This window comes from Megascapheus bottae, chromosome 11 (assembly GCF_031878675.1).
Source record: "Megascapheus bottae isolate mThoBot1 chromosome 11, mThoBot2.hap1, whole genome shotgun sequence".
Taxonomy (NCBI): Eukaryota; Metazoa; Chordata; class Mammalia; order Rodentia; family Geomyidae; genus Megascapheus; species Megascapheus bottae.
In genome coordinates, this window is record NC_143519.1 from 25670758 (window position 1) to 25742846 (window position 72089).

The window sequence follows — 72089 nt, forward strand, 5'->3', positions numbered from 1 at the left end:
TCTAGGATCATAGACCTGAGTTACTGGCACCCAGCCATATAATCATTTTTTTTCCGAAGTTCTGGGTCTTGAACTCAGGGCTTGGGCACTGTCCCTGAGCTTCTTTTGCTCAAGACTAGCACTCTACCACTTGAGCTATAGTGCCATACTTGGCTTTTCCTGTTTATGTGGTACTGAGGAATTGAACTCAGGGCTTCATGTGTGCTAGGCAAGCATTCTACCTTTAAGCCACATTCCCAGCCCATAATCATTTTTTAAACAGTGAGCTGAAATGTACTCATTACCTGACTTATGAAACTGCAATGTCTTTGTACATCACCTTTATAATAACAATTTATAAAAAGTGAAAAAACAATTAACTGGAACTACCCATTTGGGCAATCCCAGCTCCTTAGCTGCTAAAGCTAGACTTTATTAGTTGGATTCTAGACTTGGCAACAGATTATGGCCATATGTCTTTAAAAAAAAAAAGAGGAGGAGGAGGAGGAAGATGGGGGATGGAAGGAAAGAAGGAGGGAGAGAGGGAGAGAGGGAAATAGGAGGAGGAAGAGAAGAGGACAAGATGAAAAAGAAATGGAAAGGAATGAGAAAGGGAAAGTCTGTTTCTTAATTTGACTTTTCACTGGTACCATAATCAAATAACCATCTTCAGAGAACAGTGTTTAGGTGAAAAAACTCTGGTTCTAAATTTTAGGTAGAAAGTAGGGGAAAAGCTGTGTCATATATTACTATCTCCAAGCATGTAAGTAACATGGGTGTAATATCATTCAACGTGCCTTCTAAAAAGAACAACAGTGTGAGACCTAAACTGGTCCAGGTGTGGAGGACAGAAGCAGGCACAGCTAGGCCTTGAATTACCAACAGAAGGAAAGGAAAGTTGGGGAGGAAGCTGGCTCAAAGGCTGGGAAAAAAAATCAGTTCATGTGCTCATATTTTTCATCCCTGGCTCTCCTATTTTACCAAGTACTATTGGAGAGCTATTGTTAACCTCTGAAGCTCAAGTGTCAATTTCCTTCTTCCTAAGGGACTAAAAATGCTTGACTCACAGTCTTTTGTTGGCACTAAATAATCATTTATGAGATATTCTCAGTGCCTTGCATATCCCAAGCAGTCAACAAAAGTCGCAAATGCACATATACATTATTCTATCTAAAGCTGAGAAAATTGAGGCAAATGTAATTATAGCCTTCTAGAATATGAAGGATTTGGGACAGAAATAACTGTTTAATGTGTTCATGGAGGAGCTAACACCTCCCTAATAGGCTAAAATTAATAAGATATCAGTGTTGGAGGTTAGAATCCATTTTTGAGAGTTGGAAGGAGGGCCGATCATTAAAACAGAAGGGACTGTTACCTCTTTAGACTAACCTTTGAGCAATGTCCTTTGTGCAGTACGGGAGTTAGCCTCCGTCCAGCACTGTGATGGTAGGATTCTGTGAATATGTAATTTGGTATTTGCCAATAAAAACTTCCTCCTGTGTGGCCCTTTTTATCCAATAATGATTTCCTGCTCTACTTTGGCTGCCAAATATATCCAAATGCAATCAGTGTGGAGATTCGTAAGTCAAATTGCAAGCTTTAGAAACGATGGCTAATCCTGTGCAGATTTTGAAAGACAGTCAACATTTAAGGTGTCCTGGGTTTTAAACTCCACTGTAATTCTATTGTGCGTTTTCAGAGTCTCAGAAATGAGCAGTAAGGGATTTCTTCAAATCCCTCCCCTTTTCATCAGAATTGTTCCCAACTACAGGACTAGGTACTAGTGGTACTCAGGAAGCTGAGATCTGAGGATGTGGTTTCAAAGCCAGCATAGGTAGAAAAATCTGAAAGATTGTTAACTCCCATTAACTAGCAAAAAGCCAGATGTGGAAGTATAGGTCAAGTGGTAGAGTATCAACCTTGAAACTAAGGAAGAGCATGGATCCAATACCCCCCCCCCAAAAAAAAGGTTTATTCCTAATTTCATCCCAAGTCCAACTAAAGATGTATAGTCCTGCAGTTCCAGGACAACAAGCAAATTTATGCCAGTCCACAATGCAAGTCTCTAACCAGAAAACAGCAACACTTCTTTACTTCTTTCTACCTCACATCAAGAGCTGGCAGGGTCCAATTAGGTGAGACAGAAGAGGTTCCAGCTCAGGTACAACAGGTATGGTCTGTGAGGTTCTCTCTGTCACTCACTTGCCTGAGACCTAAACCTTCCCAGTTTTGATTCCCAAGCTGCTAGGCCTCATTTGGCATGCTCCAAGCAACATCCTCTGTCTGCTTCTTTTACTTCTTGATTTTTCATAGTCCCCATCACAACCTGCAGGTCTCCATTTCCAATTGGAACATCCTCCCTCCCAGGGCAGATGAGGCCAGGTCCTTCCCAGCCTAGAGTTTACAGTGCTGATGAAGGAAGGTTCCAAGCCGGTGTTTTCCAACTTGTTTCTATGTCACACCAGTGTGCAGACATGTTCTTTAGACTGAGTTCTATAAACTCAGTGATGAGTAGAAAGATTGTCTCTGTGACTTGTGTTACAGATAGAATGGGGGAAGTGACCAGATTTAACTTTGGTGATCAATATTAGCCTAGCTAGACAGGATGGCTATTCTTTGATCAAAATTGCCCCATTTCTACTATTAATCCCAAATCTACTAGGGCATAGAGATGTATGTCTGTAATGTCAGTCTTTGGGAGGCTAAGGCAGGGAGATGACAGAGATGACAGGTTTCTGACCACACTGGGCTGCACAGAAAGACCTTGTGATAGATAGACAGACAGACAGACAGACAGACAGACAGACAGACAGATGATAGGTAGATAGATGGATATAGATTGATTGATAGACACATAGATGGTAAATGGATAGATAGATAGATAGATAGATAGATAGATAGATAGATAGATAGATAGATAGATAGATGATGGATAGATGGTGGATGGATAGATAGTATAGGATTGATTGATTGATTTTAATAGGAGCTTGTTATGTAGCTCAAGCTGGCCTGGAACATACCCTCCTGCCTCAGCTTCTGGAAGGCTAAGATTATAGGTATGAACCATATCATGCTCTACCATGAGTCAAACCTAGATTAGTTTAGGATTTGCTCTAGGCTCAGACTTACACAGTTTTTGTAAAACTTTTGCCAGTCCTGGGGCTTGAACTCAGGGCCTGAGCACTGTCTTTGGGCTTTCTCAAGGGCAGGGCTTTACCACTTGAGCCATAGTACCACTTTCAGCTTTTTCTATGCATCTGGTACCAAGGAATCAAACCTGGGTCTTCATATACGCTAGGCCAGCACTCTACCTCTAGGCCAAACTCCCAACACCGAATTTCTGTAATTTTGAGCCAGAGTCCACATTAGGAAACTGAGGTTCTTTTAGGAGTTAGTATTAGCATTACTTGGGTCACCATAAAAATGAGATACCTTCTACCATGTAGTAAGTTATCTATTTTTCCTGTGCTCTCCAAGCCCACCACAAGCTATCTAGATACTATATCTGACTCTAGCCAGCCTCCTGGCTACCTATTGCTTTCCAGCCTCACTAACTCCTGTATACTATTGCCAAAGATGATTCCAAATATGGCCTTCCTCGGGCTTAATAATAATATTTCAGTGAATTAAATACATTTCAAATTCCTTTGCCTACCTAAGAAAGTCTCATATTATGTGAGCTCTTCCCTGCTCTTCTCTCCTAGCCTAGACAACAAATCCCCGTTACCTGAGAAGGATCACTCCCTCCCCTGTCCCAACAAAGGTACGCTGTCTCCTGCAGTTCTGTAGAAAACCCAGTCCTTTAGATTTCCTTTTTTGGTGTGTGTATGTATACTGGTATTGAGGTTTGATCTTAAGCCACACGTTCTTTTCCTTCTTTTTTGGTGAGGAGGAAATGGAAGGCTTGAACTCAGGGCCTGGGCTCTATCTCTGAGTTTTTTTGCTCAAGACTAGTGCTCTACCACCTTGAGCCACGACTCAGCTGCACTTCTGGGTTTTGAGGTGTCAAGTGGAGATAAGAGTCTTACGAGGACTTTCTTCCAGGGCTGGCTTTGATTCACAGCCTTCAGATCTCAACCTCCGGAGTCACTAGAGTCACAGGAATGAGCCACCAGCCCTTGCCTAGCCACATGCTCTTGCTTAGATTTGTTTTTAAGTTAGTCATGAGGCTTGAACTATCCTTAAGCTTTATTTTGCTTAGCATTGAAGCTTCTACTCTTTGAGCCATAGCTCCACTTCCAGTTTTCTGGAAGTTAAGTGGAGGTAAGAGTCTTAGGGACTGTCCTGCCTAGGATGCTTCAAACCATGATTCTCCTCAGATCTCAGCCTCCTGGGTAGCTAGGACTACAAGTGTGAGCCACTAGCATCCAGTGCTGGCTTAAAATTTTAATCTAGTTAGTGCTCTACCAACTAGAGTCATACTTCCACTTGTGGCTTTTGGGCAGTTAATTGGAGACAAGAGTCTTTCAGATTTGTTGCCTTGGCTGGCTTTGAACTCTGATCCTCAAATATCAGATCAGCCTTGTGAGTAGCTAGGATTACAGGCATTGGCCAGACCTGTTGGCTTACACCTGTAATCCTAACTACTCAAAAGACTGAGGTTTGAGGATTGAGGTTCAAAGCCAGCCAGGGCACAAAAAGTCCCTGAGACTCTTATCTTCAATTAACAACTGCTAGAAAACCAGAAGTAGTACTGTGGGTCAGGTGGTAGAGCTAGCCTTGAGGTAGCCTTGAGCTAACTGAGCTCAGGACAGAGCCCGGGCCCAGAGTTCAAGCCCCATGACAGAATTACAAACGTGAGCCACAGCCCTGGGCTTAGATTCACTTATTTGAGGAAGCTCTTCTGAACTGGACTGGCCCATGACAATCATTCCTTCTTCCAGTGTCCTGTGATCTGTTCACAACCTGGCCTTTAATCAGATCCTCTCCCCCATGTTCCACTGTTTCTCATCTTCTCAAATACTTTATGAACCACTCGAGGGCAGGGACCTCACACTCCCCTTTTCTTCTTAATGGCAAGATATGCACTTGTGGCAGGCATTGAATTCTTCTTTGGGAAGTAACTCAAAGCTGCTCTACTCAGACAGCCACAGAGATATCACAAGAGTAGGATGTGAATGAACCTATTACCTGAAAGTCTTTTTCAAGTAACTCACACTTGTTTAAATATTCTAAGCTTTAAATAATTCTCAGTTAATCAATTTAAGGGTTTGGAAAACACTGACATGCTGAATTCTACATCTTCTAGGGCTTGCTTGCCGGATGAAAATGTAAGATAGTGCTAATTCTAAATCGCTATACACTGTTTTGTGGTTTTGTTGAAAAATTGTAAAAAAGCTGGGCACAGGTGCCTGTAATCCTACTCAGGTGAGGCTGAGATCTGAGGATTAAAGTTCAAAGCCAGCCCAGGCAGAAAAGTCCCCAGGAGATTCTTATCTCCAATTAATTACTCAAAACCCCGAAGTGGTGCTATGGCTCAAGTTGTAGAGCACTAACCTTGAACACAAAGAGGTTCAGGGACAGCGCTAGGGTCCTAAGTTTAAGCCTACAACTGACTAAAAACAACAACAAAAGTTTGACCTGTTTATTGCCAGTGATGAGGGGTTAAAGAAGAACCCAGCTCAGCTTCTCCTTGCTCTTTTGAGCATTGTTCTCTCTTCAAGTTTATGCAAATGCTACAAGAAACTCAGCATTTGCCTTAATGACTCCAGTGAATACTCAGACTGTGTGTTACCATGTGCCTTCAAATAGAGTCAACCTTCACACAGCCATCCTCTGTAAAATTACAATCCCCAGGGGTAAAATGTGTGTGGATCTTTGGATGAAAGGAAACATACAAGCCCAAGACACTATTATTATCGTCATAAATCATAATGCTTTGTATTTTATCAAAGGAACTCTGAGTGGTCTGCAAACATTTACTAATTAATCCTTATAAAGAAAAAAACAAAAGTGCCATCCTGTGAAGTAGGTGGAAGAGATTACTAAACCCAATCCCACAACCAGGAGTTGGAGACACATGTGACTGGTTGACTTATCCAAAGTTATATGTCAGTCAGGAATCAAACCCAGGTCACCTGACAGGTACCCACTGTGAAGAGTCCACATGCTTCTTAGGTTGTTGTTTTGCTTTGTTTTTAAATTGATTTATGCACAAATAAAAGCTTGGGAATGTCAACCACTTCTAACCTTTCAATAACTGTCATATAATAAAACAGCAGCAGTAGTGGGAAAAACAACATCTTGAAGGGAAGACGTGTGGGAAGAGGAGTTTAATAAACACAATGCTTTCATCCAGACTTTCCAACGGGAACTAGAGGCTGGAAGGAATATGATATTTAATCATTGCTCTTCTAATGCTTTAAAACAAGGAGGGTATAATTCACTGAGTTTGAAACAGAAACTAGTCTAACAAGTTTCTTTATTTTTGAACTCTGCTTCCTGATTTTTCCGTGTTCTTCAGAACATTTTAAACGTTGATCCATGTGATGCAGATGTCACATGGAAGATATAAATATTACCCTTCAGATACTTCGCATTCTGCCTGATTCAAAGTCAGAGTTTAATATTCATGTAGTTCAAAAAATTGACAAAGAACCGTCACCAAGGAAACATGTGGAGGAAGGGGAGAGGTAAGAGCCTGTAACTTGATTAATAATTAGACACTGCCATTTTGCCTCTATTTATTTCCTCCATGAATATTGTACAGATGAAGGGCCCAAAACATGCATGGCAGAGCTCAGAAGATTCTAGGCCAGGAGTCAAGTGCTGTGACTTGAGGCCAGCGCTTGGCCTCATGATCATTTAGTATTTCAAAACTTCCCTACCGTGAACTGTGTTTCTTGGCCTTTGTCCTCATAAAACATGTGTAAAATGGAACAATTCTATTTATAATGACTCATTCTAGGCCAGGCACTGGTGACTCATACCTGTAATCCTGGCTACTCTGGAGGCTGAGATATGACGATTCTGTCCACAGACAGAAAAGCCAAGAAACTTATTTCTAAATAACTACACAAAAGCTAGAAACAGAGCACTGGCTCAAGTGATTGAGTACAGAGTACTAGCTTGGAGCAGAGAAAACCAAAGAAAAGCTCTGAATTCAAGTCCTAGTACCCGTACACACACACACACACACAGCTCTCAGAAATGAAGAGATCCATAAAAATACATCAACAGACACCTTGTGGAAGTTGAGGCATTATGCAACAAAGTATTCTAGCCCCAGTATTTGGCTTCCTTTTGAGAAGAAAATTTATAATCATTTGTATTTTTATTTTCTAAGATTAAGACATCTTTCTATGACTGTGTGCCCAGGAAGAGATATTATAAAAATTATATATGCATTTTTTTCAAAAAGGGAAGAAAGAAAAAATAATAACCAACCCTAAGAAAAACATTGAAGCACTGGACAATAAGCCAAAGTGTCAGGTGGTGAATTTGAGTCCCAGTCTCAGACCTAAAAAAAGAGAACAGATGATCTGATTGAGAAGCTGCCGACCAACAACTACATGAAAAAGGAGACTTTTCAGCCTGTCACTCACCTGCTAGAGAGCCACCAGCCATTTCTACATTGTGCTAATATTGTCACTAAAAACAAAAACAATATACCATCAGAATAAAAAAAAGTTAGATATTTGTGGGCCAGGCGCTTTGTGCCTGAGAGCCTTTCAAAATGGAGGCCTGATGCAAAAGCAAAACAAGACAGAAGAAAAACAAAAATAAAATTCCAGGTGAATCAGATCACAGCTACTTCTCACCTTCAGCATCTTGTTTCTATTCCTCTCAATTCACCTTCTGGGCCAACATTCTTCAAGCTACCAAAATGCACTTCATCTATAAAAGAAAAGTGATAAAAATCTACTGTGTTAAGCAGAATCAAATGGAAAGAAATGACAACATTCCTCCTTGAAAATAAAAATTTTGTTGCCATGGGCTTATCTGGGCTAATTCTCATTCTGTGCTGATAAAAAAAAAAAAAGGTAAACCTATTGGGATTTAAGCATTTCTTCAAACTAAGCAACCTGTTGAACAACTTCTTAATGTGCCTATCAATCATCTAGCGATAAGAAAAGTTTGCATTCATAATAGCTGGTTGCTAAAATAAATATAAGTTACTATAACTAATTCTATCGACAATGGGACCTCAGAGGTCAGCAAAGAAATAATCAAACAATAAGTATGAATAGGTTGTAATTTCCCTGATTAACAAATGTTCACCTTGTCATGTGATGTTAAGAGCTGTTTAAATCGCTCAGGTAAATGTAGAATGTAGGTATTTACATAAGAGGGATCTATGTGTACTCTCCAGTCAGGAACCTCCAAGTCTGTATAAGTTCTGCAAACAGCAAGTTGTCCTTTCCAGAAAATATATTTCAACATGGCATTTATTTTTAACAGGCTCAGTTACTATGCTTCTTAGAATCCAACAGAGGTCAAATAAAATACCAATCTCCCTTTATAAATACATTCATACACATTATAATATTATAAAGCACTGGTGTATTAAAAGTTAGGGATACCAGCACTTAGGAAACAACGATAGGAGGATGGTAAGTTCAAGGTCAGATTGATCTGACTAGCAAGACCATGTTGCAAAAATCAACCAATCAATCCATAAAATAAAACCCAGCAATTTCACATTTTCCCAATTTGTTTTTTATAATTCCAATAAGCTGTATTCACATATAAATGTATGAAGTCTGAATATAAAATAGAAAAAATGCCTACACTAAAAGAATCACACTCCATATGGAGTTACTTTACTTATTGAAGACTTTCTGTTTACAAAAATTACAATAATTTATATAATTTTCCAAATTAGATAACTTTAATACACATTTTCCCAATTTGAACTATGTTTTTTTTTTTACCATGGGAGGTGGGGGGAAAAGCACTCAGATATGAAGCCAGCATTCACTGGTGTCTCTCCATAACCAAGAGTAACTCTAAAGCTGAAGAGTAATCCTAGATATTCAGGAGGCTGAGATCTGAGACCTTCTGAACTGAAACTAGGAAAGTCCTTGAGTCTCTTCTCTCCAATTATCCAGCAAAAAGCTAGAAGCAGAGGCGTGGCTCAAACAATAAAGCCTTGGGCAGGAAAAAAACAAGCAAGAGTCCAAGGCTCTGAGTTCAAGCCCCCAGAACCAACACATACATCATACTTTCATAATCTTATTTGCTCTGACCCCTTTTTACTGCTCCCTTCTCTCGGGTATCCAGAGGAGGGTGGTGGCAGTAAACAGAGTTGAGAACAAAATTCAATAGTGAAAGCCAAAGGGTAGGGTATTGGGGGAGGCAGAGTCAAACATCAGAGAGGCAAAGATGAATATCAGCCATGAATATCAGCCAAGCATCTGGTGAGAAATTTTCTTCCTTTATGTTAGAAACATAACTCCAGCTTCTTCTTAGTTTCTTTCTTTCTTTCTTTCTTTCTTTCTTTCTTTCTTTCTTTCTTTCTTTCTTTCTTTCTTTCTTTCTTTCTTTTTGTCAGTTGTGGGGCTTGTACTCTGAACCTGGGCACTGTCCCTGAGCTCTTTAGCTCAAGGATACCACCCCTTGAGTCACAGTGCCACTTCCAGTTTTCTAGTGGTTAATTGGAGTTGAGTCTCACCGGACTTTAGTGCCTGGACTGGCTTTTAACCCACATACCCAGATCTCATCCTCCTGAGATTTACAGGTGTGAGCCACCGCACCTGGCTATAACTCCAGCTTTTAAAGAGCTGGTTGCTTTAGTCTTGACCACATACTTTGAGCTATCAACTCAACTCACTTCAAACACCTAAGATCCCTAAGAATGATCAGGATTAAGTTCTTGATCTCTCTCTCCCTTCCTCTCTCTCTCTCCTTCTCTCCCTCTCTCCCTGTGATATATAGGAAACAGATTTGCCACATGGCATTTATAAAGGAAGCAACTGACACCAAATGACGGTTAAATGCCTAGCTATGAAAGCATGAATGTCATTAGACAGCCAGGCTCTTCTCTGAGAACTAGATGTGTTAATGGGTTTTTGATTGTCACCTTTCTTCATGTTTCTTTATTATTCCTTCCTTGGAGGGATTCACTTTCAAAAGGATTTGCTTAAACTTCCCCCTCAAAATCCAATTTGCAAATACACCTGCAATTGAATTTTCACTCTGTAAGTCACATTGCTATCTTCTGCATGCAAAAGAGTCCAAGCTCACAGGCCTGCCCATAGCAACCAGCTACCCTGCCAAAGCCAGGTGACTCATTTCTGACTTGGAGTAAGGAAAAGAATGGAGGGCATTATTTACCTCCAGAGACTGAAAGATTACTTGGAGAGAATTCTGAGTTATAATCTATAACTCCTATAATCTAAGTGTTGGGCTTGAACTCTGAGTCTTCTGAATTTTAATTTTAAATTTCCTGGAGAAAATGTATCCAGAAAATATTTTCCTAGTACTTAGCAGGAAAAAAAAATGAAAGTTGAAGGCTGGAAATATGGCTGTGGTAGAGTGTTTTCCTCGCATGCATGAAGCCCTGGGTTCAATTCATCAGTACCATATAAACAGAAAAAGGCAGAAGTAAAGCTGTAGTTCAAGTGGTAGAGTACTAGTCTTGAGCAAAAGAAGTTCAGCTACAGTGCCCAGGTCCTTAGTTCAAGCCCCAGCACACTATCTCTCTCTCTCTCTCTTTCTCTCTCTCTCTCTCTCTCTCTCTCTCTCTCTCTCTCTCTCTCTCTCTCTCTCTCTCTCTCTCTCACACACACACACACACACACACACACACAATCAGTGCTTCATAAAGCTGTGGATCTTTATAGATGAAGAATGTCTGTGACAGGAGTACTTTAGCATATTCTTAGGTGTATTTAATTACTTTAGTTGTACTTAATTTCTGTATGTATGTATGTATGTATGTATGTATGCATGCATGTATGCATGTATGCATGTATGCATGTATGTATTTATCTTGAAGTTGTGGGGCTTGAACTCAGGGCCTGAGATCTATCCCTAAACTGCTTTTGCTCAAAGTTAACAAACAGTGCCACTTGTAGCAGAGTAGTTTGTTGGGAGCTAAGAGTCTCACAGCCTTTCCTGCCCACAGATACTCAAATCTCAGCATCCTAAGTAGCTAGGATTACAGGCATAAGCCACCAGTGCCTGTCATAGCATCTGATTTGTAGCTGCCTATGGTAAGGTACAGGTTTCATGGATTAAGAGCCCCTTGAGGGCAGGTCTGTGGGCAGAATCAGGACAGGCACCTGGCATGGCTAGCATGTTTAGGAAGTAAATGAACACCTTTTGTTTGAATATCCTTGAAATTTCTCTTCTTCACGTTCTGGCTTTCCAAACACAATGGGATCACTCTTCATTTTCTGTCCACAGCCCCCTACATCTTCCCTTTTTCTCCCTATCTGATTGAAGAATAGCACTGCTGGGGGGCAGAATGCCTCTAAGAAAGCCCGACTTAGTGGCTCCTTTGAATTAAACTTAATCTTGATGTCATTGCCTGTCCTTTGGGTATCTGAGGTTGACTCAAATTTTTGCAAGTCCCAGGAAATTACTTCTAAGATTCCCAGCAATTCCAGGATTGTAAGATAAAAAAAATTCAGATGTGTTTGTTTGTATGGAAATTCCTGCCTTTGATAGGCATTTTAGCATAGGATTCTAGAGTCAGTCTGTGAATTCACCTAGAAAGGCTATAGATTTAAGGATAAAATTGCATAGATAACAAGTAAAGCATTGAGCCAGGCTAATCTCCACCAGAATTTGACATAGCCTTGGTCATAACCCTTTCACGCCCTCTTTAGGGGCCATACCTCTAAGGTTTTGACTACTTACCTGAGCTATCAGGCAATTTTATAAAAACTCAGACTCTTACTACTTCCCGTTTTTTAATCTGTTTTTAATTGTTACTATAAAGGTAATGTACAGAGGCTGCAGCTACATAAGGCAGATAATGCCTTTTCCTTGTTCTGACATTTTCACCCTCCTGACCCCACCTACAAGTTGCATAGTTGATTTTCAACAAGTGTCTTGTGGGCACCACTGCTGCATTTGTTCAGCGTTTGTCCCTCCCTTTCTGTGTGCCTCACCTTGTCCTCCTAAGGACAGATAAATGAAAAAATTCTACTTCCCTTTTTGGATCCCCCCCCCCCCAATTCTGAGTCAGTGAGGCTTATAGAGAGCAGAAACACAGCTGTTCCCCCCCCCCGCAGCCCCTCCCTAACACCCCAGGGACCTATGCCAAGATTCATTTGAAAAGCCAACAACTTTTCTTCTCCTACAGCCAGCCAATAAACATGTTTGGAGCAATTTAATAACTGACTCTTGGCTGCTAAAGGAAAATGGTATTCACAGGTGGTCAGAAACAATTGTGAGAAGACAAGGAGTTAAAGTCAACTAAGATCTAGAAAGAACATACAATATTATTTGATGACACAAACTGGCCTACTCAAGCTGAAGAAATGGCACCATCAAAACATGAGCATCTAGGGCTATAATCTTAGCTACTCAGGAGGCTGAGATCAGAGGATCAAGGTTCAAAGCCACACAAAAGGAGCTGAAACTCTTATCTTCAGTTAACCTCTAGAAAACAGGAAGTGGGGCTTGTCTCAAGGGTAGGGTTGGTAACCTAGAGCTGAAGAGCTCAGGGACAATGCCCAGGCTGAGTTCAAGCACCGTGACCCACAAAAAACAAAGCAAAACAAAACAAAAACACGAACATCTAGCTAGTTAGTGTCTGGTGGCTCTCACCTATAATCCTAGCTACTGAGGAGATGGAGATCTGAGGATCACAGTTTATAGCCAGCCCAAGCAGGTATGTCCATGAGACATGTCCAATTAACAACCAGAAAATTGGAAGTGGTGCTGTGGCTCAAAGTGGTAGAGCCTTGAGCAAAAGAGCTCAGGAACAGAGCCCCGGCCAGAGTTCAAGCCCTACCACTGACAGAGAGGGAGAGGGAGAGGGAGAGGGAGTGGGAGAGAAAGGGAAAGGGAGAGGGAGAGGGAGAGAGAGAGAGGGAGAGGGAGAGGGAGAGAGATTGGGCTTGTTCAAATGAAGAGGACAAAAAGACATGGAATAATGACAGCCCCGCTATTCAATCAAGCTGGACAAAACTGGAAGAGCGTTTTCAACATGCCTATTCAAGGCATTAAGGATTCAGAGCTCTCTGCAGGTGAGATCTGTCATCGAGGGGCATGGATCAGTGGATCAGTCAAAACCAGGATACCAAAGCAAGAACAATGAACACCCGTGGAGGTCATAGTACTGTATGGAAGACCAGAAGAAATGGAGCACCTAGGAATGTCTAGGTTAAACACCAAGATTACAAAGGGGAAAAATGCTGATAAATGAAAACTTTACCCATTCTCTAGTACATTTTTATTGGCTAAAGGGCAAAATAAAATATATTTTCTGATACTACAGAACCCCAGTTTAGGTCCTCAGTATCTTCTCTCATGTTCTTATAATAGTTTCCTAAGCTGCCTAACACAGATCCTTGAAAAAAAAACTTTAGATATTAACACAAAACTAATTTCTCTTGTTCAAAAATGTCCACTGGTTCAGGGCCTGATGAACTTGCAGCCAAATCTCCAAAGATCTACTTCAACACTCCTTGCCCAGTGCAGTTCTAATAAATTTTTTTTATGCAGGCATATAATCACTCATTTGGTAGAAATTCTGTGGCCTCTTACCACAGAAAAGTGAATGAAGCCACAGTATTTATCCTGAAGAAGATAAGGGGAAAAAAAAGTGCCAAGAACCCATAATCCATATTCAGAGGGCTGAAGAGAAGGAGTTCAAGGCCAGCCTACTGATTCTGTATTGTAAAAAGATTAAAAAAAAAAAAAGAAAAGGAAGAGGAGGGGGAAGCATCTAAATACTATATCAGGATAAGAAAATAATTAGTGATTGCACACATACTATATTGCATATATAAAAGGCCTGCCGGTAGGGTATGGAAGATAGGAAACTCTTCCGGGAAAGCAAGTTTAGAGCTGAAACTAAAGAATATGGTAAACTCTTCCAGAAAGATGAGAAAAGAAGAAGAAAATCTTTAGATTTGATGCTCGGGGCCAGGGGAAGGAAGACAAATTGGGAGTTGAGTATTGTAGCACTGTAAAGAGCAAAGTATCAAGGGGTATAATGAGCAGTAGATAGGAGTAACACCCTAAAAATGCTAAGTTTTAGTTATTTATCCTACAACTTGAGTTTCTTGAATCCAAAAGAGATTAGAAGAGTTACAAGACTGTGGTTTTCAGATTTGGAGATATTTGATATATATATTGTCATGAGATTATCTTGAAGAGTAGACCCAAATCTAAAAACAACCTATCTACTTATCTATACACCTACACACACCACACACACACACACACACACACACACACACACGTATACAGGCCTTATGCACATAGGCTGAAGGTAATTCCTTACTCAACGTTTTTGCTAACTTTATTCTTGAAAGGTCATTTCATAATGTGGAATTTTCCACTGATCACAAAATTTTCAGTACCATTCATTTTTTAGTCCTGCAAAAGTTGCAGATTGGAGATCATTCGAATAGGGCTACTCCACCCCGGTGGGGAAAGGGAAACACTGAGGAATTTCTTGCATGGGATGAAGCAGGATCAGATTTAGCCAGCTTCTCCCCAGGAATGGGAGCAATGTGCTAGGGAGCAAGCCAGCAGCATGCGACAGAAGGCAAGTCACAGGCGGCTGAAGGTGCTGTTCAAGCTGTGCCTCAGGTTCCCCTCATAATTCTAGTCAATCTAAACCCTCTCGTCCCCCTCATGTTACAACCACAGTCTTCTCTTATGTGGCTTTGCTCACATTCATTTTTTCAGGAACATTTCAACCAGCACCAATTGATTCCACACAGGCAAATTCAGGCCAAATGAGCCCCCTCAAAAGGGTTTTCTCTAAAATCCCCTAAGGGAAATGCCTCCCTCCTCTAATCCCTGCAACATTCTGTCAGGATGACATCTTAGGCACCCACCATATTTACCTTGACTGTAGATTCTTCTGGAAGCATATGCTCTACCATAAACTCACTAAGAGGAGGACGGGTGGAAATCTCCCATCCACGACTTCAGAGGTACTTGCCCCACTGAGTGTTCATTTCCATCCATAAACTGGGATGAATAAGAGCTATGTTGCAAGGTCTTCTGAAAAGACACATGAAAAAATAAAGACACCTATGCCAGGAGCTGGTGGCTCATGCTTATAATCCTAACTATCCAGGAGGCTGAGAACTGAGGATCATAGTTTGAAGTCAGCCTGGGCAGGAAAGCCTGTTCTCTCCAATTAACCACCCAAAAAGCTGGAAGTAGTACTGTGGCTCAAGTGATAAGTGCTGGGCTTAGCAAAAAGAAGCTCAGGGTCAGTTCACAAGCCTTGAGTTCAATCCCAGGTCTGGAAAAAAACAAACAAACAAACAAACAAACAACAAAAAAACTCTAGCACAGAAACTGACAAGAGGCATTCAGAAAGCAGTTGAAGGGACAGAGCTTCAATAAATGCTAGCAGATAAAATACCACAACTACACTCATTTCGCTGATAGCATATTCATAAGTGATCTTCTTTTGCTCAGCCACATCACATTGCACAAGGCTTTGTTCAAAGCCCAAATCCATGTGTTTGCTGAATAAAGATCAGCAGCCAACCCTTACATAAGACTAAGCTCTAAGGGCTTGAATGGACCATTTCTGATTCATCACAAATTTCCTGCTGTTATGGTCTCTATTTTAAGTCTAGTACCCTTCTTACTTACCCTGGCTTACTTTCTTCCACGTCTGCTTCCACATCTAGCAGCTCACAAATGAAGGGACTGGCTTACAAGCAGGCTCTTTCTGCTAAAGTAGACTCCATGTAATTTGAACCACTTGAGAGAAGAATCAACACTGGACAAGTATTTATTCTTACATACCTTCATTACTTCAGGTTTTCTTAAAAAGAATCCTATCAGTTAGTCAAGAACTACCCCCCTACCTTTCAAGGATTGCACAGTCTGAAAAGGTAACCAATTAATTCTCATCAGCTTTGTACACTTTAGCATTAATACTCCTTCCCACCTTTTTTTAAGTAGTAAATGTAAGTAGCTGATCCCCATGGAAGAAGTCCTGAAGATGTAAGACTCTCCAGGCAAAAAGGCATGTGCAGTTCATCTTTATAGGCACACGACGGAAAAAGTAGGCCCTAGCATACAGTGAGGGCACTAAGGGTCCATTCCTGGACTAGAGGGGACAGGAAAGTCTGCCAATATAACCATGGGGTCAGTGTGTTTGAGTGGATGAGTTACTTTGGAAATTATGAAAATACTACATACAGCAAGTTTTCAATCTGTCTCAATAGGTTAGCCTCTAGTGGGTAGAGGCCAGGAACACTAGTAAACACAGCCAACAGCATATAAACCAGGTTCCCAACAAAGAACTGTCCTGCCTAAGGTATCAAAAAGGCCAAGGTAGAGAAATTCTTATAGAGACAATGGTGGACTATTGATACCGAAAGGTACTTGTATACTATCTGGGAAAAATGTGGATTGCTTCAAGTGAACAAAAGCAGAGCAAGAGACTGCGTCTTCCCTAAACCTTAAAATAAGTGAGGGGGCATTATTCTATGAGTTGCTTGTTTACTAAACTTGCATGGATGGCTCAGTTTTGGGGTCTTTCAGCGAGTTTCTTCACTGTAATGAAATGTTTGTGTATGAATTAGAACTACAGTTCTTCTGAGGGAGTGCTTAGCCTTTTATTCCACTGGCTGCAAATGTCCACCTAAATGAAACTTTCTCAAAATACATACATTAAGGGGCCCAGAGTTTGGCCAAGTGGTAGAGTGCTTGCCTAGCATGCACGAAGACCTGGGTTCGATTTCTTGGTACCACATACATAGAAAATGAGAAGTGGTGCTGTGGCTCAAGTGGCAGAGCACTAGCCTTGAGGAAAAAACCCAAGGACAGTGCTTAGGCACTGAGTTCAAACCCCAGGACTGGAAGAAAAAAAAAAAAAACACATGCATTAAGGTCCTAAACACTAGCTGGGCACTGGTGGCTCATGCCCGCTATCCTAACTACGCTGGAGGCTGAGATCCAAGAGTCAACGTTCAAAGCTAGCCTGGGTATGAGAATCATATCTCCAGTTAACCACCAGAAAACTAGAAATGGTGCTGTGGCTCAAGTGATACAGTGCTGAAGAGCTCAAGGATGTTTCCCAAGTCCCGAGTTCAAGCCCTACAACTGAGATGATCATAATAAATAAATAAATCCTAAACTCTGCCTGCTACCTCAGAATGAGACTGTATTTGGAGAGTGCCTTGGTGTTGTTGCTGTTTTAATTTCTGAGATGTGGAGAGTCTCACAAGACAGATGTGTATATCAAATGCAAAGGTAGGAAGTGTGATCTCCCAAACCCCTGCAGTAAGCAGATGTGTTCTCTGATATTAATCCCAGGTTAATGCCAGCTGTTTCTTGTGAGCTGATGAGGACTGCAGATGCAGGCTCTGGCCTTGTGGTTGATGGAGTATGCTCTCCTTGCAGCAGACACTGCTATGCTGTCTGTTCCTGGTCTGCAGCAGGCCAGGGTAGGCCTCACACAGGCTCCCACCATCCATTCTGGATCTGCCTTCTCAGGAATGGCCGCTAGTCACCTAAGACCACTTACAACTTCCAAACTCCAATCCAGAATTTAAAACATTCCACTCTTGGGAAAACATGTTAGAAATATGATAAGTAAAGGTCACATACTGAGAAAAAAACTGTGCAGAGTGTCTAGTATATGTGATAAAGATCTTGGGAAATACATACAATCATGATAATCTGTTCACGATATTAAATGTTATTCTTGATAGCATGAACATGGCTCCACAAAAGGGCTTTAACCGCGTTTTTTTTTTCCCCCACTCTACATAAGCACCTTTGGGTTGTGAAGAATGTCTAGACTTTTCAAGAGGAGAGAAACTCGAGATCATAATAATTTCTCAAATCAAGACCATTTCTTAAAATCTCTAATAATCTACTGTGGACTGATACTTTTGAAGAAGTATAAAAAAAATTGTTAGGCCCAGCGTTCAAGTCCCACGACCAAGAAAAGAAAGAGAGAGAGAGAGAGAGAGAGAGAGAGAGAGAGAGAGAGAGAGAGAGAGAGAGAGAGAGAGAGAAGTTGTGCCAGGCACTCATGGCTCATGCGTGTGATCCTAGCTATTCAGGAGGCTGAGCTCTGAGGTTCATGGTTTAAAGCTAGTCTGGGCAGAAATGTCTGAGAGATTCTTATATGCAATTAGCCAGAAAAAGCCAGAAGGGAGCCATGGAGGCAGAAAGTTAGTCTTGACCAAAAAAGCTCAGGAATACTGCCCAGGTCCTGAGCTCAAGCCCCATCGATGGCACAAAAAAAAAAAAAAGAAAGAAAGAAAGAAAGAAAGAAAGAAAGAAAGAAAGAAAGAAAGAAAGAGAAAGAAAGAAAGAAATTTTATTATGAAATGGTTTTCATAAAACTTAAATATTTTGGAAGTGATGCTGCTGTGACTCAATGGGCAGGGTGGTAGACTTGAGCTGAAATGCTCAGTGACAGTGCCCAGGCCCAGAGTTCAAGTCCCATGACCAACAACAAAAAAAAAAAAAAGAAAAGAAAAGAAAAGAAATTAAATATTTCACAAAAAATAAAATGGACTATGAAGTACCATTTTATATTTATTATTAGAAGGAATAGATTTTTTAAAACACCTTTATATATGGATGTATATAATATACACATATTTATATATGTTATTTTTTGTATTTTTCCTTTGGTGATACTGAGGCTTATAGTCAGAGCTCCCCACTCAATAAGCAGATGCTATACAATTTTCAGAGTGTTTATCCTCAATTGATAATCATCACAAGCCAGTGAGGGTTACACACATTTGATGATAGATACCTCAGACACTAAATGATTTATTACAGAGTACCAGCTTGATAGCTTAAATATATGAGATGACCATCAGATTTTTTGTTTTGTTTTTAGTTACTAGGGTCTGACACTTGCTGGGCAGGTGCTCTACCACTTGAGCCACATCCCAGACTGAATCTCTTTCTTTAGCCAGTCTGTAAGAAGACCACAAGATGCCATCTCTATTATATTGTTTATTTATTTATTTAAGTCAGTCATGGGACTTGAACTCAAGTCCTGGGTGCTGTTCCTGAACAGCTCAAGGCTAGTACTCTACCACTTGAGTCACAGTGCCACTTCCAGTTTTCTGGTGGTTAATTGGAGATTAGAATCTCATGAACTTTTTGTGCCCAGGCTGGCTTTGAACCTCAACCCTCAGATCTCAGCCTCCCTGAGTAGCCAGGATGACAGGCGTGAGCCACCAGCGCCTGGCCTTGTATCGTTTATTTTATTTTGACAAGGTAAGATGGGCAGACTAGCTTCCAGTTCTATCCTCTGACCTCCACCTCCTAAATTCTTGGGATTACAGGCGTGTGCCCCACAGCCCAGTTTAGTCATTAACTTCTCTATAAAGAAAGAATAACACTGTCATCCCAGGACAGAGAGGCAGGAAGATCCCAAATTCCAGGCCAGCCTGGGCAGTTTAAGTGAGACCTTGTATCAATATAATATAAAAACTTTTAAAGGCTGGGGATGTAGCTCAGGGGTAGAGTTGTTGGGATGCAAAAAGACCTGGCTAAATCCCCAACACTGGCAAAGAAGAAGGAGTTTAAATAGCTGAGAGTCAAAGGAATGTTTTTATAATTTTTTTTATATTGGAAAATTTGAAACTGAACTTCCAGTTTGGGATGATAAATAAGGTTCACTGTACAGGCAAATTCTACATAATTACATAGCACTGAAAAATGAAATCAGTAGGGGTCTCTACTTATAAACGGCAATGTTATCCGTCAGATTTCCTAATAACTAGTATTTTACTATTCATAGATGATTTGATAACATTTATGGATGAACGAAAACTCTTCAGTTGTTTTTCTTTCTTTTTTTCTTTCTTTCTTTCTTTTTTTTTTTTGAGGCGGAGAAAGACTGGAGAAAGAAAACATCTAATTTTAATGTAACAGTAAGTCCAAAGGCAGTAAGTACAGCTGTTTGGTTTTGGTTGTTTAGCTCAGCTGTTTTATTCTGAGAAGAGCACAGCTGCCTTTTGATGTTGTCTGTTATTCAAGACTAGTCTAGGGGGTGAAATGTGTGAGCGTTCACTATCTCTGCTGAGTTCAGTTTCTTCTCTGGGTTCAGTGGCATATCTTGGTCTCCTTTCAGGTTCAACCCTAGCTGTACAAATTTTCTTCCCTTGAACTTAGCTTTTCCAGAATTCTGCTCCTTTGAGTAGCACTGGGGGCCAAGGGTAAATTAATGCCCATTTTTACACCAATTTTTGTGCACCTACTCAAATTTAAAATGACCTCTCTGGATGGTATTAAAAAGTTACTATTTTCTTTCTTTCTTTTTATGTTCTAATGTTCTTGTTGTTGTTAGTCCTGGGGCTTGGATTCAGGGCCTGAGCACTGTCCTTGGACTTTCTCAAGGCTAGAGCTCTACTACCTGAGCCACAGCTCCACTTCCAGCTTTTTCTGTGTATGCGGTACTAAGGAGTTGAACCCTCGTCTTTGTGCATGCTAGGCATGCACTCTACCACTAGGCCAAACTCCCAACCCCAGAGTAATGTAAATAAAAGTTAGAAACTACTATAAGCACCTAGGGTTCTTACCCTGCATATACTCCAAGAGGAAACCTCTGGCCTTTCCCTGAGATTTGCTCTGCATGATAAAGAAGACTCTTGAAGGGAGTCAATCATCCACTTGGAAATCCTAGGGGAAAATATGCCAACAATCCAGATGACTCAGAACCAAAGAACGCTGACAAACACAGGTGACCTCACCACTTCCTGTCTTAGGAAGGCTCACCAGTGGGAGGAGAGGCCTGTGGCAGGTAAAGATCAAAAGCCTGGTCACGTGACTCTGTCTCTTTATTCGTGCCTTTGCATAGGTATGAGGGTCAGGAATGGACTGGTTATTCAGTTCCTCCGGTGGCTGTCACATTGGACTTCATTGAAGATTTTTCACGTCAATGGATACAGCTCTTGCTTGTGTCCTTCCAAGCACAAGCACAAGCACAAAGATATGGGGTCCATTCGTACACATGGCATCCACGTTCTACCACTATTCCTAGAAGAAACAGGCAGGAGAAGTTTTTCCCTTTGCAAGTGGATTAATCCACTGGAGCACCTACTTCTTTTTCTTTTTAAATTTTTTATTGTCAAGGTAATGTATAGAGAGGTTACAGTTATATTCACCAGGTAGTAGGTGCATTACTTCTCACACATTGATACCCCTGCTCATGTTTTTGTCCCCATTTCCCTCGCCTTAGAAGGACCCTACTGTTACTCTTACCCAGCCAGGCTGGCTGAATCCTGCAAGCAGGCTTGCCCTCAAAACAACCCTGGGAAGCCTTCTAGATGAACTAAAAGCTGCCTTCCCATCCAGTTTCATTACTTCCTCCTATGCTTCTAGCTTGTCTCCTGACCCTTGAAACAAGTGTGCGATTGTGGAGAGAGACAGGAGCTGAAATCCGAATACCTGCCTTTTCTCTTGCTAGCTTTCCCCTTCCATGAGGAACATCAAGTCACGTGACCTCCCTGAATTCTGTTCCTCTTTAAAACTGGCATTCTTGTCTACACATTATAAGATTTGAGGAAGGAAGGTAATAGGGATTAAAGGGTCAAGGCTGGCACCTTGAGATATGGGTATATGCTAGTTATGTCTTTAAAACAGTCCATTGTCTGTGACTACCAAAGTGACACAGGTGACAGACAAATCGCCTGAACTTCTGACCACTGTTTTCCCACACATAGCCCATATCTGTTATTTCAACAGGTCTTCTTTCTTCTGGGCATGGTTTATTGTACTGTTGTCTGTAGTCATGGTATGTTGATTATACTTCATAAAATGCTTGTCCAGATATAGTGATAAAAGCAAACTTGGTAGTGCATGCGCGTGCGCGCGCACGCGCGCGCGCGCGCGTGTGTGTGTGTGTGTGTGTGTGTGTGTGTGCGTATATAAATGCATACATTTATGCTACATTAGTTTCTGCTTTATTAGTTCATTTCCCATTGCTTTAACAAAGTACCTAAGAGTGGAAATGTGTTTTAAAAAATGGTGGGGCCATGAGTTTGGCCTAGTGGTAGAGTGCTTGCCTAGCAGGCACGAAGACCTTGCTTGGTTCAAGTCCTTGGTATCACATATATAGAAAAAAGCCAGAACTGGTGCTATGGCTCAAATGGTAGAGTTCTAGCCTTGAGAAAGCCCAAGGACAGTGCTCAGGCCCTGAGCTCAAGCCCTAAGTTCAAATCCCAGAACGGCAAAAAGAAAAAAAAAAGGTTCATGTGTAGTTTTGGAGGGCTATGAGCCAGCTTCTGGCTCCACTCTGGTGTAACTTGTATGACAATAGCATTACAGTGGTAGAAGTATGGCGGTTCATGTGGAAGAAATTTTGATAAGACTAAGTGTTTGCTCTTTGTACAACTATCTACTCACTTCTGAACACTAACATTAACCAGTGAAATCAGCTGAAATGTTTTAAGAAAAGGGAAGAAGGGAGAATAGCAGAGGGGGTGAAGTTGATGGGATACATTGTACAAATGTCTGGAAATGTCAAAATGAATATCCCACTGCATATACAACTAATACATGCTAATAAAAAGTCTTAGAGGGAGGGAGGGAAGTAGAAATGGAAAAGAGAGGAGAAAGAAGGGGAGGAAGAGAGACGATGACTAGCATTCATCAATCACTTCCAGGGGCCATTTCCTCAGGGTGTAACTCCCTCCACCAAGCCCCACCTCTCTTCAAATACTCTTCCCCCTCTTACTGTCTTCACCCTAGAGTCTAAGGTTCCAATGCAAGAGTTAGCTTCGGAGAACACAGCCAAACGTGATCCAAACTACAGCAACCTGTGGCTCCAAGGACACAATATCCACCCAGAAGTAGTTGCACTACTTCCGTGAAACATGGAAACCTTGCCACTTCCTGATGGCTTTGTCCTATGGCTGTCAGATGTGTTGTACCTATTGCTTTTGTTCCCAGGGCTAGAGAACGTCCCGCTCAAGGGCCACTAACACCCATGAAGAATTTGGTACAGGGTAGGATATACATTCTCTTCTTATGTGTTTCTTATTAAATGCTCTCCCACCATTGGTCATGTTTGTATGTCATAAATGATATTATGAATACACAGATGGCCTTTGATAGAAAACAAAACAAAACAAAAACCAAAACTCCCTCAACCCCTGCGATGGTCAAATCTTAAGAAAAAAAAAAAAATTAAGCCAGGTGCAGTGGCTCACGCCTATAGAGTCCTAGCTACTCAGGAGGCTGAGATCTGAGGATCAAAGTTCAAAGCCAGCCTGGGAACAAAAGGACTTGAGACTCCTATTTCCAATTAACCTCTAGAAAATGAGAAGTGGGGCGTGATTCAAGGGTAGGGTGCAAGCCTAGAGTTGAAGAGCCTGGGGACAATGCTCCAGCCCAGGGGTAGGGCAATAGCCTTGAGCTGAAGAGCTCAGGGACAGCACCCAGCTAGAGTTAAAGCCCCAGGACTCACACACACACACACACACACACACACACACACACACACACACAAATTAGCAGGGGGAAAAAATAACATTGGTATAAGTATCTCTAAATTTCACCAAGAATAAAAGTCTTTATAAAATCCTCTAGAAGATCTGAGCACTTTCTATTCACAAGCCACAATATTTGGTTCAAATTGTTCTTATTATCCCTCTCCAGTAAGTGGCTTAACTTTAATTATTTTTAATTTTAAAACTAGTTTATCTGATGCCATTCCAGGATTACAAGCAAGAAAAAGAAATCCAAAACAAAGCGGACAACAAAAACTTTTGCATTCACTTCACTTTTAGTGAAGACAATAGCATCACCAGCCATTTCAAAGCACTCTCATTGGCAAGGCAGAAAGGTTTTATCTTCCACATAGAAATAGCTCATGAGCTGGTAAGGACAACTTTTCAAGAGGGAAGGTCTTTGAAGTTCACTGGCCTTTTCAGTTTTATAATAATACATTCATTCACTTGTTGGATATTTTTACAACTTCCAAGACAGCATTCAAAATATCCTAAGCATTTTTCCAAGGAAAAAGTAAAACTTTTGTCTAGGATGGGGTTTGTAGCTCAATGGGAGAACACTCACTTAGCATATGCAAATCTCTGGTTTTGATCCCTAGCACCAAAACAAACAAATGTCCATCTATCATCACATAAAAGTTATAAAATATTCTAGGAAACAGGCTGGGACAACAATTAGTTGTCATGTGGCTTTTCCAGGAATGACAAATGTCATGGGTCATACAATCCCATCACATCTTTGGCCTCCACCGCCTCTGATAAACCCTGGAGAAGGTGAGAAAGAGAAAGGACCACTCTCTCCTCATTCTAAATCAACTGGTTTTTCACACCTCCAGAATCTCCCTGTAGTAATGCAAGCCTGAGTGAATCCAAACACCAAGAGCAATTAAACTTCAAAGAATTATCAGTCACATTTTCAACGAAGTTAATTTAAAAAGGCTTTTGTGTTTGTGAGAAAATTATTGAGGTAAGTCTAGTGTTTTTGTTTCTTTCTTTTTTATTTTATTTTATTTTATTTTTGCCAGTCCTGGGCTAGAGCTCAGGGCCTGAGCACTATCCTTGGACTTTCTCAAGGCTAGAGCTCTACCACTTCAGCCTCAGCACTTTTTTTCTATGTATGTGGTATAGAGGAATCTAACCTGGGTCTTCGTGCATGCAAGGCAAGCACTCTACCACTAGGCCAAACAAAAAAGGGGGAAAAAAATTTCCCTGGAACATGAAGTCTAATAGACATGACCACTGAGCTGCAGAACTGTCATCTGAGCCATATCTACAAGTGTTTTAAGATTAGAATACAATGCTCCTTCATTCCCTGAGCAGACAGGTAAAATATGTCTGCCTAAAATGTTAGAGTATTAATTATTATAGGTTTGTTTTGTTTTGCAGTGCTACAGGTCAAAACCACTGTCTTATCTTCACTAGACAAGCATTCAAATGCTGGCCTATACCTTCAGCCAATAGCTTTATTTATTTATTTATTTATTTATTTATTTTTTGCTGGCCTAGAGGTTTGAACTCAGATTGGCACTTGCGTGGTTTGTTTGAGGGACTAATGCTCTGCCACACTTCTTCAGCCTGGCTTTTGGCTAGTCATTTTTGAGATGGGATTTCAAGAATTTTTCAGCCTAGGCTGGCTTCAAACCTTTCTCCTGGATCTCAGCTTCCTGAGTACCTAGAATCACAGATAGAAACCACTGGTACCAATTATGCCAATAGTTTCATTTACTGAAGGCTATAGTCTTTAGTTAAAATCTCATGGTCTAGGAAATTAAATGGTGCTTTCCTGCCACTATTTCAGATGATTTTGACCATTTACCTCCACATTTTGATGCTTGTGTGCTCAAGTTTTCTATTCATGTATTCTCTACTGCTTTCCCATTTGTAGTATAAAATATTTACCTCCCCCTCCTACCTCTCCCTCTCCACAGATATGTGTCATTTCAATCTCCCTATTAGATCTATGTGGTGCTTTAAGACAGGACTGGATTATTATGACTATTTAGATCCTATTTAGATCTGAGCCATGTAATACACATAATTTTCCTTTTTCCTCTTTTTATTTTGCTTTGTGAAAATGGTCTCATTATTCAGCCCAGGTTAGCGTCAACTGCTCCTATCTCCACTGCTCAAGGGCTGGGATCAGAGATGTGTGCAATCACACACAGCAATTTTATTCTTTCTTGTTTGATTCGAATTATTAATTGCACGTGTGATTATATGTAGTGGTTTGGTTTGTTTTCTATACACAAATCTCTTAAGAAACTTTCTTAGCCAGGCACTGGTGGCTCACACCAGCAAACAGTAGCTACTTGGGAGGCTGAGATCAAAGCAAGCCTGGCTGGAAAGCCTATGAGACTCTTATCTCCTTCATCACCTGAAAAACAGAAGTGGTGCTGGCACTCAAAGTGGTAGAGTGCATTTTTGAGCGTAAAGGCTCGGGACAGTGCCTGGGACCTCAGTTCAAGCTCCACAATTGACAGTAACAACAAAAAAGATTTTACAAAGGGATTTGTGAAGCCGGGCACTGTGGCTCACACTTGTAATCCTAGCTACTCAGGAGAGGCTGAGACCTGAGGATCCAGGTTCAAAACCAGTCTAGGCACTAAAGTCCATGAGACTCTTATCTCCAATTAACCACCAGAAAATCAGAAGTGGCACTATGGCTCAAGAGTGAGGGAGGTAGCCTTGAGTTGAAGAGCTCAGGGACAATGCCCAGGCCTAGAGTTCAAGCCCACAACCAACAAAAGAAAAAAAAGTGTGTGTGGGGGGGGGGGGTTGTGATATTCTCACACATATATGCAACAAACTGATTGTATTTGCCTTGATTGTATTAGTTACTTTTCTTAAACCTTTGTACTTTTTCTTGAATATTTTTTATCATTAAGTAGCGTCCCCAAAGCAGTTTCTGAAGACAGTGCATCTTCATCAATAGCACTCTTTTCAACATTCTCACCCACCCCCAACGCCCCCTTTTCCCTCACTTTTCTTTATGGTTTTATGAAAATGTATTGAATTTTTTTCCCTTCCATTTAACAAAACAGGTTTTTGTTTGTTTTTGCCAGTCCTGGGGCTTGAACTCAGAGCCTGGACTCTGTCCATGAGCCTCTCTGTGCTCAAGGCTAGTGCTCTACCACTTGAGCTACAACTTCACTTGTTTTTTCTGTTTATATGGTACTAAGGAATTGAACCCAGGGCTTCATGAATGCTAGGCAAATGCTCTGCCATTAAGCCCCATTCCCAGCCCTAACAAAGCAGTTTTTTAATACATCTTGATGTGTCAGCCCTTCATCATCCTCATCCGCTTCTACCCACCCCTTCCCTTATTTTTCTAAATTTTGTGGTATATACAATGAATTCTGGACCACATTCTCATTCCCCTCATCATTTGTCTGCTTCTCGCTCCTTGGTTCCCTCCCCCCCCCTCCTACCTTGCAAGTACCCATTTCCTAGAACTTACTTTGTTGGGCTTTGACTTAGCCTTTCTAAAAAATTATATCATTTGAGCTCTCCATTGAGTCTATTATACTTCAGGTAATTCATTTGTAATTGATTGCATACTAACCAGTGTGTTTAGTTATAGACAGATAGGCACATACATTCTAGCTACCACAAATGAGGGAAGCCATGCAACCTTTGTTTCTTTTTTTTATTATTGTAATTAATAAAAGGGTTACATGATATTTGCCAGATAGAATGTGCATTAATTCACATACATTTGATACCCTTTCACATGTCTTGGTACCTGATACCCTCCCCCTCACCCCCCCACCCCCCACACAACCTTTGTTTCTTTGGGTCTGACTTCACTTAATATTTTTTTTCTGTCTTTCCATTTCCTTACAAATGGTATATCATCAAATGTGTATATATATACTACATTTCATTTATTCATTCATCTGTTGCTGAGCACCAAGAGTGATTTTATAGCCTGGATATAGGGAATAAAGTTTCAATAAATATGAATGTATGTGCTCACTAACATTGTTTTGGTAGTTCTAGAGGAAACTCCATACTGATTTCCACAGTGGCTGCACTAATTTGCCTGCTTATCAGCAGTATGAGGTTTCTTTCCCTGGCCCATCCTTGTTGGCATTTGTTTGTGTTCTTGATAGTGGTTCTTCAGACTGTGGTAGGTGATCTCCACATCATTTTGATGTACATTTCCTTTGTGGCTAAGGATTGTGAACACTTTGTTATTTATTAGCCAGTTATACTTCTTTTGAGAACGGTCCAATTCGTTTGCCCATTCATTAATTGGATTACTTGTTCTTTTGGTGTTTAATCTTGTGAGCTCTTTCTATGTTCTGGATAAAGAGCTGGACGCAGTCATCATCCCCTCCCATCTGTCAACAGAAATACAGTTCTGCTCTGGGCATGATCTTGCCGGCTGGGAAAAAGTGACTTGGAGACTGGTTGCTTCATTAAGGATGCAATGCTAAATAGTCCCAGAGGCTGAGAGTCTGAGATCAAGGTACTGGCAAAATTGTTGTCTGAGAGCTCCCCAATTCTATTTTTTTTTTTTTTTAATGCCAGTCCTGAGGCTTGAACCTAAGTTCAAGTCACTGTCCCTGAGCTTCTTTTGCTCAAGGCTAGTACTCTACTACTTGAGCCACAGTGCCATTTCTAGCCTTTTCTGTGTATGTGGTACTAAGGAGTAGAAGCCCCCCCTTCAACTCCCCTCCCTTATGCTCCCCCCCATGAAGCTTTCTTATTGTCCCAGAATTACTTTAGTGTTATCACTTTCTAAAATCTTGTAGAATTAGGTTAGTTCCTGGCTTTTTCTGCTACTAGTTTAGGAGTTGGCTATTTTTACTTCTGCTCAACTTATCACTCTCTTTCCAATTTCTACATATTTGGGGATGTATGTTTCTGTTATCTTTTTTTTTTTTTTTGCCAGTCCTGGGCTTGAGCTCAGGGCCTGAGCACTGTCCTTGGACTTTCTCAAGGCTAGAGCTCTACCACTGGAGCCTCAACACCACTTCCGGCTTTTTTCTATGTACATGGTGCTGAGGAATTGAACCGGGGTCTTCGTGCATGCTAGGCAAGCACTCTACTACTAGGCCAAACTCCAGGCCCCTGATGTCATCTCTTTAGAGGTCTATGGTTCCATTTTATCCAAATTTTAAGGCGGGGAGCTGAAAAATTAAATCTGGACAATCTACAATGTTTATTTAGATGGCTGAACGAGTGTCTTATACAATGAAAATGCTGGATTTTCATGGTACAACTTCTTCCAATCACACTTGGCTTTTGTGTGTTTGTTAGGCTTTTTTTTTTCTTTCTTAACAGTCACTGTTAACACACTTAAATGATTTCCAGGTTTTGTCACCTATATCACTCTGGCCTGAGTAGTTTAAAAAAATCTTCCTTGATTAGTTTTACACTGTAGTGAGGAATGTAACCAAGGATGGACTCTGGTTAACTTCAAAGTAAAGACTAGATTAGTAATGGAGGATAAAGCCCTGCTTTGTTGTGCTACTGCCCACAAGTTAATCCAAAAAGGCCTGGTGGGCTCACTTGTAGATAGGAACAGGAATCTGGCTAGATTTTGCAGAACATTTTTCTGTAGGCAAGCCAGGTCCTGCTTATCTCAGGATTATCTAATTGGATGCCATGAAGTGATGCACTTAATGTAAGCTTCAGTATAAGAATGAACTGACTAAATGAAACAAAACAAGATAATTTGGCAACGATGGGATAAAAATTAACCCACAATAGTTCAAAACTCAGAGCCTTACTTATTTGAAATCTAGTCACATAATTGCATTCTGGCCAATTGGAACCTGGTGTATTGCTCAAGCTTTGTTTAATTGCTGTAGCTTGTTTACAAAGCAGCAGTCCGAATATGTTTGAACCCAGATAATCATTTAGTGAACGCAACAATGATGAGTAATTGAATTATTTGTGGCTTTGAAAAGTATGTTAGGCAAAGCTGTCTCCCCAAAAGTGTTTTCCTTGAAAAATGACAATGTTTAAAAATACACAGGGCGTTACATGTTGGCTCACACAGAAACCTCAGATTCATATTCACACACCTTATCAAAAATCCAACACCACCAAGGCAATATCAACAATGCAACATGACAGAAGATTTGGCAATCATTAGATACTTTTCAATTGCTGTAATAGCTTATCCCAATTCACATAGTACCAGACTGCATTTTTTTTTGTTTGCACACCCCTTATCAGCCAATTGAGAAGAGTAATACAAGTCAGGACTGGATAGCTCAGACCTGTAACTCTAGCTACTTAGGAGGCTGAAATATGATGACTGGTTCAAAGCCAACCTGGACAAGTCAGTAGGACTTTTATCTCGAAGTAGCCAACAAAAACTGGAAGTTGAGCTGTGTCTCATGTGGTAGAATGCTAGTGCTTGAGCAACAAAAATTAAGGAACAATCCCTAGCCCTGAGTTCAAGTCCCAGGACAGATACACACACACCAGTAGTGATACAAAGGCAATCTAAGAAGGGGTACATTTTCGAAGTGGCAATGATTTCTTCCAAGGAATTGACAATCTGAGAAAGAAAAATACGCCTGGTTTCCAATTTTTAAAAAATTAGACAAATAATTCTAATGTTCATGTCACAATGTCTCCATGTGCAAAAGAAGACCCAATGACTGTGGCTGACAAAGACTGAGGGCCTGCACAAAACCCCTAACGGACAAGGGTTGGACCAGGAGAAAAAGGAGAAAGGACAGCCAACAAAAGGAGAAAGAGGAGAAAGGACAGCCAATAAAAGAAAGACAGGCTGAGCACTGGTGGCTCATGTCTGTAATCCTAGCTACTCAGGAGGCAGGGATCTGAGGATCACAGTTTAGCCCAGGTGAAAAATAGCACAGTAAGACTCTTATCTTTAATCACTCAAAAATCAGAAGTGGGGCTGTGGCTCAAAGTGATAAAGTACTAGCCTTGAGCAAAAAGAGCTCAGGGACAATGCCCAGGCCCTGCGTTCAAGCCCTACAACAAACAAACAAACAAAAAGTATGAAGGCAGGAATAATCAGAGACAGAAAAGAGAACTAGAAACAGCTGGTTTGCATCCCCGAATAAAATGGTATTGAAGTGTTTAGAAAAAGGACTAGACTTAAGTGTAGCCATCAAAGCAAGAACAAAAGTTTACAGTCACAAGAAAACCTAGTTTATAGATCAAAACTGAGTAGTGACAGATTGTTGATCTGAGTGTACAGAGAGACAACTGTAATTGTTTCAAGAAGTCCATTGCCTTACTTTTTCATGTCACTCTCTAGATGTGTTCTTCTCTACAGATGAGAATGCCGTAAGGAACAAAGTGCATTATTCCTCAGTTTGACATGACTTGAGTAGGAAGTTAAATAATCACCAAAGCTAAGCAAGCACAGGAGGCTAAATTCACGTAACAGGAATTTCCACATTAGCTCTGTAACAGGATCCCTGCCCCATGCATTTACTGGGAGATGACTAGTGAAAGTGATGTTTTTATTTTACATATGGGTCCTGTGGCTTGAATTCAGGGGCTGGGTGTTGTCCCTGAGTTTTGTTTTTTTTTTTCTTTCTCTCTCTCTCTCTTTTTTTCTCTCCTTATAGCTAACATTCTACCATTTGAACCACAACCCCACATATGGCTTTTTGGGGGGTGCTTAGTTGGAGATGCATCTCACAGACTTTCCTGCCCAAGATGGCTCTGAAGCAATATCCTCAGATCTCAGCCTAAGACAACAGACATGAGTCATCAGCATCTAGCCAATTTCTTTTTATTACTTTTAAATTTCTACAACTATAGCAAAGATACGTAACCATACCCAATTCCTCGTTCCCCCTTTCTTTCCTCTGGACTCAAACTCTAGATCTTCCTGTCTCAGGACCCCAATTGTTGGGCTTTATTTCCCAGTATTAACAGTGTATGTGAGTGGGATCCATTTGTCACAACGAATGAACCAGTGCTAATACATAAAACTATATTGCACATTTTGCACTGGCTGCCTGTTTTCCTTTACAATATTGCATTTAGTAATGTCTCCTTTTAAGTCTACCTTGGCTGTAAGAGATTCAGATGTTTTCATGCCTCCAACCTTTTAAGTACTCGTCAGTTGCAATCTCCCCGTGCGCATTTTTCACGATTACTGAGGTTGTGTTCTGAGGAGAAAGACCACAAGGGCCAAGTTCCATTCTCATCACATCTCATCATATCAAGAGTACACATTATCAGCACCATATCACTGTTGATGTGACCCTTGATCATCTGGCTGAGGTAGTGTTGACAAAGTTCTCTTTACTCCCCCCCCCCTTTTCATCCAGGACATCCCACCCAAACAAGTCACTGTGAGCAAATAGGGAACTAAGGTGCCATTCTTGGAGGATGCGTTATCTATAAAAAAATATTTTAATCTGGGTGTTTATGAATGGCTCCCTCCTATAATCCTACCTACTCGGAAAGCTGAGACCTAAGGAGCAGAAAATTTTTGACAACTTTTACTTCCAATTTAACCAGCAAAAACCTGTAAGTGGAGGTGTGGCTCAAATGGTAGAGCCTCAGCCTTGAGTAAAAAGGCCAAGTGAGAGCACAAAGATCTAAAGTTCAGCTTCATCCTAGCACAAAAAGGAAAAAAAAAAGTTGAGACTTCTGCCATACTTCCATCAATATAGATAGAGGGGTATTTAGTAGACATTTCTCTGTAGTTCCTTCAAAACTGCTATTTTGTTTTGAAAAACAAACATGTTTCTTAACACTTGGAAATAGTCCCAACATTGTAGGTTATTTTCAATCACTTACTTTCAGGCATTGAGGTGTATCTTCTCCCCCCAGGCCTGGGGTTACCACTCCTCTAAGGATTTTCAGTTTTCATTGATGAGTGGTATTGGAAATGAAGGCATAGACATTGTTACTACAAAATTCAACTTTTACCACTGGTAGAACACCTGCTAACTATGCCTAACAAGGCTCTAGGTTTGATTCCCAGTACTGAAAAGAAAAACAGACAACTTTTATAAAACTCCAATTCTGGATGTAAGGAGGTAGCTGGGGGAAAGTAAAAGGTAATTATTGTTCAAAAAATTCATGTACTCATTACCAGACATTAAATGGTAATGGCTGTGTAACATTTCAATAATAAGATATTTTTAATGTCCTTTTTTTCCCCAGATAAAATGTCAGCTAGCACATTCAAGTTTACCTTATAGTGTTCTCAGTTGGAGCTGTTGAAGTATTAGTACAGGTGAGGTACTCTCAGTTTTTTAAGTATTCAAAAACCTATGTCTGGGGCTGGTAGTTTAACCTAATGGTAGAGTGTTTGCCTAGCATGCACTAAGACCCAGGTTTGAGTCCTTGGTACCACATACATAGAAAAAGCCAGAAGTGGTGCTGTGGCTCAACTGGCTAATGGTAGAGCTCTAGCCTACCTTGAGAAAGCCCAAGGACAATGCTCAGGCCCTGAGTTCAAGCCCAGGACTGGCAAAACAAAACAAAACAAAAAACCCCCACCAACTCTATGCCTGTGCCAGGTGCTAGTGGCTCAGTTTGTAATCCTACTCAGGAGGGTAGGATCTGAAGATCGAGGTTCGAAGACAGCCTGGGCAGTAAAGTCCCCATGAGACTTTCATCTCTTAACCATTCAACAGGGGAGCTATGGCTCAACGTGAGAGCGCTAGCCTTGAACAGAGGTGCAGGGGCAGCAGCCAGGCTATCAGTTCAAGCTCTAGGAACTGCAGAACAAACAAAAAAAAGAACTATGCCTATACTCCTAGCTATTCAAGAGGCTGAGAATTGAAAATCACAATTCAAAACCAGCCCTGGCAGGTTTTTGACATTTATCTCCAAGCAGCAAAACGCCACAACTAATGGCATGGCCTTAGTGTCATGGCATACCTTAAGCAACAGAGGCAAGGCTTTTGAGTTCAAACCTTGGTACTAAAAAAAACCAGACACCTAAAACCAAGAGGAAGAAAAAGAAAAAAGATAACGCTGCCTTCTGTTTGCTTTTTTAAAAAGAAACCTCTTCAGCGAGGCCGGAGCGAGCGGGGCCAGAGCGAGAAGGGGCCGGAGCGAGCGGGGCCGGAGCGAGCGGGGCCGGAGCGAGCGGGGTCGGAGCGAGCGGTGCCAGGAGCATGAGGGAGCGAGCCTGACCGGAGCAAGCGGGGCCGGAGCGAGCGGGGCCGGAGCGAGCGGGGCCGGAGCGAGCAGGGCCAGAAAGAGAGAGAGAGAAGGGGGCCAAAAAAAAAAAATAAATAAATAAAAAAAAAGAAACCTCTTAAGATGTGCTGTTTTGACACAAACAAGGTCATGTAGCTTGGTCTTTAGTCCATCCTCTGACGTGCTGGAATCATAGGTACACCCCACCACAACCAGTTCATGTTTTTCCTATGAATACATCAGAGCTGGTTCTCCATTATCAACTACCCTCATCAGACAGACCCTGTTCAACAAGGAAGCATTAGAATGGAATCTGCTAACTTCTTCACTGTGGTAGGTAAAGAAAGGCAACAACATAAATCTTTTAGGCACTTTTTATTTTCCAAAAAAAATTGTCGTTAATATATAAACATCTCATTCTCTCAAAAAATTCTACAACTATACAGCTGTTTGCTCCATTATTTGCATAGGAAATGACCACAATACAAAAATAAGAGGGGGTGGGGGGGAAAAGAAGCAAAACAGCAACCAATTTTATGCTTTTTGATGTAAGTACGTTTCCACGTATAAACATTTTGAAGCCTCTTACAAAATTATTTACACCATGTTTTGTCTATTTACATGTTTTAAGAGCAACATTTCTAACAAACAAAACTATAATTTATCAAGTTATGAAAATTGTTTTCTAAAAAAACTTACTATATTACCACAAAATAAATAATGATAAAACAATATTTTAAAAACAAAATTAAAATTTCATTTCAATTAAGACCCCTTTTGGCATTTTACTTATTATTCTGCCCTTTGGTTAACAGCATGGACATCACATTACTATTTTCTATTGCATATATGAATAGCGCTCTCTTTCTTAAGCTTTCAACCTATCATTGAGATTAAAGGCAGACACTGAGTCAGTATTAACAGCTAATTACACTGCACTGTAATTCAGATAAAATTACTGTGTCTCACTGTATAATACATGCAAATTCCACATAAATTGTCATTTAACCAATAGTACTGCACAAGCATCTTAGGTTACGAAAACTGCGTCATAAATTCAACGTTTCTATGTGAAAAGCACATGTCCTTCTGGAAAAAAAGATACTGTATTTAGCTTATTGTGAGGTTTAACTTCTGTATACTGTAACTATTTTGAAGCTCCAGTTTACAATTCGTAGAAAACATCTTCCATATTTAAAATAATCCTATTTGAAATCAGTGCATGAAATTTCCTTTCTAAAACTCATTTGAATGATTATTCCTTGCCCCAAAGAAATGAATTTGGTAGTAATAATAATTGGAGAGGTATCCGACCCCCCCCTCCCCAAATTCTATCTGTAAATGCATTTCACGGTTATTTTTGAAAAGAAGTGACTCCCTCCCCACCTCCCCCAAAAGAACCTTAAAAAAACCTGTAATAAACCTATAAAGCTGATTTGCATATTTACAAAATTTTCAATAGCAAATATAGGCAACTCATATAAAAAGAAAAAGGTATTTGTTCAATGGCTATTTGTGAATTGCCGGGTACACCGTGTACCTCTAAGGAATCATCCGATATTGAGAAAAATTATTCCACGTCAAGTAAAATCTTGACAGACCACGCCGTCCTTCCGGTGCCTGAAACTTATTTACTAAACACTGTTCACAATGAACGAGGGTGCCCAGCTTCCAACGTCCCACGCGCGGGCCTCCACCCACGTACCCACCCCGCCCCACGCTCACGCGTGGCTGCCTGCATTCCAGACTCTGAAATCAACCAAACACTTTGGTATTGATACAATGTATTCCCTGTTTTTCTCAAATATACAAAATATACATTTCCAGTTTTTTTCTTTCTTTCTCTCTTTCTTTTATATGAATGGTTAGTGTGGCGTGGAGCCGGTGGCCCGCGGGCGCTCGTGGCACTCAGTTCTGGTGGCGCTTCATGTGCAGCGCCAGGTGGTCGGAGCGCGAGAAGCTGCGGTTGCACACAGCGCACTGGAAGGGCTTGGCGCCCGTGTGCTTGCGGTAGTGGCGGGTCAGCTCGTCCGAGCGGGCGAACCTCCAGTCACAGCCTTCCCAGGTGCACTTGTAGGGCTTCTCACCTGCGAGGAAGAACAAAGGGCATAAGGAGCTGCCGGGAACCCAGACGCCCCAGCCCCAGCCCCAGCACCGATCGGGTACCAGGACTATATATTACACAGCCACCCCAGTCATCTAGCCTTGATCTACATGCACAATGAAACCATCTTTATTCGTTTACTTGGTGTTTGGGGGAACAGCCGGTGGGTGGAGGCAAGAGCAAAACACTTCGGGGTTATTTCGACAGACTGCTGCTGCAGCCTAGGTGCATGAAACCATCAGCCCATTTTGGGGGGGGCGAGGGGCTTCCCCTACTTCTGTGCTTACACGGTTTCAACATAAACCATCCCAAAATTACCCTAGGAGTTAAGAGGTACTGGGCCAGGGTACAGCATGGGGGTGAGGAGAGCCGACGCACGAGGAACTCTAGGCACTCCAGCAGCTCTGCTTGTCCTACATGGTCTGAATATGCCCTCAGCATCCCAGCATGGCCCCCATAATGTACCCTCTCAGCCATTCTTCTACTGTCATTCACTCGGGTTCATACACCACCCCTTTTTTCCAGACTGAAGGAAAGCAAAACTAGAATACAAAGCAGAGTGGATATAAAGCTTTTCTTTATGCATTTGGTATTTGCTTAATAAAGTCCCTTGCACCAGGTGCCTTGCCTGTAATCCTAGCTACTCAGGAGGCTGAGATCTGAGGATCAAGGTTCAAAGCCAGCCCAGGAACAAAAGGACTGAGATTCTTATCTCCAATTAACCTCTAGAAAAATTAATCTCTAGAAAATGGGAAGTGGGGATTGGTTTAGGGGTAGGGCAGTAGCTTTGAGCTAAAGAGCTCAAGGTGAGTGCCGGGCCAATTTCAAGCCCCATGAACTACCCCCCCCCAAAAAAAAATATGTATATACACACACACGTATACACACACACACACACATATATCCCTTGCAAGTCTGGTAACGCTAAATTCACATTGGTATTGGTAAACAGAACATTATCCACCCATAACACTACCATTTTCTGATATATGTATTTAAATTATTTTCAGTGAAATGTTGCACGCAAAAGATAAGTATTAATTCAGTCTTAAAGTGTTGTTAGAATCCTGTTTAAGTGTATCTGTTTCCCTGTGTAAATCCCAGAAGTTCACTCCTACAGAACATTACAAGCTTACATTGTGCATTTGCATATAAAGGGTCACTAGACTGCTTGTTCCCTATGACTTCCTTGAAACATTCTTCTGAAAAGGAAGAATCTCAGATGCCCACAACACTGTTGTATAATACCCAACCCAACCTAAATTCTGTAAGACATGATCCATATATATGAGTTTCCATATGATGGGATCAGTGTAATTTGTACTATTCTAATAGCCACTGAAACTCAAAAACCCTACAGGGCAAAAAAAGGCTAGAACTGATCAGATTTCATCTCACCTCTGAAGAGATGTACGCCCTGCCACCTTTCCACTCTCTATCTTCTGTTGTTGACCTAATGCACATTTTTAAAATTCCATTTTTGGGGGGTGGGGGTTCCTGTCACTGCATTTTTAAAATGTGCATCTCTGTTGCATGTAGTGGTAGAAATCTATAATCCCAGCCCTTGGAAGACCAAGAGGGTCTGGAATTTGAGGCTAAACCAAAGGCTTTCTCTAAATAAAATGGATCTCTCAGTTCTGTGTTTGTTCTTCCTTATAGTAGAACTTCTGTAGAAGGTTAAACTAATACAATTGACCCTTAAAAGACAACCCACTAATTTTTTTGTGTAAATTCACTTAGGATATATTTAATACATTTTCGCTCCAGCAAATACAGCTATTGTGACCATGAACGAAAGCCAAACAAAAGAATTCTGCACAGGAATGTTTGTTCCTTAAGCAATGAAACAAACATATTCCTTAAATACTTTCATTTAATAGACAGGAGAAAAAAAGACTTTCAGATATCTTAGGCAAGGAAGAAAAAAACTTCCTAAAGAGCCCCAAAGTCTTTTTGAATTTAATAACTCAAACAGCAAGAGAACTGAAGTGCAGTTTATTTAAGAAACAGGGGACACTAGACTCTTTTTGTTCACTATTTTTATTGGCTAGGAAGTAATAAACTGCACCACTACTTTTTAATTTACTTTACTGATTGGTTGAAATACGGTAGCCATTAAAGTTCCTAAAACATTGAGGTCTTGCTCACAATCGTCTATGGGTTATTCAGCCAAGAATACAACCAGTGTCTGGAGCCCTGGTTTCTGGGGCCAAGTCCTACTATAAAAGCAAGACAACTATTCCCCACTTGGGGCAGTTTCTATGGGATTTGTTCAAGTTTGTCAACACTGTTCAAGTAAAACATTGTAGAGGAAGCTGGTACCCAATTTCTGGCCAAACAGCAGAGTAGAAGCCTTTTTTCCACAGCCAGAAACACTATGCACAGTACTTCTGGGAAACCAAACTCACTTCCTTCAAGTTATATTTCAACAGGATAGGGCTTTCAAAAGTTTAATTGGATTTTTACAGGATCTCTTTCCAACACCACCAATTTAAAATATTTAGTTAAGCTCTTTCAACATCAACTGTATTTTTAAGTTCTCATGCTGTTAATGTGAAACTTTCCAAAGGCATAGAGGGGAAAAAAAATGATAAAGTTACTCAGCAATGGAAAAGAATCTTCAGGTTTATCTCAAAGAAAGCATGCATTTCCTTTGTCTACATTAAAACCATATAGGGATAGTTTGGTACAAATCCCTAACGTTTAAAAAATTGAACATCCTTATTACCCACAATGATAAAACCAGCAACATTTTAATAAAAATATTAAAGCAGAAACATTGGGCATCAAAAGAAGAAGCTCAAGTGAGCATATCCTAGGGTTACAACTTCTGGTCTCACTTTAATACAGCCACCAGGGTGAGAGGTGAAGCCAGGAGCTCTACATTATGAACCCGGCCTGCCATGTCTCCCTTCAACCTTCCATTAGCAAACACTAATACATTCTTTGAATGACTCAAAGACATACACAGTGCTTAGATTCTTCTAAAGCCACTCAGAAGTAAGGAATAAATAGCTTTAATGGACTCACGGCAGCTCTTAAACCGCACTTGGAGGCCTGGTCATGCCACCTTGGGGGTCCTGCAAACTATATGACATACTAGTTATCTATCTGCTATCCATACTTATCTGACTGAAAGTTCATTTTTCCTAGACTAGGTGAAATGTCCATGCAGTAGTAGAATGTTTGTAGAGCATTCAAAAAATCCTTAGCAAGAAGCTAAAACATTGGTATATTTTCTTCTGACGAACAGATGGAAAAAAATAACCTTCTGAGCAACCACAATGGAATAGGTTTCTCTGCTCTGCTGAACATATTCAATACTCATACCAGCGCTCATAGTGAGACTGTTCTACATCGATTCTTCTAACCAAAAAAAAAACGTAGGCTGTGGATGTAACTCAATAGGAGATGGAATGCTTGCCTTAGCATGTATAAGACCCTAGGCCTGGTTCACTTCCCAACACAAGAGGAAATAGAAAAAAAATCAGAAGGAAGTATTACTCTTAGAATAATTACATTAGGTATGATTTTTTACATTAACAAATTTACACATCAATTTCCTTCTCCATACAATACAATCAAATCAATAACATTTATAATAAAGACAAAAAAGACCCATCTGTAGCTTTGCAAAACAAAACACTTATCTCTGGCCTCAAAGTTAAATAAATCTATTTCCCTATCATCTAAACTTGGGGAATTTAGCCTCTGAAATACTCTTAATAATTGGATTTGTTAATAAAAGGGAAAAAAACAAATACTGAAGGAAAACCATGGGTTGAGATGAGAAAAATCGATAAAGTAGGATGATTCTGCCTCATTAATTTCTATCTTTACATATCCATGCTAGTGATTTTCCACTGAAAACAATTTTTACTAGAGCTCAATGCACTTTAAACAGGGAAAGGTTCACCTTAAAAGTCAGTCTAACATTTACTATATATAGAACCCTTGTCAGCAAAGGCCCACTGTGACGAAACTAATGTTAAGGGATATATTAAGAAACTTCCTTTTTTGTCACCTTGATCCTGTTTATCAGTTTCATTAAAATCAACTTCATCCTACCTCTTCTGGCAAACCTCTGCCATTTCCTTTGTGTGTACCACGGTCACTTGTTTTGAAACAGGTTGGGGGCCATGGAGCTTAGTGGTACAGGTGTTTCACACCCAACACAGGCCCTGGGTTCAAGCCTAAGTCTGAAGTCTGGAAGAAGTAATGCTTGGTCATACTGTCTATTCTTCAAGCTCCTTAGGGGCCTGGACAATGTCACCAACCACACTGCCACACTCATGCCTCCGAAACACTCTGTGCGTGGCCAGCATTTGTTTGGTTTTTATAATGAAAACAAGGAAAGGCATAAGAGGCCATTGTAGGACTGCACCTCGTCTGGGACCACCCAGGTTAATCTGAATAAATGTATGTATTTAGGTAAGAACATCCGGGAGTCTCTTTGGGAGAAAAATTCCAATCACTTCTTTTTTACCCTTCAAGTGGTACAGAGATAAAGAAACTCTGTATGTGACACGTCTTCTTGTGCAGAACTGGAATAGACTTGAGAAAAACCAACAAGTTCTGAGACCAGTAGTACACAGGTCAAAGACACCTGGCGGGGTGGGGTGGGGGTCTTTTTTGGAGCCAGGGAGCTCTAATCTACTGAACTAAAAGAGTGAGGGAGTGTGCTATGGGGAGGTACACTGCTAGTCTACATTCCAGTTAGGACTGAATACTCCTAAACTATGGCTACATTTTCTTTTCCTTCTTTTTTTGTGTGCAAGTGCTAGGGGGCTTGATCTCTGGGCATTGGACTCTTATTCAATCTTTTCTACTCAAAGCTGGTGCTCTACCATTTGAGCTAGTACTCCACTCCTGGCTTTCTGCTGGTTAATAGAAAATCAAAGATTATCTCAGATTTGTCAAAACCCAGGCTGGCATTGAACGTCAATCCTCAGATGTCAGCCTTCGGCAAAGCTAGGATTACAAGTATATGCTACTGCCTTTGAGATCTGTGGCTACTTTTCCAAACACAAACCTTAACAGGGCTAATGAAATGAAGTACCAAATCTTGAGTCACCTGACAAAAACACAACTTTGATTCACTTTCTTGGTAATAAGATCCCAAACTAACTTACCAAAAATAAACAAAAAAAGAATAAACTTTCAATGGAATGTTTTACCTTTTCTTTTCGCACAAAACATTCCAGTCTTTCCATTTTCTCCCGCCCTGAATGAGTCTAGATCAACAGTCTTAATTCCCACTGCACAAGATTACCAGAGTGGACTGACTGCTTGACTCCTCTGGAGGGTTAGCCATTTTAGACAGGAGCCCAGAGGAAACATTTTATTCTATATATAATTAATAAATTATATACTTATAGAATGTTTGTTCTATAATCTATTCTTCTGAGTAGATGTTTGTATACTTGTGACCTACTGTGTACTTCTAAAACAGTACCTTGCCCTTAATCAGAGTTGTGAGATCCTGGAATATAAATAAAGGCTGACAGAGGAGGACATTTCTTTCTAACCTTTTCACCAGAAAAGTTGTTTACTTGATGAAGTAAATAGCTCCTGAATTCTAAAAATATCTGCCAAATAAATTTCTTGGGTAATTATAAAACTTGAGAAAATCAGCATTACTCTCTCCATTCCTTAGACCACTGCGTCTGCTAGCAGTTTTCACACAGCAAATCTATGTAGAAACCAGCTTACTAGCTTCTTCTCCCTCCAACCCCCCGGCCATTTAAAACCCAAACGGTTAAGAATATTTCATCTTTGGGTTGTCCACAAAAAGTAAAAAAAAGTTTTCTGAATCAAATTATTCTCCTTAACCTTTGATAAGCTTTATCATCTCAAAACAATTTAATCAATCTCCTATGTAAATGTTTTTCAGATGAAAACAAGTCCCAGAAGCAAAGTTTAATCTTCTCAGTGAGTCATTAAAAAAAATGTTTCTAAGCTTTCCTGCTCATAAATACCTTTCCTGGGATCTGAACCACCAGGTCTCCTACTAAAAAAATAAAAATATTAAAAAAAAGATAAGAAAAAAAGCTAGTAATGTCAAAGTAGAGAATATATTTCAAAGGGTTAATGTAAAAAGGAGTGACTTTGTACAAAATGACAAAATTGAGCTGCCTTCATGTAACTGTTAACCACTCTGTATATCACCTTTATAATAATGAAAATTTTGAACTTCACAAATTGAATCAATATTGATCTATTTTAAGATCCTAACTACGTATTCCCTCCGTGAAGGCCTGAAATTATAATCCTCCTAATGTTTTCTTTCAAAGCTTTCACTCATATTTTATCATTTGAAGAGGAGAGTAGTATATATCTATGCTCACAATACTGTGACTATGCCTTTCACAGTAGAGAAGTCGAAGAAAAAATAAACAATATCAATATTTTGATAACAAATATGCAGAGTAACATCTTCTGAATGCTACAAGGAAATAAAGTTTAAGGCAAAAGACAGGGATCTGCTTCTTTACAAGGAAGCTCTGGCTGAAATTCCTTCTCTAAGACAGTGCTTTTTCAGTCCACTTTTGTATACCTATGCTACTTTTCTAATGGGAGAGCTTCCAGTGGTCTGCAACTTTGGTGAACGGTGTTAGTAGCTACAATATGAACACTCCATGAAGTGGAGCCATTGTGTCAAGTGAATGGGCTACTAACCTTCCTTTATTCATTGCTAGTTTCCAGAAAGCTGAGAAATGTCTTAAAACCTTCACTGTGAAATTATGCAAAAGGATACCGAGGATGTAGTTTAGTGGTAGGGTACTTGCCTAGCATGCCCCAGATTCTAGGTTTGATTCTCAGCAACAATAAAAAATTAAAAGAGTTGCAGAAGATAGTTTGTCCGTGATTCTGACTTAAAAAGGTGCTGGGTGGCAATTTTTAAATCATAGAATGAGTAGAGCCCTTACATACGTCATAAGGAATGAGAATTTCGATGAGAGTTTCAACTAAATGCTACTGAAAAGCACAAACACTTTGGTTTCAAAATATACCACTTATTGACACTGTTGCTTGGAAGCACACATAACTATTTCCAACAGAAACATGATAAATATGGTACATGCATACTACGAAAAAATCCACAAACACCCACTCACCCATGTAAAATAAAATGAAGTACAGACCCGTAAGTATGTGTCGACTTACATATATCTGGCCACACATGGAATATAATTTCTACATAAATAAATTATGGCTCAGGTCTTTTGTCTGACCTCACACAGAATTGTTTTTCTTTTTGTCAGTCGTAGGGCTTGAACTCAGGCACTGTTTCTGAGCTGTTGTGTTCATGGCAAGTTCTACTAGCCACAGCTACCACTTTCAGTGGTACTAGTGGTTAATTGGAGGTAAGGGTCTCATTGACTTTCCTGCCCTGGGCTGACTTCAAACCAGATCCTCAGATCTCAGTTCTCAGTCTCCCGAGTAGATAGGATTACAAGCATGAGCCACTGGAGCTCAGCAGGAAGCCCCATCTTTATATAACAATATATGGCTTCCAAATAAAGACATCAAAATATCTGGAAAAAAACTTAAATGCTCTGAGATCTGTGACTTAAGAAAATACGTTAAAAAAAAAAAATCCTTGTCCCAAGTTGATTTGGAAAGACTTATTTGCTTAGGTTCAGTTTGCAACCCAAGTTAAAGAAACATTGTCAAACTAAAAACTCCAGTAAGTAATTAAACAGAATGCAGGATGTGGTTGTAATTTCTTAGATCATTTTTAAAACATACAGTAACTTGACATTTTAAGGTGTTCCCATTTTCCAAAGAAATGCTAGGGCGCTTTACATTCTACCAGCAAAATTGCAATCATTTATACAGAATAATTCCTTTTGTGTCATCAAATAAAAGATCAACCTTGCCATATTGCTTTTAAAGCTTACTAATAGCTGTATGTGAGGGGTGGGGAGGAAAAAATGCTATTAGAGATGAAAAACTGTTTCATCTTCCTGGGCCTTCAAAGAAAAAAAAGAAAAAGCAAGCCTTTGCTGGTTTGGATAGTCACTGACAAACAGGCGGGGTGAGGATGCAATGAGAGAGGCCAGGTAATTTTAACAGGCATTGTCTAGAAACTAGAAATGAGGAGAAAACAACCTCAATGCTCTATGATTACCCAAGAACGGGTTTAGCCAGATGAGTGAGTCCGGCACCAAGCCTCCCCAAGGCATTTGAAAGACTATCAAACAATTTTATTAAACTGGATTACATGCTCTTACTCATTAAGATGTTGAAGGCCACAATATTTATGGTCAGGTGGAAAAGCCCATGTATGGGACCCAAAGTAGGCCTAGGTCCTCTTTTAGCTTGCTTTTATTAGTAGGAGCATTGTTAAAGACAACCCACTATTGAATTTCTTTGCCAGCAGGTCAAGTTCCAGAATCTCAGGTACAAGCATTCAGAACACTAAACCCCAACAGGGGTTGAAAGGCTATTTAGATATGGCCTAACTATATCCCTGCAATAAGCAGTTGATTACATCCTTATATGCAATTGTGCTCTTCTTTTATTATCGGACTTTAACCCTACCCTTCCTATCTCCAGTTTCAAGGCCGTCCAAAAGAGAAAAACAAAAGTTCAAATGTTTCTAAGTTCTTTCCATGTCCCTTGGATGAAAAACTCAGACCCATTTGCAATGCTTTCCTAATACAATCTGTAGTCTATATATAAGAGGGTAACTTTTGCACAGTTATGTGGGATTTCATTTCCTGGCACTTGTCATTTGTATTTTGAAAACTTTAACAGTTTTCATTAGATGTAGAATTCTTTAGTGGAGGCTTAACTGTAAACACTATTCCTACCTTCTTTTATGTAATCAATTGGTCTAAACCTCAGGCCACAGCAATCCTTTCATTTCTTAGATAAAAAGTCTTTTGTTTAAAAGCAGATTCTCCAAAGGCCCTTATATCTGTGGTTGTAGTTAACTTCACTTGTAATGTTTATTGTTGGGTATCAGGCAATACTTCCTGACATGCATACAGAATGTCAGGCAACCATATTCCTCGCAGGCCCTATCTCAGCACTGACCTTTGTTCAAAGGCTTTTACTTTTTAATGTAGCAGTTAGAGATAACTACTTCATTTATCAAAACTCAATTTCCATAGTAACATCTAGCCTGGGGAGATTCAAGTCCTCACACTAATCCAACCACCCATTCAAAGGAACTGTTGAATACTTTGGTTTCCATAGCAATGATGGAATAATACACTTTGCTAGGTCACTGCCTTTAATAGCAAACTTAATTCTTTGAACTTTAGGTAAAGCTTTATTTATTGAGGAAAACAGTACAATTGCATTATATAAACCCGTTTCACTAAAGTTATTCTTTTTAGACAAAAAAAAATCACAAGTTGAAGCCATCTATACATTTGAAAATATAGGTGAAGCCCTTTAGTAAGTATATAAATTTTATCATAAACTGGTTTCTGATTTCCAAGCTCTCAAAACGATGGCTTATCATTTTATGGTTTGCAGAACCATAAATTGCATAAGGACGTAGTTATAACATTCAACCATAATAATCTTAAAGGCATATTTTAAAGGAGGGTGAAATATAAGCTAGAATAAAGAAAACAGTTGGGGACTGGATCAGAGAGTGTGAAATCACTTTTAAGCCATCACACTATTTGTAATACTTTGCAATTTCTAGCCTACCTTTCCTGAAGCCAAGTACAAAAATGTACAAATGAAGTACAAAAAAAACATGCTAAGTACAAATATGTTCAAGTAATTGTTTAAGCAATTATGCTGTGTACAAGCTAAATGGAAAGTATTTTCATGTTTAGAATGGCTTTACTGAAGCAAAAGTAATTTACCTAGAATTTTTTTCCCCTTTCAAGAATTGCCATTAGAGTGTTAAACTCTTAGTAAACATTGTTGTTTATGTTTAGGGTAATTGATTCTACATGAGGTGACAGGACAAGGCAGTGAGGGACTAGGGGTGGGAGATCTGCCTTTCTGGAACCAGGCTTTCTCATAGAACTGAATTTTGAGCCCCAGCCAGTGCTGAGAAAGGTAGGCCATTAAAAAATAAGTTGACAGAAGAAAGAAGAGATCAAACACGTGTTGGCTTTTAAAAAGATGAATACCACTTACACTATTTACACAACTCAGAGAATTAACAAGAAAATTACATACCAGTGTGAGTCCTCAGGTGAGCTTTTAAATGAGAAGACTTTGTATAAACTTTTGTGCAACCTAAAATAAAGAATCAGAGAAGGAACAGCTTGTCATTTTGGAGATCCTTTTGAAAGCTTTCCATTTGATGATTCAGTGTTTAAAATCTGGCTTTAAAGATGAAATCTCTCATGCTAGATGAAATATTGGAAGCTTCGGTTTTAAGACTTAAGGAGCCGGCCCCCATTACCTTATTAAAGGCATAAAGTGATTGTTTCATCTATCACATTCGGAAAGAACACAGGTAATGGAGCCACAGGACAAATGGGAAATTTGTGTTTATACTTCAGTAGGAGCTTTTACTAGTAATACATACTTTCATGACTTAAGTGCTATTATAGTACATGTTTTTAGTTTAAATTTTAATGGATGGAGGTGACAGTGCTAAACCATTATCTGAGACGACTATAATTTTCTGTACTTTTATTTAGCACGTCATGCCATATCATGTACCACAGTCAATAAATTATACCTGGTATTAATCATAAACTAGCTTATGCCAGCAACTTGGGAGTATGTTCATTACTTGAAATCAATTCATAATTTGGGGCCACAAATCTTACTGAGGAAAATATTCTATGGACACCATCCTTCAAATTTATCCCAGAGTATCTCCTATTACCCACACTCTAGATTGCCTACAGCATTTCAGCATCATACGTTGTTTTTTCCTATTGAATCTACAGAGTACTTAATTTAGAACTTAATACAATTACACTTCCCTTAAAATTAAAACCAATTTCATTAAATGAAATTAAAATTGTCATCTTCTGTTAAAGTGGGAATGCACCCCCCACTTTGGGGGTACAGAATAACAGGCTTTCAAGGCCCTGGGTTCAACCCTAACCACCACAAAAAGAAAAAGGCAGAGGGAAGGGAAGGGAAATAGAAAACTTTTTTTTTTTACTGTCAAATACACTTTTCTATGTAAAAGTTTAAGGTCTGGCTCACAAATGCAGAGACACACATGAACACAATTTCAAACTGATGCTTCAACCAGTTGAGGCCACCTACCAGGAAAATCACAGTAGTGGATGCGTCGTTTCTCCAAATCGGGGTTACTCCTTCTATTGTATCTGACAGGTTGGATGTTTTGTGAATTAACTGGCAGAGTGGTGGGTATATTTGGATTGTGAATTGCCAGTTTAGAAGCAATTGTAGCAGCATAGGACGGAGGTGGGGTTAAATTCTGGAGCATCTCTGCTTGTCTATCGGGACTTCCAGGCTCTGAGCTGGGTGGTGACGGGGGAAAGTAAGTGGCCTGTTGGGGAAGAAACTGACTTGGCATTGTGTATGTGCAAGGGGGCATGCCCTGGAACTGTTTCACTGCAGTCTGCGGAACAGCAGAGGTGTGTGTGGTAAGACCTGCCATGGCAGCTGACATTGAAACGTTAAGGGTGTCCATTACTGCTGTCTGGTTTGTAGAAGTGGGCATGTCTAGATCCGGTGTGTTCAGTAGCTGGTACAGGTGGCCCTGCTGGGAAGGGACAGATAGATGAATATCTGGTGTAGGAAGTTCTTGTTTGATGAAAATATTGTTCACCTCTGGAGCTGTGGTCTGGTGTGAGCTGAATATACTGGTGAACTCGGGGAGAGCCTGGGTCGGGGCCGGAGGAGGGGCAGTCGTTTCACTCTGGTGGCTGAAAATGGTAACAGGTTCTGTCTTGATGTGAGATACGCACGGTCTCTGGGATTTGTAGAGGCCAGTTCTCAGGTGAGTGATGTCTGGGAGGAAGACGTTCATGCTGATACTGTAAGGTAACCCTTCACTGTCAGTGAAGAACTGGTCTACCACTGAGGCACTGTCTCGTCTATACTTTTTATGTTCTGGAATTAAGGGAACTGGAGGAAGCTGAGGCGTCAGATACTTCTCCATTTCACATCTTGTCTGAAAAAGAAAGAGACAAACACGCATAATCCACCTGGTCTCATCTCAGGAAGGGTGAAACAGGGCTCCCCAGAAATTGTCCCCCAACGATCGTGTGTCAAGTGCTGAGGCAAGTGCCTCTTAAGACTTGCTTACAAACATCTCAGTTTACATGTATTTTGTCAATTGTGTAATTATTGGGTCACCAGAAGCTTACGAAAGTCTATATGACATTCTTGGGTAGAATCGCTCCACAAATCAGCCTCAGACAAGAGACAAATCAGGAAAAAAGAAAAAGGAGACATATCCCTTTCTGATGCAATAATGAAGTGCTGCCCTATGCGAGCCCATCACGCAGTTAGTGTGCAACTCAAGTACAGTACGGAAAGCTTGCCAAACTAGCTCAGTTCCGCTCATGTCACAAAGTGAAATTTAACATGCTTTATTCAACATATAAAGCTAGGCAAACCTTTACAGTAATATTGTGCAAAATTTTTTTTGTTCTTCCCTTATTTTTGTCTTGGCTTGTCTAGGTATTTCCAAAATATCTAATATAAAAAAATCCTTTGCCTATTTTTCCTGCCTTTTCTTGTTTCTCATTCAATGGAAACTTTAATGTTTTTTGGATAAACCCTAGTATCCACCAAAACAAAATAATTTCACATTCAACATTCCGGCTAAATTTTTTTTTAAATGGCAGATTCTGCAATTGGTTAATATGATAATGAAATATTCCTATTCACATACCTATCTACAACAGATCTCTAATTACCTAAGGGAAAAATCATTCCCTTGGTAGACTGGTGTTAGGAAGCCCATGGGTGGGGAACAGGCTGGCCAGTCACCCAGTCATCAGTGAAACATTTATCATGCCCTTCTCAGTGGGGCCAATGCTACATTCCCCCTTACTCTGTAAAAAGCTCAGTCACCCCTTACGTTCTCGGTGTCCCCCCTAAGAACATGCTTAAATTCAAATCACCATATTTAAGATCCTTGTCTAGCTTGTAATAAGTTGCCTCATTCCCCCCCCCCATTTTTTTAACCACTCTCCTAGGATATAAACCTAATTTTTCCCGACGAAAAGGAAATTTGAAAAAGGAAAAAAAAATAACGACTAAAATGGAATAACTCGCAAAACTAGGAGCCACGAACTCCCTTCTCCAGTGAATTAATAAGACAGTCCTATTTTGCTACTAAAATTTCAAGCGTTTATTCTCGGACCTTTCCGTCAACTCATTCAGGGTGGATGAGGACGGGATTTCCCGGATATACACGATTTAAAAATAAAGATCAACGCCGTGGTCATGTGAGTAACATCTCTTGACAAATGCCTCTGTCCTCTCTCTCAGCGTGGCGGACCCCCCGCTCCCCCCCTCCTCCACCACCCCACTCATCGACCAAGGGGTTTATTTCATGAAGCGTCTGGAAATAAACCAACCTAAAAACCCTGTTCGTGCACTGTGCTCCCGTGGCGGTTAGTGGTTTCTGATTTTAGTCCTTCCAGCTGTTTGCATGTGGGTCTGTTTCCAATTTTTTTTCTCCCCCCCCCCCTCCTTCCTTGGGACGAGCTGAAAGTCCCGGGAAGTTTTTTCTGGGCTCTATGACTCCCGAGCGTGGGCGAGGGGAACAGGCGGTTGCTCTAATTCGGCTGCTGGGCAAGTGTAAAAGCCAACTGCCAGCTTTCAGCGCGGCTCGGGGAGGAAATTTACGCGCACGCGAAGAAAAACAACACCCCTGCCCCCCCCCCACCGTCTTTTTTTTTTTTAAAGAAAAAAAAAAAAACAAGGGCTCCAATACCACCTTACTTCTAACTATTCCTTTGCCAAGCGGGGGCCCCGCGATCGCTTCTAGAGAGCCCAGAGCCCGGGGGACCGTCCCCCCCACTTCCCGCGCACCCATCTGCATTTATTTCCACAGCGGATTCCCCGATGTTTGGGGACCCCGGCCCGGCTTTGGGAGGGAGGGCGGGGAGAGGAATGTAAGGAAACTGGGGCGTGGAGAACCAGGTTTCACCCCGCCGCCCCAGGTGCGCCTGGGCACCCCCCCCCGCGCCCCCACCCCCGCCAGGCCACACCGACCCCCGATCAGGTCCCCCCCCCCCCGCACCGCTCGAAGCCCTCGCAGGGACAGTAGGACGGGGCGGGGGAGGGGGGAATGGCCCACCCCAGCCCCGGCGCGCCCCGACGCTCGCTCGTCCCAGCCTGGAGCGGCCCCTGTCGCCCGCGCGTCGTAGCGGCGGGACACGCCCGAGCCCCGGGAAGGAGGCGGGAGCGAGGGGAGCCGCGCTGGCTGCCTACCTGGACCAGCTCCTCGGCGGGCAGCCGCGGGCCGGCGGCGGGTGGCGGCGCCGGCTGCGGGGGCTGCGGGGGCGCGGGCTGCGCCTGAGGGTGGTGGTGGTGCGGGTGCTTCAGTTCCTCGCCCGGGAAGAGCGCCGCGTCGCGGGCCGGGTTCGCGGCGCCCAGCACCGGTTTGAGCTGCGCGAACACCGGCTCGTCCTGTGGGGCCGGCGGCTGGGGCACGGGTCCCAGGCGGGCGCTCATGGTCAGCACCCGCGTCGCCATGGGCAGTCGGGGGGCGGCTCCGTGCGCGGGACGCGGGTCGGGAACGCTCTCCACGTAGCCCGCGCTGGCTCGGGACGGCGAACTCGGCGCGGGGCCGCGGGGTGGAGGGGAGGCTCCGGGCAGAACCCCCTTCGGCCAACAGCGAGCACAGTTCTCGAAGGCGCGCAAGAAAAGGCAAAACTCTTCCGCTCGGCCTCGCGTAGCCGCCAACGTCCTCCGGACGGCCACTTTCTCCTGCCCCGCCCCGCCGCGCTCTCTGGCTCTCGGGAGCCCGCTCTAGCCACCACCGATCTCTTCCTGAGAGCTGCGAACGCGCGTACCTGCCCCGAGACTACTGACACTTGACGCCCGCCTCTATTTCACCCAACTCCGGGGGGGCGGCCCGCCCGTCTGACTGGCAGCACATCCACGAATCGGAACGCGCCGAGGCTGTCTAGGCTGGAGACGCCAACCTATGAAAAGAGAGAAAGTCACCCTGTGGCCACGCCTCCCTCAGGCCGACCGCACCCCTCGGGCCACGAGCTTCGCGCGCAGGGCTGCCGCGCAGTTTGTACACAACTTCTCTGACAGATTGGGCTGGCAGAGCAGTGGGGCGGAGGGAAGGAGAGGAGCGGGTGGAATCTCGGAAGAGGGGGAACTGGGGTGGAGACGTGGAGGGAGATCTCTCCGAACTGTTCTCTGCCAGGAGCAGAGAAAAAGAGAGTAAAGTATTGCACGTCTGAGGTGTTGTGCAAGGACTTGAAACTCAAAAGCTGAAACCCAGAAGGAAGGGGGACGGGGGTGGGGGGGGGCAGGGTAAGGGTTTTAACGACCTGTTTAAGGAATAGTTTTAAATACACAAAATGGACTTTAGCGGAACATTAGGGACACTATGCTAAACAAACAAATAAAAAAAAAACCTTTGGATATTTAGCAGGGAAGGCATACATTAAGAACATTTGGTGTATCATCAGTGAGAGTTTGAAAGGCAAGTTGTTTTTTTCTCTTTCTTTCTTTTCTTTCTTTCTTTCTTTCTTTCTTTCTTTCTTTCTTTCTTTCTTTCTTTCTTTCTTTCTTTCTTTCTTTCTTTCTTTCTTTCTTTTTTTCTGTTGCCTTAACCATCCAGGCTAGGGCTTCTTTCCCCCACTCAGCTAACCGCACACATTTCGACCTCTTTCTAGAATGTATGAAGTGGAGGGGGGGGGAATTTTGAGGTTTATTATTAAAATCACGTTGATTCTAGCCAGAGCATGGAATCTAATTTAAGCACGAACAACTAGCTCAAACGTGTATTTAAATAGACATTACATCTTTGACTTATTTTTGCAAGCAGTGAATGGAGTGGGGGGGGTTGGGTTGAATAGTTACAAAACCGGAACGTCGTCCATTTATCTAATATCCTGAACACCTTTTCCTACGAAAAGACACCCAAGAAGCCGCAAACATACACTCACCAGCTCTGAAAAATGGGCATCCAAATTTGTTGGAAAGTAATAGCCAAATCTATTACTGTCCATTTACTATGTTATTATAATGAGAGGGTGAGGTTCGCCAGTAATCACCAAAGGAAACCACTTCCTTTCATCCTTAATGTTCTTCTACATGATTTTATCTGACTTATTGAGAAGCCAGAACAAAAAGCTGTAATAAAAATGTATAATATTACTACATATGTACATATGTTGACAGTACATAGTACCATTAGATCATTGTACATATACAACAGCCTACTCACCACCGGACGGTAAAACAACTTTGAAAAAGTTCTTAGCAGAAAAAGTTTACTTCCAAGAGTGTATCAAAAGTATGGATCTCATTCTTGATGTGTTAAATTCATGTGCATAGAAAGTATTGCATGTATTCATTTTAGAAAAGATAAAATTACCCTGTGATGTAGATGTTTTTTCTCTCTTCCTTTCCTGTTATACAGGATTCATTTTTATAGCTGTGATTGCTGCTCTCGGAGATGGGTGATGGCTACTTTCATGTTTTCAAAAAATTATTTAGTAGGTGTTTTTTCACATTTGTTTCTAAGCAAACAATCTTACTGACCACCTTAATTTTTTAAAAAAAAACTCTTAATTTCTCCTTAAACTTAATAATGTAATTAAATAACTTAAAAACAAGCTATAGAATTACTATGGGAACTAGTGTGTGTTATTTTTTTTTTAAAAAACTTTGGTCTTTAGTTACATAATGCTGATATGATCAAACTTGATCATATGATCATATGGTATAATTTTTAAAAGAATGTTTGTGTTCTTTTAACGTTAAGCTGTGTTATTTAAAGTAAATACAAGTTGGTACCAGCACTTTCATTTCCTTTTAAATCCATCTAGAACCTTCCTTTTATACTTTTTTTTAACCAAAGCTCCCATGACCTGAACTTTCCACCCAAGTTTTTACTGTGATAAGATACATTTATTTTAATGCAATGATTTTAAATTTCACAACAGTCTTTAATTTGCTTTCACTTACAGAAGCTTTCCATTGCAACAAAAGAAAAGCCCACACAACTATTTGTAAAGCTTTGAACTTTCTTATAGTCTTGTTACATTTTCATATTCACTTTTCTTCATGAATATATAAGAACGTAAGTATGATTGGGTTTGCATAGTGAATGTATTTCATTTATACTTTTAAAACTCAGTACATTCTTTTTCTCTTTTCTCGAATGCAGTAGCATTACTAAAATCTCATTTTGACATAAAAATTTATGAAATAGGGCTGCCGCTTTTTTTTTATTGTTGGTATGATGGGTTTCAGTTACATTTGCCAGGTAGTAGGTGCATTACTTCTCCCACACTGATACCCCTTCTCATGCTTTTGTACCCATTACCTTCCCCTCACCCATTCCCAATCATCTTGTTTTCCCCTTCCCTTTCAGACTGCCACTTTTTAAGTAATAGTTTCTCTGAAATCCCCAGATTTATAACACAAAATAACTAGAAAATAACTAGCTTAGCTGTGGATAACTATAGAAATTGGACAATAATCCTTTTCTGATATGCTGGTTGTGTGTGGTTCTGAACACAATAAAGAACATGGTCAACCAAGATAAATGTCACAACACAAACCTGTCCCAGCGACTTAGCGCACAAGGGTTAAAACTTGATAACTATTTTCAAATCTCCCATGTTCTCTATTGGCATGAAGCCAGACTGTGTGAATGGACAGAGCCTCAATGACTTTGAACTTTCTAGTTCTTTGCATTCTTTCCTGCTTAGTAGTGCTGTACGATTAGGAAGATGGGAGAGAAAAAAAAAAAAACATGTCAGATTTTAGAAATCAATTAGGGGCTTGGCAATGATGTGCTAACTGAACTGTGCCAGAACAGGAGATTCTAAGGGAAAGGAAGAAAAATGTTGAGTAGTCAAGTTAGGTAGGAGGGTAAGTGTAGAAGCAGAGTGCATGCTTCAGTCCTTAGTCACTGGGCAACACAGATTTAGTCTTAGAATAAACTCTTAAGTATCACTATCTTTACGGGAATAAATACGCATGAATGTGTGGGGGCTGATCAAGCATTCAGCCATGGGGCGGGGGCTCGAAGGAGGCAGTGAAAAAAATAAATAGCTTCTGAATGATGAGATGAAGAATGTATGAAGCTGTCTCCGGGGCAATGTTCACGCAAAGACATGGCAAAAAGAACTATCTAATTGTTTGACAACTTGGGAAAAAGAAATGGAGAGTATCACAGCTAACTATATTTCATTCACATTCACTGAGAGTATAGATGCTGAAGATTCCATTTCTGTATAACCAGAATCAAATTACTGAGTGATACAGAGCTATAGATAAAGCACCAGCAAAAATAAATTTTTATACAGCTCTTGCTTTCTTCCCTGAGGAAGATGATCCAATTCGAGCTTTTATATTCATTGATTATAACTCCTGTTAGAATCTGAATTGGTAAAAAAAAATAATAATACCAGATAAATTTTGTCCTCTAAAACATTTTACATCTGTCATTTTTATTTTTCACTAATGCTTAAGTATTTGAACCCACCTATCCAAAAGTCATTAGGGAAACTACACAATAAACACCAGCCTGATGCTGGTAGCTCAGACCTACAATCCTAAGCAGGAGGCTGAGAGCTGAGGATCCTGGCCCAAGGCAGCTCAGGCAGGAAAGCTCATGAGACTTATTTTCAACTACTCAGAAAAAAACAGAATTAGAGCTGTGGCTCAAGTGGTAGAGTGCTAGATAATCTAGTCTTGAGCAAAAGAATCTGAGGAACTGCCTAGGCACTGAATTTAAGCCCCAGGACCAGTAAAACAAACAACATCAACACAAAAGCAGAAGTTGCACCAGGGATGGTGGTAGATTTTTAATCCCAGCACTAGGGAGACTGAAGCTGTAGGTTCATCATTTTGAGGTCAGGCTGAGACACATATAATGAGTTCTAGGCCAGCCTGGATGGATCCCCATAGTGAGATCTTGCCTCAAAAGAAAAAAATTTTGAGATTATTCAGAATTCAATTATTTAGATTCAAAAGATTGATAGGAGAAAAGATGCTTTTCTCTACAATCTTTAAACATGTCATTAAAAATATCTAAGATACCGCATTTTGCATAAATTAAAATATCTTTTTTTTTTTTGCCAGTCCTGAGGCATAGACTTAGGTCAGGGTCTGGGCACTGTCACTGAGCTTCTTTTTTCTCTCTCTCTCTCTCTCTCTCTCTCTCTCTCTCTCTCTCTCTCTCTCTCTCTCTCTCTCTCTCTTTCTCTCCTCTTTTTTCTTTCTTTTTCATATATTTTTTTATTGTAATAGAAGGGTTGCATTATATTCACCAGATAGAAGGTACATTACTTCACAAACACTAATATCCTTTCTCATATTTTGGTCTCCATTTTCCTCCCCCCATCCCCACCCCTCATCTATCTTTCTTTCTTTTTTCTTTTCTGCCAGTCCTGGGGCTTGAACTCAGGGCCTGAGGAGCACTGTGCTTGGACTTTCTCAAGGCTAGAGCTCTACCACTTGTATGTGACTCCAAGGAATCCAATCCTGGTCTTCATGCATGCTAGGTAAGCACTCACCACTAGGCCAAACTCTCACATTCTGCTCCTCCCCCCCACACCCACAAGCTTCTTTTATTCAAGGCTAGTATTCTACTACTAGAGCCACAGTCCACAGTGCACATTGTATGTGAGTATGTGGTACTGAGAAATCAAATGTAGGGCTTCAAGCATGTTAGGCAAGCACTCTACCACTAAGCTACATTCCCAACCCAAGAAAACAACTTAATTTTTACTTTAATTATTTCTCTTATCCCTAATTCTTGATGTGTATGTGTGTGTGTATGCTCATCTTAAGGTTGTACTCAGTGCCAGTGGGTGCTGTCCCTGAGCTTTTTTGCTCAAGGCTAGAGATTTAACAATTGAGCTACAGCTCAATTGAAGATGTGAGTCTTAGGCTGGCTTTGAACCTTGATCCTCAAATCTCAGACTTTTGAGCTAGGATTACAGCTGTGAGCCATCACTGGAGTTCAGCCTTGCTTCTTAAGAAATAAATTTTACAGCCAGGCCTGGTGACTCATGCTTGTAATTCTAGCTACTCAGGAGGCTGAGATCTGAGGAGTTCAAAGCCTGCCTGGGCACAAAAGAACCTGAGACTCATCTCCAATTAACCACTAGAAAACCAGAAGTGGTGCTGTGGCTTAAGGGGTAGGTGGCAGCCTTGAGCTGAAGAGCTCAAGGACAGTGCCCAGGCCCAGAGTTCAAGCCCCATGACCCGGAAAAAAGAAAAAGAAGAAGAAAGTTTATTTATTTATTTACTTTTTTGCCACTGCTGGCTTGAACTCAGGGCCTGGGCACTATCCTTGGGTTTTCTCAAGGTTAGAGCTCTACCACTTGAGCCATAGCACCACTTCCAGCTTTTTCTATAGAAAAAAGGAATTGAACCCAAGGAATTGAGCCCAGGTCTTCATGCATGCTAGACAAGCGCTCTACCACTAGGCCAAACTCCTAGTCCCTTACCTATAATTTTGGATTTAACATGCCTTTCATTAATATAACACTCGAATGATTCTCTTATTCCTAAAGGTATTATAATGTACTTTTAAAGCTCTAGTAATATACAAAAAAATAGTTTTACCTTTCAGAGGGACTGGGATTACTTTTTCCATCTTGTTGGTATAATACACAGACAAAAATGACATAAATGCAAATGCCTTGGATCAAATTATATGCCAAGCTTTACTGTAGCTTCAAGTGTACAGTATGTGAATTCTGTCTCTAAACATGACAGTAAAGTACAAGGAAAGATGATGAACTGAAGCAGTAACACCAAACAATCTTTTAGAATGTTAGGGAAGTCACGTCATCAGCATCACAATGAAGTGGGCTGTGAGGCAACTGTAGTCCAGACTTTGATAAAAAGCAGTACAGCACCCACGCTGGTAGCTTACATCTGTAATCCTCCTACTCTGGAGGCTGAGATATGAGGATCACAGTTCAAAGCCAGCCTGGGCAGGAAAATCCACAAGACTCTTGTTTCCAAGTCAATGAAAAAGCTGGAAGGGGCCGAGAGTTTGGCCTAGTGGTAGAATACTTGGCAAGCATGCACAAAGACCTTGATTCAATTCCTCAGTATCAAATATATAGAAAAGCCTGATGTGGTGCTGTGGCTCCAGTGGTAGAGCATTAGCCTTGATGAAAGCCCAAGGACAGTGCTCAGGCTTTCAGTTCAAGGCCCAGGACTGGGGAAAAAAACAAAAACAAAAACAAAACTGCGCATGTAAGGGCCAGGAGCATAGCCTAGTGGCAGAGTGCCCACCTTGCATGCAAGAAGCCCTGGGCTTGATACTGGATACCACACCCAAAGAAAAAGCCAGAAATGGTGCTGTGGCTCAAGTGGTAGAGCTCTAGCCTTGAGCAAAAGTGTCCAAGAACAGTGCCCAGGCCCTGAGTTCAAGCTCCAGGACTACTAAAAACAAAACAAAACAAAAAACTGGAAGTGTCTAAAGCATGCTAGCTTTGACCAAAAGGAGCTCTCTCAGTGTCCAGACCTGGGCCCAGAACTAGAGAAGTAGGGGAGAGGGAAGAAAAAAAAAAAAGCAGCAAAGCTAGACTGGGAGAAGTGTAGGCAGGTAGTGAATGCACCAAGGAAATGTATACATGAAATGTGTAAAATATAGTGCTAGGACCAATTCATCACACTTGAACTCCATGCACTGTAGTGGTTGTATAAACATGTCCAATGTTTAGAGGGGACAATTTCGCAAGAATGAAGAGGGAAAACTGTATAAATGACCTTGAACTTGATCATTGTTCTAGGAAATGGAAGTATATGTTGGAACTAATTTAGATGTATATAAGGGTAATATTTTACAATAATATATACTGTGGGTGGATAGGCTGGAGATGTCGATTAATGGTTAGAGTGCTTGAGTAGCATATAAACAAGGTCCTGGATTCAATCCATAATACCAAGGTTCCTGTTTCATTGCTCCAAATCATAGCTTAACAGAATATTTAGTGACATGGGGTGGAAAAAAACTTTTTTTTTTTTTATGATAATCTTGGGTCTTGAACTTTGGCCTGGGAGTACTGTTCTTGAGCATTTTGCTCAAGACCATAGTTCCACTTCTCATTTTTTGTGGTTAATTAGAGATAAGAGTCTCAAGGACTTTCTTGTCTGGTCTAGTTCTGAGCCAAGATCCTCAGATCTTAGTCTGCTGATTAGCTAGGATTACAGGTATAAGCCGTTTGTATATGGCTGGAATAAATATTTTTAAATTATTATTGTAAAGGTGATGTACAAAGGGGTTACAGCTCCATAAGTCAGGTAAATAATGCATTTCTTTTTTTTTTTTATATCTTTTTTTTTTTTTTTTTTTTGCCAGTCCTGGGCTTGAGCTCAGGGCCTCAGCACTGTCCTTGGACTTTCTCAAGGCTAGAGCTCTACCACTTGAGCCTCAGCACCACTTCCAGCGTTTTTGTATGTATGTGGTACCAAGGAATCGAACCCAGGTCTTCGCGCATGCTAGGCAAGCACTTTAACCACTAGGCCAAACTCCCGGCCCCAATAATGCATTTCTTTTTGGACAATTTCACTCCTTCTCACTTGGCTACAATAAATATTTTTAATAAACATGTAATAACTACCTTTTTACAGCTATGGCAAATAATTTTCCATTTGAAATCAACAGGGACAGCCATAACTTGCTCATACCCATCTTACAAATACATGTAAATGTTCTTAAGGTGCTAGATTTTCAGGATTCACTTCAGAATAAAACAACAATAAAGGGGCCGGGAGTTTGGTCTAGTGGTAGAGTGCTTGCCTAGCATGCACAAAGACTTGGGTTCGATTCCTTGGTGCCACATACATAGAAAAAAAGCTGGAAGTGGTGCTGAGGCTCAAGTGGTAGAGTTCTAGCCTTGGGAAAATCCAAGGATAGTGCTCAGGCCCTAAGCTTAAGCCCAGGACTGGCAAAAAAAAAAAAATGACAATAAAGGAAAGTTTGAACTCAGCAAGGGTTCATTTAGGAATGTTTAAATATACATATGTTGAATTTCCTTAGTGGTCAGCAAGACTTCCTATCAATGGTCTTTTTACTCTGAGTGATTATCATCATCTTCTTTGTCCACTTTATGTTCTTCTGTCAACATGTCTAGACTCCCAAAGCTAGGTAAAGTTTACATGCATCTTAAAAGAATTGCTTATGTTAAAATAAAAAATATTCATACAGAAAAGATGGCATGAAATAGGACTGTTTTTTTGTTTTGTTATTTTTGTGCTGGTACTGTACTGGGGTTTGAACTCAGGGCTTTGGCATACTGTGTCAGATATTTTGCTCAAGGCTAGCAATCTATTATTTGAGCCAACACTGTTGGCTCAACAACAACACTGTTATTTTGTGGATTAACTAGAGATGGAAATATCACAGGCTTTCCTGTACAGACTGGTGATGCTTGGACTTTAGCCACTGGTATCTGGTTTGATAGAGTTGTTGTGTTTTGTTGTTGTTTTTGGTTTTTTGTTGGGGGACTTAGCTCAGGCCTGGGCATTGTCCCTAAGCTCTTCAGCTCAAGGCTAGTGCTCTAACACTTTGAGCCCCAGCTCCATTTCTGGTTTTCTGATGGCTAATTGGAGATAAGAGTCTCATGGACTTTCATGCCTGCGCTGACATGAACTGTAATACTCAGATCTCAGCCTCTTGAGTAGCTAGGATTATAGGTGTGAGCCACCAGTGCCTGGCTATGATACAGTTTTTAATGAGTTATCTACACAGTCTTCTTTTTGGAGTCTTATTTTCTTTCTCAGCATCCAAAGGTTCTCAAAAGTTAATTTCTAAACTTGGTTAGTAGAAATTTAAAAATTCGAGTGGTGGTAGTAGCCTAGATATTTGACATTTAAAAAAATAATAGAGAACTCCTTTCTGAGGCCCCATCCTCTCCATCATGACTCAATTGACACATGAAATACATATTTATCGGTATTTCTTTTAAATCATCTAAGCACCTCAGTCAGTTTCTCTCTCTCTCTCTCTCTCTCTCTCTCTCTCTCTCTCTCTCTCTCTCTCTCTCTCTCTCTCTCTCTCTCTTTCTCTCTCTCTGTGGGTCATGGGGCTTGAACTGTGCTTGGGCACTGTCCCTGAGCTGAAGAGCTACCTATCCTACTCTTGAGCCAAGCCTCACTTCCCATTTTCTAGAGGTAAAAAGGAGATAATCAGGTCCTATATGCCCCATCTGGCTTTGAACCTTGATCCTTAGATCTCAGCCTCCTGAGTAGCTAGGATTACAAGTGTGAGCCACCACCGAGACCCTACCTAAACACACAAACACACATGCAAACAAATGTGGAAAGATTTACTTTGGGTCAGAATTTTGGAGGTTTTGGTGCATGGCTGCTTGGTCTTTTTCCTGTGGACCTGTGAGTGGCAAAGGATATCATGGTGGGAATATACAGCTGAGGAAGACTGCCCACATCCTGGCAATATGGAAGTAAAAAACAGACAGAAAAGAGGACCAGTCCCCAGAGTCCCCTTCAAGGATAATCCCAATGAATTTACTGCATTCTACCTCCTCATAGTGTCCTGAGCTAGGAACACGGGCCTTTGGGAGACATTCAAGGTCCACACTGTAACACAGCCCTTCACAAAGATGGAAAGGATACAGTTTCACCTCCCCAATACATTTCATGGTTTTTGTCATTGAGAGGAATGAAAATCAAACTAATGAGCCTCTGTACTAACCTTGGTGTGTTTCTACAATTTAGATCTCTCTCTCTCTCTCTCTCCGTCCCTCCCTCTCTCTCTCTCTCTCCCTCTCTCTCTCTCTCTCTCTCTCTCTCTCTCTCTCTCTCTCTCTCTCTCTCTCTCTCTCTCTCTCTCTCTCTCTCTCTCTCTCTCTCTCTCTCTCTCTCTCTCTCTCTCTCTCTCTCTCTCTCTCTCTCTCCCCTGCCCTCCCCTCCTCTCCCCTCCCCTCCTTTTTTGGATGGATTTCAACCATGATCCTCAAGGTTTCAACTAAGTAGCTAGGATTTACAGGCATGAGCCATTGGTGTCCAGCTTGGCCTTTCCTGTTCCTTTTGGTGCTGGCAATCAAACCCCAGGAACTTACACATCCTAAGTAGGTATCCGACTACTGAGATACATCCCCAGCCAAAATGTAAACATCATCATTCTTTATTTTTTTTATTTTTATTTTTTGTGGGTCATGGGGCTTGAACTGTGGGCCTGTGTGCTATCCCTGAGCTCTTCAGCTCAAGACTTCTGCCCTACCCCTTGGCCTGGGCATTGTCCCTTAGCTCTTCAGCTCACGGCTACAACCCTGCCCCTAGAGCCACAGCCCCACTTCCCATTTTCTAGTAATTAACTGGAGATAAGAGTCTCCTATGTTAGTGCCTGGGCTGGCTTTGAAGCACGATCCTCAGATCTCAGCCTTCTGGGTAGCTAGGATTATAGGCATGAGCCACAGTGCCTAGCTAGCATCATTATTCTGTGCATTAGCAATCGCATCCATGAAATAGCCTTATTTCACTCATTCCCTGCTATCTTTACTGGAGAGCTAAACTGTAATCCAAAAATGTATCTGAAAGAACGGAAGTATTAATCAATCTGATAGCTCTCTTTCAAGTTCAGAAGGTATAGAATCCTTCTATTCAATAAACGTTGGCATCATGCCTACTAATTGACTTGAACTGAAGAGGATAGAAAAGAAAAAGAGTTGACTCATTAGGTGAGAAACAGTAGGAAAACCCTCAAGGTGGACCATCACTCGCTCAAGGGAAGAAATCTTCTTCAACATGACAACCAGGCTTTCATAAAAAGAACACAGAAAGTGGGGCTGGGAGTTTGGTTAGTGGTAGAGTGCTTGCCTAGCATGCATGAAGCCCCGGGATCGATTCCTTGGTACCACATACATAGAAAATCTGGAAGTGGTGCTGTGGCTCAAGTGGTGGAGTGCTTGCCTTGACAAAGCCAAAAGACAGTGCCCCCCCACACCAAAAAAAAAAGAACACAGAAAGTGAGAATGTCATTTCTGGAAGGTTGATCATTTATGAAAATCATAGTGATCAAGGTAAATTTCTCTTGCCTGCCTGCCTGCCTTCCTTCCTTCCTTCCTTCCTTCCTTCCTTCCTTCCTTCCTTCCTTCCTTCCTTTCTTCGTTCCTTCCTTCCCTTCTTTCCTTTCTCCCTCTCCCTCCTTCCCTTTCTTTCGTGCTTTCTGTCTTTCTCTCTCTCTCTTCCCTCCTCCTGTCTTTATGTGTGTATATGTGTGTATGTGCATGTGCGTGTGTGTGTGCGTGTGCGTGCATGCCTGCGTGCGTGCGTGCGTGCGTGCGTGTGTGTGTGTGTGTGTGTGTGAATAGCATTGGATCTTGAACTCAGGGCATCATATTCTTGATTACCTTATTTGCTCAAGGCTAATGCTCTACTACTTTACTACTTGAACTACAACTCTACTTCTTTTTGTTGGTAAATTGATAACATCTCATGGACTTTTCTGCTATGAACAAGTGCCCTCAGATCTCATTCTCCTGAGTAGCTAAGATTACAGGTGTGAGTCACTAGCACCGGGCTTAACATTTTTAATACTATTGATAATAACTCCTAAAAATAAAAGCTGGATACGGTGGCTCATGCCTGTAATCCTAGCTACTCAGGAGGCTGAGATCTGAGGATTGCAGTTCAAGCTAGCACAGGCACTAAAGACTTAGAGACTCTTATCTCCAATTAACCACGAGAAAACTGGAAGTAGCACTGTGGCTCAAGGGGCAGGCTGGTAGCCTTGAGTTGAAGAGCTCAGGGATAACACCCAGGCTCAGAGTTCAAGTCCCACAATCAAAAAAAGAAAAAAAATCAGTAGAAAATCATTGTATAGTGTCTTAAAAGACAAATTTGGAGATGCAGTAACGTTCAAATTTTTCCAATTATTTTTGATTTGTTATGTCATAGAAAAATATCTATTTTGTACATTTTAACCATTTGATTAAGGATAAGTATTATTCTCCCACTGGTATCCTATTTTATGTATTTCCCAGGTTGTTTAGTGAAGTAAGTGCTTAAAATAAGGGTAGGCCTCCAATAATATGTCAGCATTGGAGTGAGACTGTGTACATTTTTCAGAATTCAGGAAATAGGAAGGATTAATTACTCCACACCTTGACCCTGTACCACTTAGTATATAAACACAACGGCCACCTGACATGCAGGAACATGCATGTAACACTCTTCTGGGACTTGATGCCAATGTCTTCATGTTTCAGAAGACAAGTCACTTCTTAGGAACTCATGTACAGATACAGATATAGGCAATAATGCATTTTTATGGTGACTTGGTTAGTCTCTTAAAGACAAGGGAGAGGTTTATGGCAGAAACAGTGATAAAGCTTTAACTGCATGTGTATGGTTAATGCTTCAGGTTAACTTCTACCTATATTTATGAGCTCAATTGCATAATATATGTAGTTTACAGGAAGTACCCAGAAGATAAGGTTACATAGAAAAGTTATTGAAGTTTGAAAATAAACCACAGCTCATTCTGGGAAACCAGTTTATAGACAATTTTGCAATATGTGAATACGTCATTCATCTTCTTTTAATATTTGTCTTATCTTGAAGCTAACATTAGATGATTGATTAATCATTGCTCCAGCGTATGTACCATGATAAATTAACGAAGAATGCAGCTTTGGGGGCTGATTGCCTGAAAAGTCAATAAATTGTATCAAAAAATGAAGATAAACATCTGAATCATCCTAAACACATGGATGGTTTGCACACCTCACCACAGATATTTCTCCAGACAGCAGTTTCCTTCAAGAGCTTCATTCAATAATGAGACAAATTTCTCTTGACGAATATTATCAGATCAATGCAACTTGCATTTGTTACAAGAAATGACCTTTTCTGGTTAATGTGTAATGGATTATTGTTCTTCCTCTGTTGAGAATTATATTTTACAGTAGAGAAACACACTGAGTACATAGCACTGTAAAACACTAAGACATGTCCAAAGCAGGTTGTCCACTAGAATGGGACTATGATGCTTTTAATATTGTGCTATGGCCAGTATATGCATGGCTTATGCTAAGCCAACGTGTCAGGTCATGCCATGTGCAATAAACTATTGCTATGATATGTATATCCTTGGGAGAAGTTAAGATTATTTCTCTTATAAATGAAGGAAAATAAATGACCCTTTCTCCCTGCTCCTCTCCTATCCCCTGAGGTTCTGATGGCCCCCATCTATAATAATAGCTACACACATGAAAAGCATGGTTTCAAGCCAGGCAGGCAAGAAACTCCTTGATACTCTTATTTCCAATTAGCCAGCAAAAAAGCCAGAAGTGGAGCTGTGGCACAAGTGGTAGAGCATCCATCAGCCTTGAGCAGGAAAAAGCTAAGAGACTGAGCCCAGGACCTGAGTTTAAGTCCACTATTGGCATAGCCTTCTCGACAGTAAGGAGAAATATTGAATAACAATGCTGTAGAAAAGAAACTATTCTTTTTTAATGAAAGCAAATTACCCTAAAATCTTTGTTGTGGAAAATTAAAACTAATGGCATGTTCACGATGTAATGCAAAATTGTCTGTAACCTAATTTCCCAGTGTGAGATGCAGTTTATTTTCAAATGTAAATACTTTGTTCATTTCATAATTTGCTTTTCTCCAGTACTGCAAAAGAGCCCTCTAGAACAGCCACCTTTCTATTTCATTGTCGTGAGCATTTCAGGGGAGTTTTTTTTTATTATTATTATTTTCTCTGTGACGATTTGAACAAATTAACTTACTTTAAAACACTTCCTCTTATCAGAGGGCTCTCTCTTTTAAATACATGTAAATAAAATTTGCCATCTTCCTACAACTGAAATGGTATGTTACCTGTCTTTTCCTTGAGCTGGCAGAGGTTTCTGACAACACACTGAAGGAAGTGGGTGAGGAAGAGCCTTGAGGGGTGGGGGAGGGATGCACCCTGAAGTGTGGGACGACCCCAGCAGAGCAGTTAAATGAAGCTGTGCAGAGAACAATGCTAAAGTACACTCACTCTAGTTTCCAGTAAACAAGATTATGGCCCTTCATCCTTGCTGCTCCAGTTTAGGATGAAGGCAACACTCTGAAACTAATTGTTGCCATCACTGGGAAAGAAATAAAAAACGAATAAACAAACAACAAAGAAAAACCTGAAATTACTGGGAATGTATATACTTAATCCACAGGGTTCAAGCTTTTGTTTTTGTTTGTTTTGTTTTGTTTTGCTGGTCCTGGGGTTTGAACTCAGGGTCCGGGTACTGTCCCTGAGCCTCTTTTTGCTCAAGGCTAGCACTTGACCACTTGAACCACAGTGCCACTGCTGGCTTTTTTCTAGGTGGTTTATAGGAGAGAAGAGTCTCACTGACTTTTCTGCCCCAGCTGGCTTCTAATGTTGATCATCAGATCTCAGCCTCCTAAGTAGGTAGGATCACAGGCAGGTGTCACTGGCACCCAGCTAGGTTCAGCTTTGGAGACCCCGTTTTCCCTCCTGGGTAGGCAGAGCAAGTACTAATGGCCTTCTCGATACTGACTTCAAATGTTAACACAATATTCAACAGCAACAGCAAAGGAGCGGTAGAAAGCCTGAGAACGCGCCACTGGAATTCTGAGTGGAAGAGAGAATTCCGTCAGGGACTTGAGAGTACAAGAGATGAGTTTTAAACCTCCCCACCACAGCCCAAGCATCCAGGCTTTGCCACAAACCCTTTCACAAAATGTACAAGTTTCAAAGTCACCTTGAGGAGATTTCACTCAGTGGTTGAGAAATTCCTCCTCATATCTAAACCAAATTACCCTATCTGCAGTTTAGCAATCTCATTTCCTCACATCTTCTGCAACATCTAACATTCTCTCCTCACATATATCTCCTTTTACAGCAGCAGTAGTGGCTGCAGTAAAAGCCTCTGCTAAGATCACACAATATTGCCCAGGAGCACTGTACAGCAGCCCTCTTTTATCTCATTATACAGACCGAGATTGAGATACTTCTTTTCTTTATAGTTATTATAATGCGAAGAGGGACAATTAGCTAAGTCTGACAAAGAGTACATTTCTTTTTGGATAATGTCACCCCTTTCTTGGCTGAGATTCTTTAGCTGGGTCCAACTTTGAAAACAAGATTTGGAAATTCATGATTGTTTTAAGCAGTCCATTCCAAGACAGATTCTTCATGTGAGAAGTTCAAGGAAAGGAGACTTTTGAGCTGCCAGTATGATTATGGTGAATATGTTAGTAAGTCATCTCCTCAAGCCTGTGCTTTTCATCCTGTATGCTACAGGAAAAATAAAACATTATGAAAAATTAAATCCTAGTCTTCAATAAGATAACTTATTTGACCTCCTTGAACATTACTGAAAATGACAAGAAGGACAGCTTCTTTTTTTTTTATGTGTTGGCTTAAAGTAATCTTTTTACTATAATTAGATTTAAAGGAAGATGTAAAAAAAAAAAAAAGACTTTCCATAAAAATGCTGTCACAAATTCCCTCCAAAGCTACTTGCCTATAATTAAAGTGCATTTACAGATCTGATATTCCTTAAAAGAAGCATTAACATTACAAAGACCAATTATTCATGGTCAAACAAAGGAGATTTAGATTCTCAGATCAAAGCAGTAATCTCTTTTACAATTGTTATTTTTGAAGTATCTTCAAACAGAGTAAACAAGAGTTGACTCTGTAAACAGGTAAGGCTGAGGGCTAATTTGCTGTTTCCAGGATCAGAATGGCTGCCCACAGGACCTAGATTTAGTAGGTAGACCTGGTTTCTATTCCAAACCTCATACTACCGATGTAGAAACACAACTTCCTTTACTTTGTTGTTTTTGTTGTTGTTGTTGTGTTTTGTTATTATTAAGTGATTAGATAAAGGGGCTACAACTCCATAAGTATGATTTTCAGGATTGAAAATGCTGTAATAGAAAAGTCATCTTCCATTTTTAATGTATCCCTGTCCATTTCTCAGTGTTGCTTGTTTTGAAAATGTCAACACGTTTTCAAGATGATCAAAGCAAAGCCAAAAACCAAAAACCAAATCAAACAAAAAACCCAAAGACATTAATTCAGTGAATGAGTACTGACTTCGGTTTGAAAAAAAAAAACAAACTGAATTTGAGTTCCAAGTCAGCTCCTCTCTAGCTGCAAGGCATGGAACTAATTCCTAACAATTCTAGAGCTTTCTTTTCAAATGTAGACTACATTTATAGCAAGTCCAAATTACACCTTGAGGCCAGGTAAATGCTCAATAAAGCTTTATCCAATGATAAAATAAGTAATTTTGTTTTAAAGAACACAGCCATAGAAGCATAACAAAGCTGAGAAATTCAGAAGAACTTGTAAAAGAAATATGATTGATGTGAATTTAATTTCAAAATAAATTCATGAATGCATGCTAAGTGATGAAAATGTGAGCATCACATTCAACTTTACATGTTTTCCCCCAAAATACATAAGTTTAAGATGGAAAATACATTTTAAAATCTCATTATATCTCTAAATTAACATTTTTGAGGGCCAAAGAGTAAAAGGAAAAGAGAATCTTTAACATCTTTTTACAGCTTTGGCCAAATATGCTTCATAAAACTAGGTCTGTAGTTCAAGAATGTAAAACAAGTTTCTTTTCTAAAGGTCTCCTCTGAACCCTTTGAATCTGCTGGAGAATCACTGTAGTATGTAATGTATGTCAAACATTTGATGGTAGAACTGCTTTGTCCTGAGGCTATTGAAGGAACTGTGTCCCTTTGAAGACATTTTGGGAATTGCTGTCTCTGCATGGGTAGAAGTCACTGGGATTCTTAAAACAAATTTCTGTATTTGGTACTAATGAACAGCTAATGGCAGTAGAGTGTCCTAAAGTAATTTACAGTATAAGGAGTTTGCAAACATTCTGCCAGCTCTAATACAGTATATCTAGCAGCTCTACACTTAAAATCTGTGGGTGTTTTGGCTCAGGATTTAAATCTCTCCATTCTCAGAAGAATCCTGAGATTCCATGACCTTTCTCCAGGTCACATGACATTGTTAGAAAGGGCAAAGATTCATCGCTTGAATTCAGTTCTATTAAGATTCTAGAAGAGCTGGGAGTGATGGCTCATGCCTTTAATCCTAACTACTCAGGAGGCTGAGATCTGAGGATAGTGGTTCAAAGTAAACCTGGGTACTAAAGACCCTGAGACTCCTATCTCCAATTAACCACTAGAAAACCCAAAATGGCACTGTGGCTCAAGAGTTAGGGCAGTTGCACCAGTCATCTTAGCTACTCAGGAGGCTAAGACCTGAGTATCATGACTCGAATCCAGCCCAGGAAAGATTGCTATCTTCTATTAAGCACTGGAAGTGGCACTGTGGTTCAAGTGGTAGAGCATAGCCTTGAGCACAAAGAGGCTCAAGGACAGCAGCATCCAGGAAAGCAGCATCCGGAAAGAAAGAAAGAAAGAAAGAAAGAAAGAAAGAAAGAAAGAAAGAAAGAAAGAAAGAAAGAAAGAAAGAGTCTAGAAGAGAACAATACAAAATCATTTGTAAGAAGAAAAGTAACAATCAAGGGCCAGGAGTTTGGCCTAGTGGTTAAAGTGCTTGCCTAGCATGCATGAAGACCCAGGTTCGATTCCTCGGTACCACATACACAGAAAAAAAAAAAAAAAGCCAGAAGTGGTGCTGAGGCTCAAGTGGTAGAGCTCTAGCCTTGAGAAAGTCCAAGGACAGTGCTCAGGCCCTGAGCTCAAGCCCATGACTGGCAAAAAAAAAAAAAAAAAGAAAAGTAACAATCACTGTTGTAGCCCAGAAGGTTGTTAGAAAATCTACAAAAATACCTTTAGTAGTTCCTATGCATAAGATTGTGCTAGATCTCAAGTCAGTAAAATATATTTATAGTAGGAAAACTGCCAGTGAAGAGTGATTGATTTCAGCCTAAAAGGAAACATTCAGCACTTACCATAGGGCTTTCTCTCACATTGGGCCATGGCTGTTTCTTTTCTTCCTTCCTCCTTCCTCTTTCCTCCTCCTCTTTCTTCTTCCTCTCTTCCTCCTCCTCCTTCTTTTTCTTTCAGAGCTGAGGATAAAATGCTGCAAGTGTTCTTCTTCTGAGCTAAATCCCTAAGCCCAACTATACACTCTTTACTCCTTTTTTTTAAAATTATATTTTATTGTCAGAGTGATATATAGATATATACATCTCTCTCTCTATATATATATATATACATATATATATATATATGTATATATATATAGTTACATTCCTCAGGTAGTGGGTACGTTACTTCTTGATCATTGATACTCCTTCCCACCATGTTTTCCTGTCACTTTTCCTCCCCCTCCTTCATTCCATTTTTTTTTTTTTCCGGTTGTGGAACTTGAACTCTTGGCCTGAGTGCTGTCCCTAATCTCTTCAGCTCAAAGCTACCACCCTACTCCTTGATCCACACAGCTACTTCTGGTTTTCTAGTGATTAATTGGAGATAAAAGTATCAAGGACTTCAGTGCCCTGGCTGGCTATGAACTGCAATCCTCAGATCTCAGCCTCCTGATTAGCTAGGATTACAGGTGTGAGCCACTGTGCCCAGCTTCATTTATATTTTTATCAGCTATTTTAGAGAGGTGATAGGTATATAAAATCCAAACTAGGGGGAAAAAACACTAAGAGGTTTGGGGTGGCAAGATCCAGAATCATAACAGGTTCCAATAGCCTAGAATCATGAACAGAAGTGAACAGTAATACTTCAATAAAGAAGAAAGGATTTGTATTTATGTTCTAGAAAATCCTCCTAGATATGAGATTCTAGTTCTTTCAGTTTTATAAACCCTATGACTTTATTGCTTTGCTTCTAGCTTACAGATTTGAACAATGAAGAGAATTCTAGCAATGCAGAGAGAGAGAGAGAGAGAGAGAGAGAGTTCGAGCACAGATTGTAGTAATTACCTTACGAAATTGGAAGAATGACATCCTAGGAGGTAGGTCAGGCAGAACTGTTGAACAAATAAACAAGTATTTGACTATAGTAATCATAATAGTGATCATGTTAGTAATAATAATGGTCAAAAGGTAATGCAAAAAAACCTTTAGAATTTCAATTGACCATCATTCCAGGGCCAAGAATGGGTGGAGAAGCTATCAATTGTTTAAGGGAGTCCTGTGCAGTCTAGAATAGTACTTTTACTTGCGTTAAGCACAATACACTCCAATAGTGAAGAGTTGAGTGATCAAAAGACGTGAAAGCAAGCGACTTTGCATCATGCATTTAGGCAAATGCCTTTTAAATAGGTCATGTCCTTTCATCCTTTCTATATCCCAATAGGTAGTTATAATTACCCCAAGTTTAAGAAAATGAAAGAATTAAGACTGGGAGGGGGTTAAGTGGGCCTATTTAATAAGAATTGGCTTAGAATACAAAACTGGAAGATGAATGAATACATAACAAAGTGATTCATTTTATTTACCGAATCATCAAGAGATAAGTGAGTGCCAGTGACTATAGATCAAAGGACTATGGTGGGAGAGCGGGTAGCTCACACTTGTAATTCTAACTGCTCAGGAGGCTGAGATCTGAGAGATTCTTTGGAGTCTTAGTGAAATTCTTATTTCCAATTAACTGGCGAAAAGCTGAAAGCAGGGCTTTGATTAAGTGGTAGGCTAAAAAGAGATAAAAAGCTAAAAAAAAAAAACCCAAAAAACAGTGCTCAGGCCTCAATTTCATACTCCAGTACAGGCACAAAATTAGTAGAAAAAAAAGAATATGTAATTAACTGATAACGTACAAAATAAGTGTACTCTAAAAATATCACTGTCATAGAAGATAAAGACTGAGGAACCACCCTAGATCAAAGGAAATTTAAGAGAAAAGTAGATGCAATGAATAATCCAAGGTTTCTTTTGCAACAGAGGCACCATTAGGACCACTGATGAAATCTGAATAGCATCTTGATTAGATAATAATATTGTACTAATGTTTGTTTTCTGATTTTGATCTTGATCTTTGTACTGGGCCAGTGGTCAGTCTTTTTTCTAAGAAATGCTCCCTGAAACATTGAGCAGTAAAGGGAAATTATATCTGCAAAGTGCTCTTAATAGGTTTAGGAGAAACAGAACAAATAAATATAAACAAGTATAAAGCAAGAATGATAAGATGCTAATATGTGGATAATTCGGGTGAAAGCTAAATGAGAACTGTTTACATTATGTTTTTCTGTAATCTCAAACCTAGTAAAATAAAATGCTAAAGAATTTAACAAATATGTAGAGGAATGGAAGTAATTTCATATAGACAACTGGTAATATGGGCTTAGAGGGGAAAAAACTTTAGAGATTCTGTGGGTTACAGGGAAGCTGGAAGCCCTCTAAGAGAATGCCTGAAAGTTTATCCCTTTTATGTGGAAAATACTTTTCACCCCTGGGTACTTATACAAATGAATCAACAAACAACAAAAAGTAACCCAAGAGATGTACAGGCACCATTTTTGTTCCCCCTTTTTCTTTTTGGTCTATCATGGGGTTTGAACTCTGGGCCTGGGTACTGTCACTGAGCTCTTCAGCTCAAGGCTAATTCTCTACCCCTTAAGTAACAGCTCCACTTCCAGTTTTCTGGTGGTTAGTTGGAGATAAGAGCCTCACAGGTTTTCATGCCCAGGCTGGCTTTGAACTGAGATACTCAGATCTCAGCCTCCTGAGTAGCTAGAATTACAGGCGTGAGCCACCAGCACCCAACTTCTTTTTTGTTTCTTTTTCCCCAAAGTGATGGTCAAATAAATTAATCTTCACAGTGAACACACTGAACTCTTGGAAGGAAAAAAGTTCTGTATGTTTGAACAAGGACCAGAAAGGTATCTCAGAAGACAGGGAAAATAGAAAAGATAATTCAAAACATATCAAGATGATAATACAGATCTCATTAAAAAAAAAAATGTGTGTGTGCTACGACACTGTTGGTGGGAGTGCAAACTCATTCAACCAGTATGGCAGTTCCTCAAAAGACTAAACATAGAACTACCAGCAATTCTACTCGTTGGCATTTACCCAATTATCCAGAAACAAGGACATACTAAATCCACTAGCACAAAGATGTTCATTGCAGCACTATTTACCATAGCAAAGATATGGAACCAACCCAGATGCCCCTCAGTTGATGAGTGGATCAACAAGATGTGGTATTTATACACAATGGAATTCTATGCTGCTGTCAGAAAGAATGACATTGCCCCATTTGTTAGGAAATGGAAAGACTTAGAAAAGATCATATTA

General features: G+C 40.6%; 2 protein-coding genes and 1 long non-coding RNA gene across 7 annotated transcripts in view; all 3 read right to left on the reverse strand.

Moving 5' to 3' along the window:
* The window catches only part of LOC150056840 (uncharacterized), a 121446-nt gene extending 105675 nt beyond the window's left edge, over positions 1–15771 (reverse strand). For all 3 annotated transcript variants that reach the window (XR_016537095.1, XR_016537096.1, XR_016537094.1), the window contains exons 1-4: positions 15721–15771; positions 7740–7815; positions 7524–7569; positions 7366–7438 (exon numbers count right to left, since the gene is read on the reverse strand). This is a non-coding gene — a long non-coding RNA (uncharacterized LOC150056840). The remainder of the gene's footprint in view (positions 1–7365; positions 7439–7523; positions 7570–7739; positions 7816–15720) is intronic.
* An 18273-nt stretch (positions 15772–34044) lies between these two features.
* Positions 34045–56659, reverse strand: Klf5 (KLF transcription factor 5). 3 transcript variants are annotated; one of them, XM_090342042.1, is made up of 4 exons: positions 56476–56659; positions 46987–47860; positions 45934–45993; positions 34045–35761 (listed from the first exon to the last, which is right to left on the reverse strand). In XM_090342042.1, exons 2-4 carry the CDS (start codon positions 47846–47848, stop codon positions 35583–35585), a joined length of 1101 nt encoding a protein of 366 aa, XP_090198168.1. In that variant the 5' UTR covers positions 47849–47860; positions 56476–56659; the 3' UTR covers positions 34045–35582. The 3 variants fall into 3 exon arrangements, with proteins under 3 accessions (XP_090198168.1, XP_090198167.1, XP_090198169.1); XM_090342041.1 differs by lacking the exon at positions 56476–56659 and adding an exon at positions 50137–50722; XM_090342043.1 differs by lacking the exon at positions 56476–56659 and adding an exon at positions 49278–49564.
* A 12098-nt stretch (positions 56660–68757) lies between these two features.
* The window catches only part of Pibf1 (progesterone immunomodulatory binding factor 1), a 151037-nt gene continuing 147705 nt past the window's right edge, over positions 68758–72089 (reverse strand). Inside the window, exons 18-19 of the mRNA XM_090342044.1 lie at positions 69774–69820; positions 68758–68906 (exon numbers count right to left, since the gene is read on the reverse strand). Coding sequence (XP_090198170.1) covers positions 68804–68906; positions 69774–69820 — 150 coding nt within the window. The 3' untranslated portion in view covers positions 68758–68803. The remainder of the gene's footprint in view (positions 68907–69773; positions 69821–72089) is intronic.

What these genes read in the sequence shown, in the direction of transcription:
- Klf5 (XM_090342041.1), bottom strand. Translation starts at nt 50,400, where the DNA reads ATGGCGACGCGGGTGCTGACCATGAGCGCCCGCCTGGGACCCGTGCCC. An exon ending in CCGCCGAGGAGCTGGTCCAG is followed by an intron (nt 47,861 to 50,136) that starts GTAGGCAGCCAG and finishes TTTCTTTTTCAG; the next exon opens with ACAAGATGTGAAATGGAGAA. An exon ending in CCACTACTGTGATTTTCCTG is followed by an intron (nt 45,994 to 46,986) that starts GTAGGTGGCCTC and finishes TCTTTATTTTAG; the next exon opens with GTTGCACAAAAGTTTATACA.